General features: G+C 28.7%; 1 protein-coding gene across 1 annotated transcript; it reads right to left on the reverse strand.

Annotated features, from left to right (window-relative positions):
- Window positions 1-29,500: 29,500 nt before the first annotated feature.
- LOC105629796 (putative inactive cadmium/zinc-transporting ATPase HMA3) lies at window positions 29,501-37,783 on the reverse strand. Its single transcript, XM_012211439.4, has 10 exons — window positions 37,634-37,783; window positions 37,284-37,523; window positions 36,097-36,354; window positions 34,069-34,166; window positions 32,379-32,634; window positions 32,076-32,213; window positions 31,657-31,984; window positions 31,340-31,542; window positions 31,046-31,248; window positions 29,501-30,927 (listed from the first exon to the last, which is right to left on the reverse strand). Exons 2-10 carry the CDS (start codon window positions 37,498-37,500, stop codon window positions 29,710-29,712), a joined length of 2,919 nt encoding a protein of 972 aa, XP_012066829.1. The 5' UTR covers window positions 37,501-37,523; window positions 37,634-37,783; the 3' UTR covers window positions 29,501-29,709.
- Window positions 37,784-72,089: the final 34,306 nt, after the last annotated feature.

Here is a 72,089-nt window from a genome sequence, read left to right on the forward strand (position 1 = left end):
ACCCACCACTGTAAACTCAACTATTTTTACTTTTTTTTTCCCTTTTTGTTTGTTTTCTTTGGAAAATCCCAAAACAGTAATGACAATTTTTTTTTTGAATTAACAATTTTTTTTAAATCTAGTAATAACTAAGTTTATCTTTTTACTTTTTTCTTTTTTTTTTTAAATTTCAAATTAGTAATAACAGTTATAAAAATTGAGTATCGATAATTGTTTTCAAATGCAATTAAAAACAGTAGTAACATTTTTAATATTTTTTTTATTTTCCAAATTAATTACTTAAAAATCAACAAGAATTTTTACATCAGTTAAAAATAATTATTGTGCTGAAAGTTACTACTTATATAATTATTAATTAGCGTGAAATTTTAGTGTATTTTTTATATGAAATTTATTATTTATATTTAATAAAAAATGACAATCTATCATGTTGTATATAATAAATATAATTGGTTTTTGTTATTTATTTTTGTTAAATTATTTTGTCAAGGGTATTATAAGGAATAAAGACAAATAAATTTTCATTTGATAATCTATTTCAAATATAAGTTTGTAAATTGAATTTCTTATTTTAAATTATGACATACCATATATGAGAAATTCATTTATAAATGAATTCTGCGTAGAATTCATTTACAAATGAATTATTCATTTATGATTCATTGTTCCAAACATAGTGTAAAGATACGGAGATAGTGAGTTTCATTCTACTTGATTGAGAACTGGGGCAAACATGTGACACTTATGGATTGAATGAGCCGGAATATATGATATCAGATAATGACTATATGGAGGTTTAGCACTTGTTAATAAGCCATTATCCAAGTCATAGTTATGTCAATCCTTATAATTAATAGATTCAGATAGGTTTAATTTATTTAAAAAAAAATATTTTGTTATGGTTTTAAAAGAAAGAATCAAAATATTTTTCAGCTCTATTGAAATTTCTATTATTTAAAATCTAAAAACCTATCCAGATTAAAAAATCAAATTGGTTCCATTCAGTTTAAATTTTCATAAAAAATATATGTGTATATATATTTTTTTAAGTATTGGGGGATTCAAACTTCAGTCAATGACTTAAGTCGCATATGTACTTACTACTAGGTTATGCTTTAGTGTGCATAAAAAAATATTGATATATTTACTTTGTACTAATTTAATTTGATTTGAATCAAAATTGATGGATGCCTAACAAAGAACTCTCCTCTTTTAATTACAATAGAATAATTGGAGATTCTGCGTTATTATAAAAGTGAAGAAACCAATCAAACCACACTTAATTGACTTGAGAACTATCTAATTGGCATGACGACTATTACATTACATACAAAAATTAATTGACAAAGGTTGCTACAAAAGTTATCCTTGCATCCTTTGGGGAATCACTTCAAACTTTTTTTATTAACTCTATTACACTTTATTAAAATGTAGACTTTTTACATAATATGTGCTCAGAAATAAAAAAAAAAAAAAAAGACAATTGCTCTATTTGGCCTCTTAACAAGTTTTAATTTGAGAGTGAGAAAACTTCTATGACTTAACTAAATTGTATCTAAATTCGAATTTCAGTATGAATTTGAAGCCACAAATTTTTTTTTTTAAAAAAGTGTACAATCTAGCAAAATGAGTGACAATTTCACATTTTGAAAAGTGCACAATTGATAATAATAACGCCACAAAGTGGCTTACGAAAGAGTACAATCATTATAAGGATTTAAAAAAGTGCATAACTAATAATAACAACGTCACAAAATGACTTACAGAAGTACACGACAAATAATTAAAGGCCACAAAGTGGCTTATAGAAGTTCACAACCGTTATCTAACATAGAAAACAATAACTATTGAACAAAGGCACAACTAATAATAACAAGGCCACAAAATTGGTTTACAAAAGTTCACAACTACTATTAACAAAAGGCCACAAAGTGGCTTACAAAAGAGTATAACCATTACAAGGATTTGAAAAAAAAAAAAAAAAAAAAAAAACAAACTACAGTAATTTTAAAGTGCACGATTAATAATAACAAAAGTCCACAAAGTGGCTTATAGAAGTTCACAACCGTACCTAACACAGAAAACAATAAATATTAAAAAAGTACACAACTAATAATAACAAGGCCACAAAAATGGCTTACAAAAGTTCACAACTACTATTAACAAAAGGCTACAAAGTGGCTTACAAAAGAGCATAACCATTACAGAGATTTGAAAAAAAAAAAAAACAAAGTATTGTATTTTTAAAAAGTGTACGATTAATAATAACAAAAGGCCACAAAGTGGCTTGCATAAGTTCACAACCGTTATCTAACACAGAAAACAATAACTATTGAAAAAGTGCACAATTAATAATAACAATGCTACAAAATGGCTTATAGAAGTACATGACTAATAATAAAAGGCTACAAAATGATTTACAGAAGTTCACAACCGTTACCTAACACAGAAAACAATAATTATTGAAAAAATGCATAACTATTAAAGCCATAAAATAGCTTACAGAAGTGCATGACTAATAATAAAAAGGTCACATAGTGGTTTACAAAAGTTCACAACCATCAAGTAACACACTTGCATTTTTAAAAATAAAATGTCACCGTTTTCAAAATTTAATTAAGCCTAACATAAATTCATTCCTGATGTCAACGGTTGTGATCAAATTTACAATGATAACAGTGGATATATATTCATTAAGCATACAAATAAAGTCGAACTCTGTATTTATGGGGCAATTATTTTGACTTTTAATATCAGAATTTTAATTTTATGGCAAAATTTATATAAACAACCACCATTACTATAAAATAAAATGAAAAAGTGAGCTGATAACTTGTCCCTTGAAAGACCCATACATTAAATGTTGAGAATACTTGTGTCCGCTACTTTTCTTAATTGTTGAACTTCAATATCAAAACAAATATATACATTTTAAGGACATTTTAATCTTTTTAACTTGGCTTGCATCCCAAAGTTACTATTTAGAGTAAAATTCTCTATATAAAAAATACACCTAAAAAGGAAATTTTCTCCAACTAAAGAGAACAAAGGGAGTGTTAACTAAGAGGGGATTAAAAAAATAAAATTACGAATCTGTTTATATCAGTTGGCAGTATGCATATACTAGGGGTGTGTAATTTGGAAGAGATTGGATTACATAATTTCTGCTGTCTTAAAATGTCAGGACATAATATTTAGTCTGAGAATTCAGGTATCATCAAATCCAAAAATAATTCTTCTAAAAAGAAAAGTACAAAATTTATCAGAATTTTTTAAATGAAAAATTACTATTTCATCCCTGTATAATTGGAAATACAACTAGTCTATCCCTCAATTTTAAGAAATGCATTTTGTAGTCCCTTATTTTTGTGTCCATTAAATCATTGAGTCCTTCCGTCCTAGTTTATCCATTTTTGAGTTTATTCAATAAGAAAAAACCGGTCAAAAGAGAGAGACTAGAAAATAAAACCACAAGTATCCTTAACAACCAACAGCATCAGTTGACGCATTGTTTCTCTCTCTCTCTCTCTCTGTGCAAAATTCAAATACGAAAATAAAATCATGGTGAGGTTTTTACTTCTTTCTGTCAATTCCTATATCTCACTTTTTCTTTTGTTTCTTTCCCTTTATTATTATTATTTTTTAAAGATTTCTTTGCTATGGATTTCATTGAATTCATGTGTTGCAGATAAGAAGTTATGTATATCATGATGTTATCAGGCTGGGTGATGCTTATAAATTGCCTTTGTTCAAGTAATTGAATTTTTGGATGGCAATTGAATAATTAATTAGATAATTGAACACACTTGAGGAATACATATATGAAATTGCACTCTTCTTATACTTCATTTCTTTTTAATTTTAAATATGCTAATATACTGTTTTTAGAGCCTTTCTTTTAACTTATCGAGAAAATTGACTTCAATGGACAGAAAATCGAACACTTCTTGTAACTTGTAGGTTTGATTTGTCCTTCTGGAATTTTAATCTAGCTTTCATTTCTCTTCTCTCTCTCCTCAAGTCCTACGCCACCAACAGTGCAAAAGTGGTATTTTTAAATCCAAGGCCACAAACAATGCAATTCAGAGGCTCCGGCAACATCTATAATACTTGCGATAAAAGCTTACAAGACCTTTATTTGTTTACTGTTTTGCTCTTTTTTGCAAGGTCTCAATTACCTAGAGAGAGAATAGAAAATAAAGCCATAAGTAAATTATTTTTGCTTGATTGGATGAATCTAGAGTGAAAATGGAGTTTTGTTTTGCTTTGTTTTTGCAAATTTTCTAGAGAGAGAGTTTGAACGATTTGGTATAAAGTGAAAATGTGAAAGATACATAAGGGTATTTATGACTTTTGACTAGACACTAACGGCAAAAAATGAGCTTTTTTTTTATGGAAAGACCTTTTAATTTAATTGTTCAAAATACATGGACTTCAAAAAGCATTTTGTAAAAGCAGGAATGAAGTAGTTGTATTTTAATATCTAGAGGGATGTAATAGTAATATTTCATTTTTTAAATTATTATAGTTATGAATTGCAATAAAAAAAAATTCATTAATAGAAACTTTAATAAATGAAAGCAAGAAAAAAAAAATCAATTATTAATGTACTACTAAATTTATGATAGGATGATGATGGGTTATTATTAGGCTGAATTTCATAAATTTATTAATGTATTTTACACATGAAAACCTTATTAAATTAAAAATTTATTAAATAATTGAAAACATGAAATTTATTGTTCTAAAAGTTATGGAAACCACGTATCATATCAATATTTTACATGTAAAAGTCAAAAATATTAAAAATATATTATTGTTAGAAAGAAAAAAATGTGAGATGTTACAAATATTCATAATTTTAAACTCACAACAAGTCATTTATAAAGTTAAGAGTGCCACAAGATTTTTCATATAAAATTCAAGAGTGAATTATAAATTTCATTGTTATTATTATAATAGCATTAAGCATAATAATATAAAACAATTTCAACTATTCAGTGCAATATAATTTTACTTAAATTTTATAAAATTTAACTCATTATTGTCGTTTCTGTCTTTTACTGGATTCAAGTTCATTCCTTGATCTCATCCTCATAATTGTTTTGTTTAATCAAGTTTTAATCATTATTAAATTTAAGTTTTGGTTCAAATTTTGGAACTTTAGGATACTTCATATCAATTTTAATCAAAGAACGAGTACCATGCTAACGAGACCTTTTTTTTTTTCCGTGTCGTTTGAGAATGGATAAGATTTCCATGGTGCGTGTACGCTCCTGCCATGTATGGGAAATATGGAAAATGTGACGTTGGCTTACTTGGATTTGGATTAATCTAAAAGGTTAGTAGGGCTTTTTTGCCTTTGATACTGAATGGGCCTCACTGGAACGAACCGTGAAAACTGTGAGATGGACTTATTTAGACTTAGGCTAATCGATACTAAAATGTTAGTATTAATTAATTAGCTAACTAGTTTGCCCCTTTATATGTCACAAGCGTTATACCCATGCTATGCATGGTTTTAATGTATAATTTTTTATTAATTTTAAATTTTATCAATTATAATAATTGATGATTTTTTATTATTGTAATATATTGTGTAATTTTGTTTGAATTTGTTGCTCTATTTGTCTAGAATATGTATTTTTTTTCCTTTTTTTCTTTCTTTCTCGTTAAAGTATATTTTAAAAAAAAAATATTAGATGCATTTTTAGTATAAAACTTTAATTGTGATAAGTTTCTTCTAACTACATTTGTTTCAAAGTTATATTTGAAATTTTTTATATATTATTCAAATCACAGTTAAATTTAACTAATCCTTTTTGAAAATTCAAATAAATTGAGCTAATCTAAACTATATCACAAATGTTTCAAATTTGAAACTACTTGATGAATTGCAATTTAAAAATTTAAAATAAAATAAAATACATTATAAAACTCTCATTCTGAAAAACATATTCTAGCTATAATTGTTTAAAAACTATATTTAAAATATTTATATATATATATCATATTATTCATCACATTTACTAAGCGGTGTATTGTACAAAATGTTCACTTAAATTAATTTTAAATGACTTGAATTGAGATCAAAACATTTGGTCCTTTGTTTAATCAAATTTTTATTATTAATAACTTCAAATGATGATAAATATATTGATAATAGATAATCATTTATTATATACTGATTGTGATAATTATTTATATAAATTAATTACAACTAATAGAAAATTAAAAGATGTAATCATATTTAGTTCTATGGTTATATATTTGTGCTATGTATAGATAATTTAATATATATTGATTTTAATATTTAATTGAAATTGATTTGTAGATAAATAACTTTAGAATTTACAATGTTTAAATTTAATTTAATAAATATAGTTAAAAATTTCATAAATTGTCATTATGATAATAAACCATTATTGAAAAATATATAATAATAATAATAAAGTTAGAAAATAAAATATTCTATTTAATTTTATTTATTTATATAGCCAAATAAAAATTTATGATTTTGAAATGATTATTTTTGTGCTAATTATTTATTTTATCTTTTGTTGAGTTAAACGATTATTATTTCTTACTATATTATTGATTATATCTTAGCATTTATGCATTTATTTACAAATTAATTTCAATCAATAAGAAATTAAAACAAAAAAATCAATATACCATAATTATAAAATTTTAAAACATTTTTTAATCCTTGGAATCTTACGTGGCATAACCTAACTATTCGAATCCTACATGACACTACTAAATTTTTTGCAATCCTACATGGTACTCTCTAGGGTAACAATTAATATAATACCATGATTACAAATTTTTAAAGCATTTTGAAATCCTATATGGCATAACATAACTTTTTTAATCCTACGTGGCACTAGATAGCAATTCCACTTGGCACTTTATAGGGAAAAAATGTTTGCTTTATATATATATATATATATATTGGTTTGTGAATTTGATATTTAGTTGTGGGATTTATCTTAACAAAGTGTGCACAAATAAATTTAGAGAAATTCATCCATGGCATCTATGTAAAAATCTACAAGCATAGATGAAGAAGAGAGAATAAAGAGGAGCTTTTAGGTCTGAAACCACTCAAATGTTTAAATGAGTAAGAAAATAATAAATAATTATAATTGAATGAGATATATTGATATTTTCAATGCATAGATATTGTGTACCTAAGTAGAGAATTTGATATGTATTTTGAAAATCAGTATAAGTATTTTAGAGTGATTGGCGTCCTTTGACATGAGGAATGAAATCTCGTAATCTTATCGAGATTCTATGCAAAATATATTTGGTACATAAGATATAATTAGATGGACATGATAAATATCTATATTATTTTCTATGAAGAATAAATATTTATATTCTATCATGCACTTTTCTTAAAAAATTTTATTTTAGTAATAACAAATAGAAAAGAAACACTATTCAAATATCACTTTGTTTTTCCATTTCCTCACTAATGGACTCTTTTCCCCCTCTATCTATGCTACTATTTGCATGATATAGATATTAGATATCCATACTAAAAGCATTTTTTGTAAAATAAAACTAAATCAAAAATAGGAGAAAAATAAAAGAGAGAGAGAATTGCATTCAAGTGATTTAAGCATGATATAAAATGAGTTTTACTTCAATGGTACTAGACTCATTCTCCAAATTGAGAATTTTTGAGTTTGAACCAAAAATAATTAGAGGTCTACAGAGACTCGCATGAGAAGACAAGAACAGAGCATAGCCAAGAACAACTTGCCGGCAATATATATGGAGATCCGGCCGGCAAGTCATCCTTGGCTCCATTCTACTCTTTACCTCTTCATGCAAAGCTCCGTTAGACTAAACATTAAACATAGGGTTCTTGTTTTTTATTGCTGCATGTTAATTTACTTGCACTTATATAGAGAGGTTGATATATTCCAACTTTCCGTAAAGGAAAGTGGTTGTCGTATGAGCATTTACAGCCTCTAACAATCTTCTGTATTGTCACATCACCCAGGGACTCCTTTCTCTGTTTAGTGCAACTTCGGTTCAAGACCAACCTGATTAGGAGAGAAAAGGAGCTTTTATTTATTTATTGAAGGTGTTGAATAAACAAATTGGAATAGAATCCTTTGTTTTAAATGGGAATAGAATATATTGTTTTTAGGAGAAAGAAACAGTACTCATAAATATATTTATCATTTCATAAGAAATAAATCTAACTAAAATTGATATCTTTAAGTTGTCATATATGAATTACTTCATGTACTTTTATTTTTATTACATTTCGTGTATTTGTTATTTGTACTTCAAAAGTTAAAATGAATGATTTAATATTGAAAATACATATACAATTTGATATTAAGGTATAGTTATTGAAAATATATGGTCATAAAACTACACGAAGAGATAATTTAGCAAAAATTTTAAAAATGTTAATTTTAATTATTGTTTGATAATTTTATTTTAATTATTAATTATTAAAAAGCTATTTTTTTAATTTTTAAAATTTAAAAACCTATTTTTAAAATATTTGCTAGGTGTTGGTTGGTTTTTTTTTAAGAAAAGAAAATATGAAAATATATCATAGACTCTCATTTATAGTAAAAAAAAAAAAAATCAATTTTGAATAAATTTAAGATTTGATCAATTTAATTTCATATTATTTTTAAGCATATTAATCATATTCAATCTCTTTGAATAAATTAAATATGTATTTATTCAATGAATTTAGAATTTGAAAATTTTCAGCTTTAAAATCAAATAATAAATAATAAACAATTGAATTATAAATTTATAATACTATTATATATTTTAATATATATGTAAATTTTTGTATATTCATAAAATAAAATCAAACCTAAAAATAAAATTGAAAAATTAAAATTAAATAAAAAATTTAGATTAAAATTAATGATAGAAATAATTCAGTGGAAAAAAAAAAAAAACTTTGTAAAAGAGATATGCCAAGTAAACTAAAACAACGTTAGGGTTGGGCGTCAAACTCAGGTCAATTGCTTCGTAAAGCTGGTTTACTAAAAATATTTATAGTAAAGCTGGTTTACTAAAAATATTTATAGAGTCAGTGAGCGGTAGCTCTGCCCTGGCTCCCTTCCTCCGTCATTGCTTCGTTCAGTTCCGAAAATATCTTTAAAATAATTATTCAGTCTTTCTACTTTTATTTAAAAGTTTCGGAAATTTTTATTGACTTAATCAACATTGTTTTAAAGTATGTTAAATATTATTTTAAGAATTTAATTTTTTTTTTGAAAGGCTTAAGAATTTAATTATTGATTTTATTTATATAACACATTAAAATAAAAAATAATATGCTCACCTTAAAAAGTTTAAAAATATATATTATATAACACAATATATAAAAATAATTATACACTTAATAGTTATTTTAAGTTTTAATAGCCGCTATCAAAATTTTATTAAGTATTAATATTCATCAATTAACTCCTATTAGCCATAAACTAACAGTTATCAATAATTCCCTAATAACTATCGACCGGTATAAATAGATAAATCAAACCAACACTTAAAAAGTAATGGTTACTTGCATATTGCTTTTAAGAATGCAGTCGTCTATCCTACTAAAGAAGAATGAAGCCATTGTATAAATTTAATCAATTCATAAATGAAATAAAAATAAAAATTGATAAATATCATCTGTCACTAAAATGGAATATAACCCTTAATCATGTAATTAAAACTACTGATGGTAACTCACCACCACTAGGGATGAAGGAAGGAAGCGACCGAGGAGAGCCCCGGCTCTCAAACGTTTAAAATTTTACCATATGAAATGATGAAAAATACTTGTTTTCTCTAATTTGAGCCTTTAATTAAAGTTTTAAAAAATTTATTTTTGGGGTCAAAGTCTGGTGCACTCAACAGACATTCTAAAACATAGGTTTGACAACCATTATGTTACCAAAGAAAATAGTCAAAATGAACAACCGCTACATCCTCTCATTCAATTTAAGAGAATAGGATGATTTAATTCCTAACTTTTAAATTTTTGTAAAATTACTTTATTATTTTTCGGATTCATTTCTCACATTGCTGATGAGTTGATGTAAGCTTTAGCTGGTTAAGAATTGATTGAAATAGATAATATAATATATTGCTAAAGAGAAGAGACCATTTTTCAAGGTCGTAGTGCACCAAATTCAATATGATTGATATGTTTGGTACTTTTTGAAGAGAGAATAAGATTCAACGCACAGAATATTACGTAGGGTGCCATCTCTTTCATTGGATTTTGACCATTTTCTTGTGCAAACACAAAAAAGATGCCCTTTAAATTTAAAAATGTCATACAAATTTGACCAAACAATGGCGTTCAAACTACTGAAGGGACAACAAAATATAGTCTTAATAGAAAGAGAAGCAATCAAATGGTTTTATTCTTAAACACTGTATATCTTTCTTAAAGAGAAGTTACAAGCAAGCATAATTGCAAACTCCTCTAAATATGATAATAACGGAGCAAAGGAGCTAGGTCTCACCATAAATTTAAACATATTGAATGATACTATTACCTAATCAGAGAAATTGTAGTTAGACGACATGTAGCCTTCTAGAAGATATGTGTAGGTTGCGCCTCGAGTCAACTAACTAGACTTACTTAATATATGGAAAAAATTTAAAATAATCTAAGAGCGATACTAAATGGCTCAAGTTGAGCCTGACTCAATAAGAATCTTTGATTATGCATTTACCTAATTGCCCTTTACAATTACAATAAACATGATTTTATTTGCAATCATTATTTCTACTGGAGAAGGTGATTCTCTTGCATGTTATACACTTGACATGAATATAAAAAGAGGGTAAAATGTTGATTTCTTTTACAATTATAATAATTAGGTAAAATAATACACTCACATACCGTCTAGACCACTAGACCTCATCCAATTTTATTATATCTTGAAATGATAATATCTAATATGTTGTCTTTCATGGAAAAGAGGTGGGATGAAGTTTATTTAAAAAAAATTAATATGAATGGGATGAAATAATAATTAATATAACATTATACTCTAATTATCTATATCTTTGATCATAATATATCAACGATGAATTGATAATAAAAGATATGTCTCGTAACATTATATTACTATATTACTATTTCGAGACAAAAGAGATTTAGATGAGGATCATAGGTTAAAATGATGTGTGAGTGTACTACTTGGTGTAAGGACACAGGCTCAAATCTTCCCTATGCCATCTCTAAATTTAAGACTATGCACTATGGGCATGTCTTGTATTATCATGTCACGACAGTTTATAAAAAAAATTAATCTTGATCATCCTCACCCTGTCACCCAATTAATATTCCTTGTAAAAAAGGTCATTTATATATTATTGAAATAACTCGAAAAATAAAATTTCATATATGTTTCATTAAAAAAATTTAATGTTTAATCTCAACCAGTGGAATTATACAATAAAATTTAAAAGGAAATATTTTATTATTGTTAAATCGGACTCGTAAATCAATTGGAATCCTCACACTGAATAAAAAAAACAAATCTATAAAACAGATAAAAAAAAGACTAAACCGTTGAGTTGGACCAAATCGATTCAAATCGAAACTGAATGATCTAGAAAGCCCTAGGAGTTTCTTCTTTCTTTCTTTTCATTTCTTTTTCATTCTTCTTCCCGATCTAGTGGCGCTCAACCTCTCTCTCACTCTTCCTCTCTTATTTCCGGTCACCTGAACCAATGGAAGCATCTTCTTCTCATCGTCGTGCCAACTTCTCTCTCTCAGTTCTCATCTTCGGTGAGCGCAGCAGGTAGGTGAGCTGCGATCTCTCTTTGGCGACGACGCAACGACACCTCTAGCCTTAGTGATTTCATCCTCCGGTCGCCATCGACTCAAGTCACGCCTCTCCTTGCTCGAGACTCCAGCGAGCATTGCAACTCAGCCGAGCGGTGACTCTTTCCTCTAAATCGATTGTGATGCCAGCGGGCAGCTAAAGGATGATCTCACCCAACCAACGCCAAAAATGGACTCCTGAGTGAAAATCGAGCCAGATGGTGTGAAGAGTGCCCGATTCCTAGCGGCCAAGATTTTTCGGCCACCGTAGAAGCTGGCAGTTCGGCTACCGGCCAACGAGACCCCGGGAGGTAGAAATTTGAGACTTGCACACTGAATTTGAATCAAAAATTCGAATTGTAATGGGTATAATTTAAGGTTCAATTTATTAAATTTAATGTAAATTGCAAATTTATAAATTATTGTTGTTGGGATAAATTAATTTTGATTAAAGTAATTAAGGATTATGAATAAGATAAGAGTTTTGATAAATTAAATCAAAATATAATTACCGCTATATAAATAAATTGAGGATTTTGATAATTATAGAGTTATAATATAAATTCTAAATAAATAAATTAAAATATATAAATTAAAATGCTCGGTTGTGAAAAGCATAATCAAACTATATCAGACTTAAAAATTAGTTCCTTAATTTAGCTTAAACTAATAGCTATTAAGGACAATAACCAAATGACAAAGCAAATTAAATGTTTAGTATTATATGAATTGTTTGTAGATAGAAAATAGTTTAAGTAAGAGGAAACTTACTATTGAATAGGTATCAATTGAACTAAGAGGATGGTAAATTAGGTAGTTTAATGGATATTATGATAGAAGTATTAATTTTAGTAGCTAATTCAGAAATTCATTAAAGGACATTATATTTCGAGTAAAGTTAATTAAATAAAGGATTGTTTATACTTATATGTATAAGAGATTTTATTGTCCCTGGTTAAGAAAGTACATCGTATTGAAGTATATATGGATTTACTAGGATTAGATTGAGAGATTATTTTAATCTATAAGTTAAGAGTGGATTATAAAATTGTTATTTATGGTGGCTGGATATTGAAATTATTGATTGCCCGAAGGATGGGCTGTTGGAGTAGTAATTGAAAAGTATACTAAATGGTTGGTACTTGAACGTATGGAAAGTCCTTTTTTTAGGAAAAATGCTGTCAAAAATGTTGATAAGATTTAGATTAATCATATAATTTCTTATTTAAGAAAAGTCATATGTTTAATGTAGTCTTTTCTTTATATTTGTGTTTTATATAGATCGTCCGAGTTTGTCTACCGCTTCTGCTAGTCAAAATCCAAATGAAGGCTTGCTCTTTCTTTTATCACCGTGAGTAATAATAAATGATGCATATCATCATTTGTAGACATGCATTGACCATTTCGTATCTTATAAATATATATATACAACTGATACCCAACCTTCACTATTTTAATACTATATTATCAAAATAATATTATTTACATTATGATCATCATATAAATTATAATATTATAAGCATATAAGAATTATATATTTATATATACTCCATAATTACATTCATATGTGCCTATTGATCTCCTATGAGATTTACTATATTATGTGAGTTGATTATTTGTGATGTGGCTATTCTGTGCCTTGTTTGCGGGTGGAATTAGGATGAAGTGGGCACCATGAGATTGTAAGGACGGTCTGGGACCGTTGGCCGGGTATGGGAGATCAGAGTCGGTGTGCACCTAATAAATATGATATGAAAGATTTAGAAAAACCACAGGTTGGCCTCTTGTTGGAAATGGAAAAGAAAGAGAGAAAGAAAAAACAATGTGAGGACTAGTCAAGTGAAGAACAAATCAGTTGGCCATGTATGCGGTCGGCTCCCTAGTGTACACGTATGAGAGGACAAACCATATTTAAGGACGACTTGTCAGGGGATTTATGATGCCATTGACCAATCTTCATTTGATGTGATCACTTGAAGGTGATATTATTTATGAATACTGATGTTGTAACATGCGCATGACTGGATGAGTGTTCGTCGTAATAAATATGGAAAGCATCCTGTATGACTGTTTGAGTTATGCATTATTTATTAATATTTATTGAGTTTGTGAAACTCACCTCCTTCCTTAAATTTTTTCCAGGAGGTAGACACTATTTTGGTTCAGATAAGCTCTCCTTTCTTCTCCGCAGAGTTACAATTGTAATTTTCTGAGTAATGTTAAGAAAATAAAACAATGTGTATAAAATACACTCACGTCTGTTTATTGAGCTCCGCAGATGGGGAGTCATATATTACAATTTATCATGTAAAAGTTCTTAGTGTGCTGTTCAATAAACCTGTGAATTTTCTAGTTGACTCTCTAAAAGTATGAATAGACCAGTTTGCCTATATTATGGATGACGTTAATGGTATGAGAAAAGCTAAAGGCCCGAGCTATGAATTATTTGAAATGTGGAAGCTGGCCGGAGATATAAATTGACAATATGAATTAATAACGTCACATTATGAGCTTATTATTCCTAAAACTGGTTTAAAGGACTGACGTTCATGCAAGTTAGAAGGTCAATTACAAATTACAAATTTGTAATTACCTTCATCCCATTCATATCAATTATTAATTGGAGTAGAATATTGTATTAATTATTAATTACCTTCATCCCATTCATATTAATTCTTCTTTTAAAATCAACTCCATCTCACGTCTCTTCCATGAAAGGTAACATATTAGATATTATTATTTCGAGACATGATAAAATTGGATGAGGAGTATTGGTTTAGATGGTATGTGAGTGTTCTACCTAGCATGGGGACAGGGGTGTACTTCCTCTCCATGCCATTTTTTTCCTCTTTTTTTTTTTTTTTTTCACCTATTTTCCACTAACCAATGAAGATTGAAAAAGAAAATATATTTCTGGCCAACATAGGCCATAACCAAGGAAGATGAAAAGAAAAAAAAATTGCTTAATAATTATAGCTCCTATCAAATAATTCATTTTTTCATGTTAGATAGTCATCATTACATTAAAAGAGAGAATGTAAATTTTTTAAATTTAAAATTTCTTTTTCTCTCCATCGATTAAAGTTGTGTTAGATTCCCATCATTAAAGTAGGAGAGAGAGAGTAAGTTTCAAATTCAAATTTAATATCTCTCATCTAACTAAAAAATTATTCAATAAAGATATTTGACTCATGCTGAGCCAGGCACAATAAGAATCAACAAGAATCTTGGCTTGTTGAATTATAGCAATGCCTCTTCTTGAATTTGGGTGGGAAATGGTGCATGGTGCATTATAGAAGGGGAAAAAGTAATTTTCTTGTGTTGTATAACGTGAATGCAGATTTTTCACTTGCATGTAAAAAGAGTGTAGTCTGCTTGTTACACACGTGACATGAGGAGAAGGGTACTTGTGAAGATATAACTTTTAGTTATTGTGAAACTTTTTTTAAGCTGTTCATATTAAAATAGGCTATCATGTCATCCAACTCCCCAAACTACATCTCACACTCAGAATCAGATATGTCCAAACCAAATAAAATGCGCCCCCCCCCCCAAATAATACAAATTGGGAGTCCTTTTCTCTCATTTTCCAAGTGTCCTATCTCCTGTGTGTGTGAAAAGCCAGCAAAAGACATTGTCCTGTCCTATTGAAATATTCTTTCTATCCCCCATATCAATTAGGAGCAAATTACAGAATAGCAACCAAGAGTAACTCAAAATGCATTATGAAACCAAACTAGCTTGTCATGGCTTCTGAGAAGAACAAAAACATAAATTGATTCAGTTTGAGATGATAATAATTATAACCCATTTAATTAAAGCAAAACCTGTGTACCATATTACAAGTAAAACAACCTTTATAAACATATATAGTCGTTCATATACTAATAATATACACAAAGCAATTACAGATTGATGAAAGTTTTTGCCTAAAAAGTTCAAACCAGTTGTTTGCACAATATGGTCACAGATTGTGAGTGAAAGATTTCACGGGTCAATTATTCATTCTCCTAAAGGACTCCAAAGAAATAACATAAAAATTCTAAAAAAGTAATGTGAGATAGAATTACTCAAGGAAAAAAGAAAAGGAAATGGAAAATTAAAAAAAAAGGACAAGTATTTAACAGGGGGGAGAGAGAGAGAGAGAGAGAGAGAGAGAGGGGAATATGAAATTAAGAAAAATTATATTTAAAAAAAAAGAAATGACAACTAGCTAATAATTGTGAGTGCCATCAGCTCACTATTAGCAGTATATCTGTACCTCTTCCCATATCTTTGACTTTGTATTATTTGTTTTTGATTATGTTGAGATTGAGTTGTTATGATAGGATTAGTTTGTTACTGATTCCTACTGCTAAGGAATTCAGTTTATTCTCTTTGTATTTAAACGCTTGTTTACTGGGAATAATAGAGACAATATTCATTCTTCACTTTTATATTTATTATGGTATCAGAGCTCTCATAACTCAAAAGAGTCTTTGATTCATATATTTTTTTTTTCTTTTCACACAATTATTCCCATGGCAAACATTCTAAATTCTGATAACATTACTTGCAACCTCACCCATCAAATAATCCAGTTCAACCCTACTGCTCAATTGCCTATTAAGCTTAAAGGCAGTTCCAATTTCTCCACCTGGAAAACTCAATTAACTCTTCTTCTTGATGGCCATGACCTTGCTGGTCATCTTGATGACACCACACCGTCTCCTCCAAAAACAATCACTCAAGATAACACCTCTCAACCCAACCTAGCATATCGTTTATGGTTACGATAGGATCGCCTCATTCATCAAGCAATGATGGCCTCTGTTGATCCAACCATTGCCTCCATTGTTGGTAATGCTTCCAACTCTGCTCAAGCATGGACAATTCTTCACAACACCTATGCCAACAAAAGTCATACATGCATTTATAGCTTGCGCGATCAACTCGGTCGTATACAAAAAGATGACAAAAGTATCACCGAATATCTTCATAAAATTTGTGAAATTGCCGATGAACTTGCTGCTACAGGTTCTCCAATGGCGAAACCTGAGCTTACTATTAAAATTCTCAGTGGTCTAAAATCAAATTATCGAGAAGTAGCAGCTGCAATTCGCAACAGGAGTGTCCCGATTGAGTACCCAGAACTTTGTGAAAAACTTCTAGACCATGAACTTTGTCTTCAAAGTGAAGTAAAATCAGTCTCCTCAGCTATTCCCACAGTTGTAGCTAATCAAGCTACATACACTGCTCGCAATGGTCGATCCAATCGGCGTTTTTCTAATAATACTCAGCAACCTTCCAACTTCCAGCCAAACCGGTGGCGTCCAAACAGACCAAATCAATAACCAACTCAACAACCAACTTGACGTCCACCATCCTCTAACACTTCTTACAATGGAGTCACTTGTCAATTATGCAACAAATATGGTCACACTGCATCTGTGTGTCGCAGCAGATCACATAATCATCTTCAAGCCAGAGCTAATTTTGTTTCAGCCTCTCAAATGTCAGACAAACCATGGGTCCTCGACTCCGGTGCCACCCATCATATCACTGCTGATCCTCAGGACATGCCTGAATACAGTGGTTTTGAAGAAGTAGCAATGGGTGATGGTAACAAAATCCCAATTACACACACTGGTTCTATTCATTTATATGCATCTAACAAAGCTTTCCAGCTGTCTAATACCATTTGTGCTCCTAAAATTCAAACAAATTTAATTTCTGTTAATAAATTTTGTCAAGACAATTTAATCTCAGTTGAATTTTTTCCTTCTGATTTTGTTGTCAAGGATCTTGCAACCAGGAAGCCGTTGATGCACGGTCGGAGTAATAATGGATTATACGAGTGGCCAAAAACTCCCTTGTCCTACTCTTTCCTACAGCTCACACAGCAACCTCCACTAATTCTCTTGAAACCTGGCATCGTAGACTCGGTCATCCTCATGATAGAGTTCTGCATCTTATTTTAAATAAATTTTCTATTCCTGTTTCACTTCAAGACAAATTATCTTTTTGTAAGTCATGTCATTCTAATAAAGCTCATAGGCAACCATTTTCTCAACTTACATTGACAAGTTCAACGCCTTTCCAAACTATTTTTAGTGATTTATGGGGTCCCTCTCCCACTTGACAAAAAATTATATTATTGCATCTTTGTTGATCAATATACCAAATATGTTTGGCTTTACACGTTAAAATAAAAAAATGAGGTGACATCAATTTTTCAAAAATTTCATCCTTTAGTTGAAAGACATTTCAATTTCAAAATTCTCTCCTTTTATACTGATGGTGGTGGTGAATTTCAGGCTCTTGATTCATACCTTAACCTACATGTAATAGAACATTTGAAATCCCCTCCATATACTCCACAACGGGTTGCCACTACTGAACGCCCACACCGCCATATTATTGAAACTACCCGAACATTACTCTATGAAGCATCTCTTCCATCCAACCTTTGGTCCTTTGCATGTCATCATGCCATTTATCTAATCAACAGAATGCCCACTCATACTTTAGCCAATCATTCTCCCTATGAAATGTTATTTCAAAAACAACCCGATTACTTGTCCCTAAAAACCTTTGGATGTTTATGTTACCCATGGCTAAAACCTTATTCTCCTAATAAACTAGCTCCAAGATCTACACCATGTGTTTACTTAGGTTTTTCGCTGTCCCACTACTATCATCAATGTTTTGATCCTCTCAATTCAAAAATTTATTTGTCTTGTGATGTCCGGTTTATTGAACATATTTTCCCATACAAGTCCATGTTCTCTATTGGCTCCACTTCTAAATCTAATCAGTCTCTCAATTGGTTTGACTTAACCCAATCTCACTCTCCCACCTTACATCAGGAATCCTCTTCTGTTAATCCCGTTTCCACTCAACCTTTACCTTGTCCTATACCCGTGCTTCCTTCCCCTGTGACTTCCAACACCCAAAACTCTGAAACTGTGCCCACTTGTGATTCTGGGAACTCCGATCGTGCCACAACAGCTGCTGTGACAACACCATCTCCACTGGTATCTCCACTCATACATACACCTGACCCATCTCCACCTATACCTTCACCCATACCTACTCGTGAACCATCCTCTCAACCTATCCCTGCTCCCATCTCTTCAAATTTACCTGCAGCAATACCACAACCTCCTCCCTCTCACGTTGTTACACGTTCCCAAAATCAAATTTACAAACCTAAGAAAATCTTTGACTACATGGCACAAGTTTTACCTGCTCCCCCACCCAATACCTTTGCCCAAGCCAACAAAAACCCAGAATGGCGGACAGCTATGCAAGTAGAGTATGATGCATTAATGAAAAATCAAACTTGGGAACTTGTTCCATATGATCCCTCTAAGAATATTGTTGCTTGCAAATGGTTATATAGGATTAAATGAAAATCTGATGGTTTTGTTGACAGGTTTAAAGCACGGTTAGTTGCCAAAGGGTTCACGCAACGCCTAGGCATCGATTATCATTCGACGTTCAGTCCTGTGGTCAAGCCAACCACTGTCAGATTGGTGTTGTCTCTTGCAGTTCAATATAATTGGCCTTTGCGTCAATTAGACGTCAATAATGCCTTTCTTCAAGGCAATCTTGATGAGGAAGTCTACATGACACAACCTCTGGGTTTTGAGAATTCTAAGTTTCCCTCTCACATTTGTTTGCTTCGCAAAGCTATTTATGGGCTAAAGCAGGCTCCTTGTGCGTGGTATACTGCTCTTAAAAATCATCTTATCTCTTTGGGTTTTGCCAAATCTGAATCGGATTGTTCTCTATTTATAAGCCGTACGGCTTCTGTTGTTATTTTTGTACTTGTATATGTCGATGATCTCATTGTTACAGGAAGTTCAGTTTCTGGCATTCAGAGTACAATTGATTCCATTGCGAGTCATTTTTCTATTAAAGATCTGGGTAATTTGCAGTATTTCCTTGGTGTGGAAGTGTTGCGGCAGAAAGATTGTCTCTACTTGTCTCAAGCAACTTATATTGCTAATTTACTTCACACAACCAACATGCAGGAATCCAAACCAGCTGCTACTCCTATGAGCTCCTCTGCAGTTCTTTTAGTTTCTGATGGTTCCTTGCCTGTTGATGCCACTAAATATCAACAAGTTGTCGGTAAACCTCAATATCTTAGTTTTACCCATCCCGATATTTGCTTTGCAGTGAACAAGCTTTCCCAGTTTGTGCATGCTCCATCTACTATTCATTGGAAAGCTGTCAAACGGGTTCTAAGATATCTTAATGGTACTCTTCGCTATGGCCTTTGTCTGAAGAAAAGCAAATCTCTGTCACTTCACATGTATTCTGACGCAGATTGGGCCGGCGATATTAATGATCGTGTCTCAACCACTGGCTACATTCAATTCTTTGGAAATAATCTGATCAGTTGGTCTTCTAAAAAGCAAACAACAATTGCGAGGTCCTACACGGAGGCTGAGTATCGTGCTGTTGCGAGTGCTGTATCTGAAACCACTTGGGTTCACAATCTCCTATTTGAAATGGGCATCAGACTTTCTACGGCACCTGTTATTTATTGTGATAACATAAGTGTCACTTATTTATGTGAGAATCATGTGTTTCACAGTCGTATGAAGCATTTAGCAGTGGATTTTCATTATCTTCGTGATCAAGTTCATCGGAAACTGCTTACTGTTTCACATGTCCATTCTGCAAATCAAGTAGCCGATACTTTGACTAAGCCCTTGTCATCCGCTGCGATTTGTCGTCATCTAAACAAGTTAAACATTAGTCCTCTCTATTTAATTTGAGGGGGGCATATTAGCAGTATATCTGTACCTCTTCCCATATCTTTGACTTTGTATTATTTGTTTTTGATTATGTTGAGATTGAGTTGTTATGATAGGATTAGTTTGTTACTGATTCCTACTGCTAAGGAATTCAATTTATTCTCTTTGTATTTAAACACTTGTTTACTGGGAATAATAGAGACAATATTCATTCTTCACTTTTATATTTATTACTCACCGACCTGGCATTTGAACCGGTGACGCCAAAGCCAGAGCTAGAGCTTGAAGCAAAGAGCAGTTCAGTAAGAAATTAAAACTATGCAATCCAGAAATTCCCCAATTTTCCAATGACGTCTGTGGAAGAAGATGAGAGCCTTTGTTGGGTGAAAATATTTTGGGGGTTAGGGATGTGAGAGGAGAGAGAGTGTTTAAAGCAAGCTATATTTGGGGCTTGTGATTTTGTCAGTTTACCATTATTAAAATAGGAGAGAATAATTTTCAAATTCAAATTTTCAGTCACACAAAAAAAAAAAAAAAAAGGTTAAGAGCAATATGGACATTCTATATGTATAGATTCTTGTTGATCCTTATTGTGATAGGCTCAGCATGAGCCATATAACATTGCTCAAAATTATTAATGGCACTAGCCAAACATCTTTATTGATAATCTAATTTGAAAAAGGAATCATCATTCAAGGGAATCTTAGAAAATACACCAGAATAATACAATTGGATATGCAACACGTCTAACACATTACAATGGTCTGCATTACCAGTGATCCAAGTGATCCGTGTAAGGAAGTTAGATATGTTCCAAGGAAGATGTTAGGTGTAACACCCACAACTTTAGAAGACCTAAAATACACAACCCAAAAAGGGACGAAGCTAGGACTTACAATCGGGAGGGCAAACTTTTAATTTTTTTTTTCATAAAAAATAAAATGACTTATAATATAGTGTATAAAAATTCCAATTAATTAGCTAATTAATATTAAATTTTAATATCATTTACATTAATAAAAATTATAAAATAAAATAAAATTACATTGTTCTCAATAAGTCTTCATGGTTTGATAACGTTGCATAACCATATCATTATTAACTTTTTCAATATAAGTGATCAAACAATTAACCATCCATTGATCTTCAATTCTATTACGTAACTGATTCTTTCCAATTTTCATAGCACAAAATGCTCTTTCAAAGATGCAGTTATAATATGTAAGATCAAAATCAAAGTTATAAGCTTGTAAACTAATAGATAAAAAATATGTTTTTTTTTTCCCTTTATCATTTTCCTCACAATATCACCGATTTCTATCACATTTGAGAACTCACAATTAGATTTCATATCAATGATGTATCTCTCTAATTGATTATCAAGAGCACTAAGTTGGACCGAGAACTCAATAAATAAAACTAAGCAAGACGAAACAATTTTTCCTTATCATAAGCAATGAATAAATTAATTGGATTCAAGCATGAAATACATATAAGCAACTATCTGTTTACAACATTCACAATATTTATTCACAAAGTAAATAAAAAAGTAATAGACACTTGATTTTTTTACAACCGTAATAAATGCTAACTGTAATTAGCAAGCAAAACAATAAAAATAAAATGCACTTTCATTCTCTTTTAAGATTAAAGTTTTAAGATTATCAAACTCTTCTAATATCTTTATTATGCTCGCCAAGAAATTTTAAAGTTTTTAAAAATTCCCCCAATTTAAAGCATCATAGAATTTATCACATCCATAGAAGTCTTTTTTTAAAAGAAACCAAACACAATTAATAGCATTTAAATAAACTCGATAATCATGTTGAGCTTGACTTATTTGCTTATTATTCACAATTGTTTGAAGGTGTTGTTTCCTGATTAACATTCTTTATCATGATTATTTTGTTCATGAGTAACTAGTTATGTTGAATTAGCTCATATATAGATTTTTGCTTGAAATATCTTCCCATGATTTTTCGAATAATCAAATATCATTTCTACCTTGAATAAGAAATTCAATAAATGAATCAGGTCATGATTCTGATACTGTTCTAGTGATATACACATTATTTTTTCTAGGGAAATTAATTATTTAGTCCCTGAGGTTTGATGAAATTATTTAAGTAATCCCCGCGTTTGAAATAAATATTCAGCACGTCCTCAAGGTTTGATTCCATTATCCTAAGTAGTCCCTCCATCCATTTTATAGGTTTTTTGTCGTTAACTCTTAATGAAGGATGAAAATACCCCTGGATAAGATGAAAGTCACAACTCTCCCTCTCCTCTATGGCCCCTCTCTTGTCTCTTCCAAGAAAGCTAATTTTTCAGTAAGCAAAGCTCTAAAAGCTTTTTCATCTGTTCTTTTTCTTACACAATCACACGAATTCAATAAAAATTAAAAAACAATTTGTGGTAATAAAAATTATAAAAAAATTTATAGTAGTTGGAAAATCAATAACCAGGGCAATCTTTCTATATATATCAAGATACCCAAACAGAAAAGTAGACATGGGTATATTTCCATTTTCAGGGATCTTGCTTAGAGCATCTATCCCAATAACTTGCTCAAGCACTCTTCCTTCCCCAACAATCCTCACACCCACACCTAGACCACCAAAAAGAAAAGAGAGAAAGAGATATATATATATATATATATATATATATATATATATATATATATATATATATATATATATATATATATATAAAGAGAGAAGAGAGAACACCCATCTCAACATTTCAAAATACACACAGGTGGGGAAATTAGTGAAGAGCTTGGAGGAGTAGGGTTTGCAAATAAAACATTTCAAAATAAATGGAGACGAATAATGTTGGTAAAACATATTATGGGTGGCGCGAGATGGGTACCCTGTCAAAAATTAGTGCAACTTAGTGCACATTAAATTAAATTTGTTTTATTTAGTTTATTGCCACTTTATTTAGTCAATAAGTTACCAAATCTTCTCTGAGACTTGTTCAGAGTTTGTTTCTATTCTTTTGGTGAGTAAAATCAGTAATGGAGAATTTTGTGGAAAATTAGTTAGATTTGTGCTATGAATAAGTATTGTAATCTGAAGGAAAGATCATTACTTTCGCAAAGTTTCTTATTTAATACAAGTTTCTTTCTTCCATTATACTTTGTATTTTTTCTTCTTTTCTGTCAACCTTTCTTATTTTATGGTATCAGAGCCAGACTATTCAACTTAGTTTTAGTGGATAAAGAAAAGTTTTGTTGTTTGCAATGATGGAGATGGCAAATAATGGAAATACACAGTATGGGATGGAGAAACTTGCTGGCAGCAATTACAAGTACTGGAGAATGTGTATGGAGGCGTACCTTCAAGGACATGATTTTTGGGAATTGGTGGCTGGTACTGATACTGAAATTCTTGCAGAAATTCCTGAGAATGCCAAATTACGATGGAAGAGGAAGATCAAGTGTGGGAAGGCTCTCTATGCTTTGAGAACGTCAATCAGCAAAGAGCACATTGATTACGTTAGTGATGTAAATTCTCCAAGAGAAGTTTAGGAAACACTTGAAAAGGTGTTTAACAAAACAAATATAGCAAGGCTGCAACTCCTGGAAAATGAATTGGCAATGTTAAAACAGGGAGGTATATCAATTTTAGAATATTTTTTATGAGTTAAAAATATTTGTGCTGAAATTTCAGAAATAGATAAGGATGAGAAAATTAGTGAATCCCGTCTATGTCGCTTTCTTATTCGCGGCTTGAAAAAGGAGTATGGGCCTTTTATTACTTCTATTCAAGGATGGTCACAACAACCTTCTGTTGAAGATTTAGATAATTTGCTCTTTAATCAAGAAGCTCTTGCAAAGCAAATGGTAAAGAGTTTTGAGTCAGATGCTATTCTTTTTTCAAAAGGAAAGCCAAATAAGAAGAATTCATCTGGGAACAAAAATACCAAAGAAGAACGTGTAGAAAAAGGTGCAGAAAAAGGTGATTCAAATGAAGAAAAAGGTGTCAATTCATAAGAAAAGAAATCCGTCACATGCTACAGATGTGGAAAGCCTGGGCATATCAGGAAAGATTGTAGGGAAAAGCTTGTTAAGGCCAATGCTGCATCCACAAGCGGAGAACATAATCAACTCAAATGGGAACAATGCTTTTCTATTGAGGCTATTGAATGATAGCAACTCAAACTTTGTTAATTATGCCAATAAATAGAGGGAAGGGTGGATCGTAGATTCTGGTTGTTCTAACTATGTTATAGACAATGACACCTTGTTCTCAGAGATGCAGGAACACCATGGAGATCGGGTCATTGTCACGACCAATGATTCTACTCATCCAGTAGCAAGCGAAGGGGCTGTGATGATTGACGTTGCCGGTACGAAAGGTGTAAAGATAGATGATGTTTATCATGATCCAGGTTTGACTAAAAACTTAGTTTTTGTTCCTCAAATTACTGATTCTGGAAAATATGTCTTGTTTGGCCTAAAAGATGTAAAAGTTCTTGATAATGTGAAAGAAATATTAGCTGATGTTATTTTTACTGGAGAAGCTTATGTGAAGAAAACAAGGCAAACTGATAATGCTGTAATTTGGCAAGCTCGGTTAGGTCATATAGGCTATCAATTGTTGCAACAAATCTCTTCACACAGGCTAGTAGATGGTTTGCCAGCTCTAAAGAATGTTCGTGAAGATGTAATTTGTCAAGGTTGCCAATATGTCAAATCTCATCGTCTTCCTTTCAACAGGATGTCAAATCAGAAATCTTCATTGTTTGAGCTGGTCCATATGGATTTGATGGGACCAACGAGAACATCAAGTTACAGTGGACATCGTTATGTTATGGTGTTAGTGCATGTCCACTTAAGATTCACTTGGGTGAAATTTTTGAAAGAGAAAAGTGAAGCTCTATCTAAACTTGTGGAGTTCAAAGAGACTGTTGAAAAAGAATTTGGGAAGAAAATAAAATGTCTTCAGAGTGACATAGGTGGGTAGTTCATGTCGGATGATTTCTTTCAATATTGTCACGACAATGGTATTCCTCAGCAAATGACCTGTCTGGACACTCGTCAGCAGAACGGTTTTGCTGAAAGGAAGCTTGGCTATCCTACTTCAATTTATCTTTCATGGCTGCATGACAAAAACCTTCCTCGAGAGTTATGGGTAGAAGCTATTCAATGTGCATGTCATGTAGTTAACAGGCTACCTTCTTGGCCAGGTACACAAAAATCTTCCTTTGAGATTGTATATGGTGAGAAGCCAAATGTAAAGTACTTTCAGGTATTTGGTTCCATTTGTTATGTCCATGTTCCCAAATTTAATAGAACCAAACTTGACCCAAAAGCAAGAAAATGCATGCTTGTTGGCTATGACTCTCATAGGAAAGGTTGGAGGTGTATGGATTTACAAACAAAGAAATTTACTACTTCTAGAGATGTGATGTTTAATGAAATCTAATCTTTATTTTCTGTTCAAATGGTTGTTCTTGATGATGATCATGTTAATTTGGAGCATCTATTTCTCGAAGAAATTGTTCAGGCACCTTTTAATGAAGAAATAGAGTATGAACCCCCAGCTCAAAATGATGTTGAAGGAGATGTTAGTGAGCAACATGTGGTAAGAAGATCGAGGAGGGAGAAAAGACATCCAAATTACCTCAAAGATTATGAGGTGGAACTTAATAATTGTTCTGTTACTTCATATTTTCTTTTTAGGGGCTTTAACTTCAGAAGAACCAACAAGTTATGATGAAGCAAAAAGCTGTCCTAATTAGCAAAAAGCAATGTAAGAAGAGATTGAAGCTTTACACAAGAATGAGACTTGGGAGTTGGTTCTTAAACCAGAAAAACGTGAGCCAGTCACCTGCAAATGGGTTTTTCGGTTAAAGAAAAAATTGGATGGCATCGTTGACAAATTTAAAGCTCATCTTGTTGCTCGTGGTTTCGCTCAAAATTATGGGTTGAATAATGAGGAGACATTCAGCCTGGTTGCAAAAGATGACAGCGGTGAGGACACTAATTTCTCCTGTTGCATTTAAAGGTTGGAAAATATGGCAGCATGATGTAAAGAACGCATTTCTTTACGGTGATTTGGATCGTGAAGTGTTTATGGAGCTGCCCATTAGTTTTGTGTCTAAACAATTTCTAAATTATGTGTGTCGTTTGAAGAAAGTGCTCTATGGCTTAAAGCAAGCGCCAAGAGCGTGGTATGGTAAAATTTCTCAATATCTCATCTTTTGTGGTTTTAGATTTTCAGTTTCAGATTCTACTTTATGCATAAAATTAGAATCAAATCTACACCTCCTAGCATTATTATACGTTGATGATATAATTATAACTGGAGATAATGAACTTGATATTTCTAACTTGAGAAATGACTTGTCTATTCGTTTTGAGATGAAAAATCTGGGGGAAATTGGATGTTTTCTTCGTTTAGAAGTGGAAAAATCAAACCTGGGTTATATTGTTTCTCAAAAAGCAAAGAGCCTCTTGGAGCGTTTCAGTATAGGGAAGTCGAAGGAAATGGCTACTCCAATGGAACCCAATCTTAAGTTACAAAAAGTTGATGGGAAGCCATTGAAAGATGCCAAGAAATTTCGGCAACTTGTTGGGTGTCTAATTTACTTAACCATCACAAGACCAAAAATTCCATACTCTGTGTCTGTTGTTTCTCAATTTATGCAGAATCCAAGAACTACTCATTTAGATGTTGCAAAAAGAATATTGCGTTATGTCAAAGGGTCTCCTAATCATGGGCTTTGGTACAAGAGAAGTGAAAAATTTTTATTAAGTGGATTCACTGACGCAGATTGGGTAGGGGATGCAAATGATCGTCACTCAACCTCAGGCTATTGTTTTAATAGTGGTCCAGCAGTGATTTCTTGGAGTAGCAAGAAGCAGGATGTTGTGGCTCTATCTAGCACAGAAGCAGAATATGTGGCAGCAACCATGGCTGCACAAGAATGTGTTTGGTTGAAAAGGTTGGTTGTAGATATGTTACACCAAGTTGATTATGCTGTGCAAATCAAGTGTGACAATGAGAGTGCAGTTAAGTTAGCCTCAAATCCAATATTTCACGCAAGAACAAAGCATATTGAAGTCCGTCATCATTTTATTCGTGACAAGGTCTTGACTGAAGAAATTGAGCTAACTAGTGTTCGTACCGACGCTCAAGTTGTTGATGTATTCACACGGCTTTGATGAAGCCTAAGTTTCTGTCATTTTGAGATGCTCTAGGAGTTATTGATAGTAAGCTTGCACTAAGGGGGAGTGTCAAAAATTAGTGCAGCTTACTACACATTAAATTAAATTTGTTTTATTTAGTTTATTGCCACTTTATTTAGTCAATAAGTTACCAAATCTTCTCTGAGACTTATTCAGAGTTTGTTTCTATTCTTTTGGTGAGTAAAATCAGTAGTGGAGAATTTTGTGGAAAATTAGTCAGATTTGTGCGATAAATAAGTATGGTAATCTGAAGGAAAGATCATCACTTTCTCAAAGTTTCTTGTTTAATACAAGTTTCTTTCTTCCATTATACTCTGTATTTTTTCTTCTTTTCTATCAACTTTTCTTTGTTTTATACCCGATCATCAAAAACACAAAATAAAAAAATAAAAAATAAAAAAGAAAGGAAGGAAGAAGAAGAGAAGGCAAGAAAAAGGCTCTTATCAGTGAGAATACAAATGATTAAAATATGAAAAAGAAGAAAAAAAAAATCAAAGGAAGAAGAAAGAAAAGAAGAAACGAAGGAAGAAGAAAGAAGGTAGGAGAAATAGAGTTGCCAAGGGCAACTTTTGTCATTTCTAAAAACTCATCTCATCTCTCTCTTACTTTTTGAGTTATTTTAATGGCAAAAGCGCACAAAATCAGATGGATGAACTATTTAGAATGATGGAATCAAGCCTCAAAGACACGCTGAATATTTGTCTCAGATGTAGGGACTACTTAAATAATTTCATCAAATCTTAGGGACCAAATAATTAATTGCCCTTTTTTCTAAGAAAATGATGGAAATTCAGTTTTAGGCCGCCTTTTTCTAAAAAATTAATGTTAATTAAAAAATCCTAATAAATTTATTTTAAACAACTTAAAAAATGTTTATACTCATATGACAACTAAAATTCTTTAACTTTGCAATTTAATGCAAAATAATCAAATTAATTATGGTTTATTTTATTTTATTTAAATATTATTAATTAAATAAATTTTAAAAAAAATTGAAAATAAGAATGTTTTATATAATGTAATTTTAGACTTAAGTAAAGAAATTTGAAAGGGAAAAAAAATATTGTTGAACTCCCTTCTTTATCAAAACAGTATAATTTTGAACTAAGCTATCCTTTTTTTTTTTCCTTTCGAGATATTGAAACTTTTAGTGCCTAAATTCTTTAATTTTTCTATATGAGTGCTTGATCGAAAAACTTTTTTAAATTGGGTTCCTAAATGTTTTAAAAAAATGCAATCAAGTGCTTTTGGCCGATTCCTCTCACTGGATTGCTGACTTTGCATATGTAGGCCCCGCTTTTGATGACGTGTAATAAAAGACAGACAGCCCGCATCGTGGGTTCTTACACTATATATTTATATATCTCTTTAGCTATGTATACATCAATATAATTTGTACTTGTATTGAATTATTCTCCTATGCTTTTACATGTTTACTGGAGTGTAATTGCATCTGATTTCCCAATTACTTTTCTTCCTCCTTACACAAATATTGTGTGACTTTAAATGTTACTAGCCAAAATTAGGTTTAAGGATGAAGGAACCTAGCTTGTTCATAAAGAATTTTATATAGCTAGATCTAATTGAGCTCAACATAAATATTCTTATCCTTAGACTATATTTGTTCAGTCCATTTTCCCAAATCAAAATAGCCCCACAGTAGATGATCTCCCACATTGAAATTTCTAACAATGAAAAAAATGCATTGGTGAAAGAAAAAAATTAAGGAAACACAAACTCTATAATATTTGATTGAATACAAGTATATATACATTTGTAATGTTAATGCAAATGTCTCCATTTGATTCATTGATTATTCTTAATCAGGTCATCCCATTTGCACTTCACAAAAATTTCCTATCTTCTTATCAACTATGAAAATAACCTTCTGAAGATCTTTTGAAGCTGGCTATATATATATATATATATATCTACTCTATGATAATTTCAGACAAGCTTCCACCCAAGCCACTTGCAAATTGTCCATGCTTATCACAACATTCCTTCATATAGCTTTTGCAACAACCGCCCATTTCTCTCTTCTCTAAGCTCATACAAACATGCACAGCTGCCATTTGACTAGTAGAGCAATAATTTGGCTTTTGTTGGTTGGGCCGAGGAGTAGTAAAACCCGAATCAACAATGTTTTCTAAAGAATCAACCTCAACATGAATATTAGCATGGTCTTTACCACAATGATGATCATGGCAATGACCATTTTTGCTGTTCTTTAGAGTGATTGGTTCCATATCAGTAGAATGGTTTGAATGGTTAGATATGCAATGACTGGGGGGAGAATGCTCTCCTTCATTACATTTGCCTTCCTTTTGTACTGAATTTGTGCATTTCTCTCTGGTGCTTAAGCCTGAGCAAGAATGTTTCTGCTGATTTTTCGATTCTAAAGAAACCGAATGATTACAATGCTTCAATTCAGCTGAATCTGTGCACTTATTGTTTGCATTAGGCTCACATTTTGAAGCACAGCTTGGCCTACATTGCTTCTCCACCTTCTTGTCACAGCAACGCTTGATATTACTGTCACATTTCTTTATTTTTTCTGCAGATGTCGACTTGCAGCATTTTCCTCTTTGAGATTTATGAGTTGTACATGCTCTTTCAACATTTTGCTCACAACATTGCTTATGATGATGAGACGAGTGGTGACTGTCACATTTCTTGATCTTTTCTGCAGATTTTGAGTTGCAGCATTTTCCTCTGTGTTTCTTATGCGTTTCGCGTAAAAGTAACATGCTGTTGAGAATGACTAGCAGACAAGTACCAACATCAGCAAGAACAGCAGCCCAAATAAGTGGATGACCAGCGAAGGCTAAGGCAAGGATAGCAGATTTTGTTGATATCGACAGAATGACATTTTGAATTACTGTCTTATGAGCTTTTTTCGCTAGCTGAATTGCTTTTGGCACTTTTCTAATGTCATTTGACATAAGAATTACATGTGCTGTCTCTGTTGCCAGTGCTGAACCTGAAATTCCCATAGAGATACCAATATCAGCTGTAGCCAATGCAGGAGCATCATTTAGTCCATCTCCTATCATTGCTGTTTTCCCTTCCTTTTTAAATGCTTCAATAATTCTTGCCTTGTCTTCTGGTAGGAGTTCTGCATGGACTATTTCAAGAGCATTTCCTAGCTGCATTCCAATTCCATTCCCAATTTCAGAATTACATGTCCTTAAAAATCTAATTTTCTAGTTCTAGAGTGATCCACTAACTATGGAAAACTGAGCAAGGAAAAGAAATTAGATGCACCTGTTGTTGAGCATGCATTGCTGCTGCTTGACCATCTCCTGTAAGCATAGCGGTTTTAATTCTCAGTGACTTAAGCTCTGCGATCGCCTCTGCAACACCAGTCCTACAAGCATCGGAGAGGCTGAAAACTCCAGCAGGAGTGGCTCCTGAGTAAACATATCCAATAGTCTTCCCACTCTTTGTATCCATTTCTACCAGAGGAACTGTAAATTCAAAACACCATACATTTGTAAAATCATTATTAGTGGCACAATCTCTAACACCAATACATTTATAACACCATACAGTTCTTACTTCTTTCACAGCCAGCTCTGATACCCATCTTTCGGTTTCCAATATAAATTTCTTTCCCATCAATCTTTCCATGAATTCCTTCTCCAGGAAAATTTTGAAATTCTTCCACATTCTCAGGACGTGGCTCTACCGAAAGACTTCTTCCATAGTCAACAAGAGCAGCTGCCATCGGATGACTTGATTTACTCTCAATGCATGACACCCTACAAGATTCAAACATATAAATTACTTACCATCTTGATAATAAAAATCCTTAATAAAAATGCTTGATGCCCTACAATTATAGCTTGATTTTACTCGTTCTTATTTGTTCTTACCAGTAAAGCAATGTGTCAATGCTTATATCTTGACAAAGCGATTGGAATTCTACGACCACAAATTCACCTCTGGTGATAGTACCAGTCTTGTCAAAAGCCACAACCTTGATTTTGGAAAGAGTTTCAAGATAATCCCCGCCTTTGATCAAAACACCAGAGGTTGCGGCTTTTGTTAGGGCGCAGAAGGTTGCGACTGGTGTGGAGAGGATGAGAGCACATGGACACGCACTTACTAAAACAACTAAAGCTAAATGAAGCCAATGCTTAAGGTTATCAACCCTAAATGCCAGAGGAACACCTGCCAAGCTAGCTGATATAATTATTACCGCTGCCAAACAGACCAAAAATGATCAATAACAAGTAATTAGTAATATATTATATTCTACAAATAATAAAACAGTATTTAATGTATGAATAACCTGGAGTATAATACTGAGCAATTTTATCTATGAATCTTTGAGTAGTAGATTTGCTATTTTGAGCTTCTTCTACTAGCTTTGCCATTTTAGCTACTACACAATCTTCAGCTAAAGCTGTAGTTTTAACATTCACGTAACCTGAAAATTGTGTATTCTGGTTAGCTACAAAGAAAGTCAGAATCTTAATATATTCAAAGTAGAAATGGTCATTGGCCGGTTCAGATTAGAAACCAATTCTAATCCCAAAAATTTCTGAGCCCAATTCAAATCCTAGATTAAATAGAGTCAGTTATCAGTTATTACCGTTAAGGTTGATGGTACCAGCCCAAACAGTAGAATCTTTGAGTTTAGGAACTGGAAATGATTCTCCTGTTAAGGTTTTTTCATCTACTTCAGAATTTCCATCTACAACTACCCCATCAATGGGTATAATTTCGCCAGCTTTCACTGCAACGATAGTGTTTAACTTAACCTCATCAACATCTACTTCTTCCCCTGTTTCAGCTATTACTGCTTTTTGAGGAGCTATGTTCATCAACGATGACATAACAGCATTAGCCTGAAATAAAAATTATACTTCAGAAATTAAATTTTTGTTCAAATGCAATATTTGAAAATTTTAGATACTAGTTTCTATCTAAATTGTTGGTTTTTTCTGAGAAGATTTTCTAGGTTTTTCATAACATTTGAGGAGATCAGAAATATTAGTCAATGAAAAATATTTTCCTCGTAAAATTACTCTTTTTTTTTCAATTTTTTTTTTTCTAAATGTTAACAAACTTTTTATAAAAAAAAAAAAAAAAAAAAGAAGCCATTTTGAAATTAGTCTCAATACACACTTATTTATTTCTATTAATTAAAAAATCAACAATTTCAGTATCTATAGCATCTTTACAGAAAAACAAGCCATTTTATGAGTTATTCAAGGAAAAAAAGGACATATGTAATTTAAATTTAATAATTTAGGGACTAACTAAATTGAGATTTTAAAATTTAAACAGCTATATAAAATTAAAAACTAAAGTTAGTGAGAATGTTGTACATTAATGCAAAATGACCTCAAGAAATTAACAGAAAATGAATATTGTTAATACATTTGACAGAAAAACAATTTTTTTTTTATTTGTGTGTAAACTACCGATATCTGGATCCCATTATCAGGGGTCGCCTAATCCGGCTCGGGATTTAATCATAGTTAAAGCCTTTCAATTCTCTCGACAAGTGCGTTTAGTGGAAATCGAACCCGAGAGCTTTTGAAAGAATCTTTAAGTTCACTAATTTCCACTGCCATTTTTCCTCCTAAACAAACATAGCCTAAGTGATGTAATTGATACCCTAGAAATATTAAATTACTTTAATTTAAATAACTTCAAATTATCTAGTGACATAAGTTAAAATAGCCGTTAATAGCTTCCACTAGAAAAAAGAGATTTGAACATGGATCTATTGTTATGTCGTAATGTACTTACCATTAAACTATGCTTTGAAATGCTCTTTATTTGAGTATTTATTTATAGGCAAATTCAAAAAGGTTTGACTAAGATTAATACTTTTGTCCTAATTGTGTGAATGAGATATTGCAAAGTCTAAAAATTTGTTTCCTTAAACTACTTAGTTTTTCCATTCAAAAATTTCAAGTTTTCAGTTTAAGGGACGAAATATTAATTTAATAACAAATGCGACTATGTAAGGGACTAAATAATTACGATATAAAGGACTAAATATTCAAATATGTATAGTATTTAACTGCCAAAATTATACTTTTTAGATAAAAATTCTAAATCTCAAATGCTTCCCTGTAATTTCTCCAAATGGTTGAAATAAAATAATAATTTCGGTCAATTTCAAAGGCTTAATCGTAATTTGCATAGTAAATAAATTTTTATAATTGAAAGTGATATTAAACCACAATGGTTGTAGAATTATATAATTTAATTTTAACTAAAAATTATTTACATAATCTCTAATAAATATTGTAGGTTGCTGAACATACCTTGTGGCCTGCCCTTGACTCGAGCCATTCAGCAATGGTAAACAGAAAGACAATTGTTCCTGCTTCCGCATAATCCTTCAAAGCCACTGTCCCTATCACTGTCAAAAGTAATAGAGAAATTATTAAAAATTGACTCAACGTTACTCTTACTCGATCATTTCAAAATATGTAATGCTGGATAAAGATTAACATTTATTATATATATTTAAAATCTGAGATTCTCGCATGATATTAAATTTCGAGATTTTCGTTCAATATTTATTTTTTGTCTCTTACATAGGATAACTATAAAAATATATAAATATTTATATCTAAACCTAATAAAAACATTACAATCTCTAAAAATTCTCTCATTATTCTTACTTTTTATCTTCATTAACATCGTGTGTACACACATCGCATTTATATTATCCAAAAAATTAAAATTCATTTTGAAAGTTTATATTTTTATATTTCAAACAAAAAAAAGAATATATATTTTACTTGTAAATTTAATTCCGTAAAATTCAACATAGTTCAAACTATATATACTGCCATTAAAGAATAAATTTTATATCTGAAAAAATTTACTTATATATATCAAAAACAGCAAGCATATATATATAGATATGGTATTCTTTATAGAAACTTTTGATCAGTAGCACTAAATTGTCAAAATTATTTAACTTTTTAGCAGAAAAATTGGGCAAAAAGATGAATAATCAAAGGCAATCACTAGCCTTTATTAAAGAAAAAGGCTACAATAAAGAAAGAGACGAAGGAAAAAGCCCAGTAAGAAATGCTCCTTTATGACACGTAAAGGCTAACCTTTCGTTCTTTATATGGAAAAAAAAAAAAAAAAAAAAAAGAAAGAAAGAAGATGAAACGTTCACAAATAAAGCAAAGGGGAAGGAGTGAAGAAATGAAACTTTAACAGAAAAGAAAAGCAAACTAATGCATAAAATATATCTTCTTTTTTTTTTTTTTTTAGCTAAACATATCCATAAATTAGTTGATAAATTCCCAAATAAAATAATCAAATCATCCATTAATCAAAATAATTATTATCATTAATTACCATTATTATATAATATTATTAATTTATAATACGACTTTAGGAAAACTTGTCTGGATAACGTAGCAGTAGGTTTCTCTTTTAAGTTTTAAGCTTTTACGTGAATTAATAAAATAAAACTTTGCCTAAAAGGAAAAGGAAGTCGGTGCTTATATAACAGATATACCTCAACAACGAAAGTTGTCAGGAAAAGATATATTCACACAATTGAAATTGTTTTCTAAAAGCATGTATCCAGAATAGAACTAGAAATTAAATGAATAATGAAAATTCAAGAATTAAAATTTCATTTTATGTAACCACTAGTTTCTTCTTTTTTTAAAAAAAAAAAAGAAAAAGAAAAAGAAAAAATAGATGTAATCCTCTAGTTAATTACTCTTTTAGTTTTGTTTATTTTACATTTAAATTTTGAAGAATAGAGAAAAATAAAATTTAACCTTCCGATTTCAGACCGCAAAATTTGGGGTGAGCACTTGGTTGGTTGATTGGTTTAGATTCAAATTGAAACAAATCGCATGAATTGAATAAATTAAATGTTTAAAAAAATTAAATTGAAACTAAGTCAAATTGGTTCAATTCAATTTCAATTCGGTACAGTTAATTTTAAAGTTTATTATATAAAATAAAATCAAACCCAATTGAAAAAAAATTTGATTTTATCTTATTAAAATAAAAATCAAATCAAATCTTTCAAAATATTTATTTCAACTCAGTAAATTTTATCAAAAACTGCTTAGCCCTAGCAAAAATACTTAGAATTTTAATATAGGACTCACTATTGTTCACTAATATATGATTAATTTAATTAATTTGACAAGGTAAAAATCCAATAAAAAAATTAAAAATTTTAGTTAAATTCTATTGATCTTAAAATGAAAAATTAAAGAATCAAGTCGCTCTGAATCCTGGAAAACTTATCACTCTTCAAGTTTTAAAATAGATGAGAAAATTAAAAAAAAAAATTAGTAAAATACCTGCAATGAGAACAAGAATGTTGGTATCAAGTCTAAAATTTCTTATCGAAGCAATTGCTTTCAAGAAGATAGGAATGATTCCAACGGCCACAGCTCCAAGAGCAAGCCAATGTAAAGGATGATACACATACTTCAACAACGAGAGCAGAAGCAATACACCACTAGCGACAGCAAAAGGGCTTGGCCATTTCTTCTGATAACTTATATCTCCATGTACTCTCACATTTGCTTCTAGCCTTGCTTGATTCAGAGCCTTAACTGCCATTTAATAAATAAATAAATAAATAAATTTATAATTATTATATTTAATTTTGTATATTTAATTAATTAAATCATAAACTATAAATTATAAAATTTTCCATTTTTCTAACAATTTTTTATTATATTTCATATTCTTATGTTTTTATTAGAAAATCAGTGAATTAGGTTGCTCACGCAGTAGAGCAGCATGTCCTGCTTCTTTTGGGCATGAGCTTTTAGCTGTTGACATGCAACAGGGGAAGCTAAAGAGGATTCCCAAAAAAAATCAAAATCCTTTTTAATATTTGCATCCAATATATTTATTACAACTACCAAAACCAAATCTGTACTCCACCTAATGAATTTGACATATCAACCTGCTTACACTATCATAGATTTTGCCTTTATAAATAATTATAATATATATATATATATATATATATATATATATATATATATATATATATATATATATATATATATATTTCATCCCCAAAAGATTCAACACCAAGTTTAAATTACAATTTTTTATATTTTTTATTTATATAAGAAATGAGAGTAAAAACTAGAGTTGTCAAATTAGCTCAATTTTTTGAAAATAACACACATATTGAGCGAAAACTACACTTTTAAACTCGTTTTCTCCTTTAATATTAGTGGTAAATAAATAGTTTTAACGTTTTAACTTGTGATAAAAAAAAAAAAAAAATCCTTTTGATTTAACGTTTATATTTTGCTGTCACCAATGGATAGTGGTTGACTGGCCGCTAATTGCTTATAAAACCAAAAGTTAATAGTTAAAAATGTGTTTAGCATTTCAATTATAATTTTGAAGTGTTGATCATCATATTTTTAAGTTTTGCTCCAAAAGCCAAAAAAAATATTTTCTCAGAAAATGAAGAAAAAAGATTTAGGAAAAAAAAGAAGTGGCTAAAATGGAAACTTACCAATTTGAAGCTGAGATAGAAGGAGATTATCATGAACAACAACAACAGTTCTTGTTGGAACAATAACAGAGTACTCTTTGACACCGTCAAGAGACTTGAGAATATTCTCAATCAAAGGAACTTCTGAAGAGCAACAAAGCCCTAACACATCAAAATAACTTTTCTGAAATTTTTTATTGTGATTATTGGCTGCCTTGTTCTTGTCTTGGGCAGCCATTTTTGTCTTTCTTCTTCAAAACTCTGCAACCAAAGCACACAACTCTGAAATGTTAAAAATCAAGAAAAGAAAGAAATAAAAGAAAGAAAGAAGTTTCAAACTCTTGGTAGGAGAGAAAGCTAATATTGCTCACTTCTACACTTGTTTAAGGTTTGTTAGAGAATGGTATAGAATGTGGAAGCCATTGGGAAGCTATATAAGAAGAGTGGTGAGGTTGGCTTTTAAGAATGGAATGAAGTTTACCCCAACAAAAAAAAAAAAAAAAAAAAAGGAAAAGAGCATAATAAATCAAGAAAGAATTTTATTTTATTAATAAATGGGAAAATGGGTTCATCTTTCTAATGTGGATGAGACAGAAGCATAGTGGAGAATCAGCAAGGTGTAGAATTTGGAATCCACATATGAATCCACATAAATTCTTTATAGTTATATTTTTAAGCATATGTGCTCAAAGAAATTGTGATCTTATGGCGATCTGGGATTTCTTTATTTCTTATACTTCTTTCCTTGATTTAGTGGTAGATACCATTACGGATTCATTTTTAAACATGGAAACAAGTTTACTTCTTTAATTCAATTTAAGATGTATCATTCACCGTGGGGGTAAGCAAATAATTAAATCAGTTCAAAACAATATGGAAAAGACAAATCGGACCTCTAATAATTATGACCATACTGAACTGGACCTCTAACAATTATGACCATACTGAACTGAAATTAGTATCAGAATCGATATGGTTTCAGTTTTGTTTCGGTTTTAAATTGAAATTAAATAACATATTTTAAACTTTTTAAAATGCTTTTTTATATTTGTGGCTTGAATAGATAATAATGATAATAAATATTACAATTGAAAAAACTAAACCAATTTAATAAAAATTCTTAAAAGTTACTTTAAAATATTAATCCCTCCATCCCATGTTGTTTACATGATTTGACAAAATACGTATATTAAAAATTTAGTCAATAAAATTTATTTTGTCCTTTTTTACCCTTAAGTCATTAAGATATTAATAAAAGCTCTATATGTATAAATTTACAAACTTTGCAAACATTTTGGGACATTTAAAAAAAGAATAACAATCAAACAAAATGGGACGGAGAGAGAATAATAAAACACAAAAATTAGTTGAGAGTTTTTTTAAGAACATATTTTTCACAGTTTCAAATCGAAACCGCTGATTTTAAAGTAAAATTGCTAATTTTGATTTCAAAAAGTGAAGAATCAGAACCAAACTTTAAGTGTATAATTTCAGTTATGGTTTGAAACTAGAATTGTTGACTATAGTTTAGTGCCGGTTTTAACCAGTTTGATTTCGACAATTTCAAGTTGAAACCGAACCGTGGTTATCCATGCCTATATGTTTATATTGCGTTTCTGCCCCCTTCCACATATTTATCAAAAAAAAAAAAAAAAAAAAAAATCCACTTATCCTCTCCCACACGACTTTGGTTCTCCTCTCCCAACTTTCATATTTCGTCAAACCATTATAAATTAATAAACCCTAAATCCTAAACCCTAAACCAATCTTAGTACGTGTTTAGTTCAAGATGATCTAGTTTTCGTAAATATATATAACTTCTGAAAAATATGGCAAATAAAAAGTTAATAAAGCCTATACCAATCCTATTTGTTAAAATGCCTACTTCAGTTGGTGTTTTTTTTTTTTTTCCCCGTACATTTCCTATTTTACCTTATGAAATATGCTTGCTGCATTCTTTTATCATGAGTAATTTACGATTGATCTCTCACTTGGAATAAATGCGCTCCACAAAATTTTGTAAAAATTTATGTATAAATCTAAATTTTTGTAGTTGGTATGAAAAAAAAAAATGAAGAATTCATTTCTATGAGCTCAATTCAATGGATTTGAATATAACTAAACCAAATTGTATAAAAGAAAAAGATGGAATTTTCAAATAATTCTATAAACTTAAACAACTTAAAGCTTTATTACAAAACTATCCATTCTCATAGCTTTCTAAAATTATTACACTAAGGATATTTTAGAAATAAAAGCAAATGAATTTTAATTTTTAAATTTATTTCAAATATGAAAAATTCATTTACAAATTTAGAATTTATTTATAAATAAAGTTCACATTTTGAGTTTATTTATACCAAAAAGAGTATTAGAATTCAATAGGGATGTGCCCACCCTCAGATGAAATATATCAATATATGCCAACAACATGTTAGGTAATACTTTTTCACATAAATAGGATCTTTTTTTCTCTATTTTCTTAAATATCATCATCCACTTGTCTCCCCAATCCAAGTAGTAGGCATCTTAATTTCCTTTGCATACATAACTAAATCCGTAAAAGCAAACTCTTCTTCCATGTCAGATTCTTTTTCTTTTTGATTTCTTAAGCAAATAGGAGATTTAATTATTAGCATCATTCAACAATGAAAAATTATTTAGACATCAATAGATTTGAGAATTGAATAATGATTTTTTGTTTTTATTATTCAAATTATCAATTCTATTATTATCAATGCTAAAACTTGCAATTTCCAAATTGAAGCGTAAATTATATAATTTATTGTATTATAATTTCAAAGTAAAGAAATATTTTTCATAATTGTTTTACAACTTTCCTGTTATTTAATGTACTTATTAATTTTAATTTCGTTTATATATATATGTGTGACATTTCTTGGACTCTTAAGTTACCGTCTAAATAGAAAAACGTATTCATTCCTATTTAGGACTCTGCGCCAAATATCCAATTAGTTACTGTAATTATGAGAATTTTGTATATAAATTTTTTATATAGCTTATTATATGGAATGTGTTTTTTCATTTTTTCTTACTATGATATTACAAGAATAAATTTTGACTTGGAAAATTTTCTCTTGCCTTGAAAATTAAATTCAGCATATATTTAGAAAAAAATATAAATTTTACTACACTATGAAATCAATATGAAATTAACATACTATTTTGTTTTTTATGCTTATAAAAAAACACATTTTGCTTTTATTTGTATTTACCACTACTCCCTTTTGATTTTTGTCGTTATTTAATTCACATACACAATTTTCTAAAAAAAATTAATATTTTTGTTTTTTTATAAACAACCCGCTGATTAATGTTTTGTGTGACAGAACACCACCATGAGCATTATTGGCATGTGCAATAAACTTATCCTGTTGTTTGTTTAATCATTTACGCTAAAATTATTTGAATGCGCCAACATAAACGACAGAGAGACTGTTAAAATTCCACTTCATTCTTTATATTCTATATTAAACTGAAAAAAAAAATATAAAAAATAAAAACCTAAGTTTGATACATTTTATAATTTTAACCAATTTTTTTTAGCTTTGCGAAACATTTTTTTTATCAGTAAATAAATTTTTTAATATTACTAGAAAAAAAACCGGAAAAAATTTTAACTAATTTAGGAATTTAACTCAAGCCAACAGGCTTCCCTAGCACACCCAAACTAAGACCTCAATCAGTTAAATAAAACTTAGAAAATAACTGAAAACAATTATGATAAGCTTAAATTATTCACTCTTGAGATAAGAGTAAACAAATAAAACTCACGACATTATAACCAAGCAAGAGAATTTTCTACAGCATTCACCCCTTTCTTAACTAGGAAATCTGCAAAATGACTTTTAGATCTCTTGATATGACCTAAACAAATATAGGAACACAACAACACCGTCTCATCCAACTTGTTGAACAATTTCCACAATTTTTATGGCCTTTTCTCCTTATGCGACATCCAACCTATTGCATTCTTAGAGTCCGATTCAATTATCAACGGACAAGATCTCAAAGAAGACGAAGCAAAAATCTCTTGATATGACCTAAACAAATATAGGAATACAACAACACTATCTCATCCAACTTGTTGAACAATTTCCACAATTTTTATGGCCTTTTCTCCTTATGCGACGTCCAACGTATTGTATTCTTAAAGTCCGATTCAATTATCAAAGGATAAGATCTCAAAGAAGAGGAAGCAAAAATCTGAATAGCTTCAAACAATGCCAGCAATTCAACTTCATTAGAGTTTAACATACCCACTGCTTTGTAAAACATGCAATTAACTACACCTGAAGATTTTTTAAAACTCTTCTGATACTAATTGGGCTAGCTTTCCGATAGCAGAACCATCAATATTAAATTTTAAAAAACCATCAAATGGACTTATCCACTCCTCCAATAAAGGAACACTGCTCTTTCTTGCACCACATCTAACTATTGAAGAGGATACCAACAACGGGAAAGAGCTCCAGTCGAAAAAAGAAAAGCAAAAAGACTTGCATTTAGCTTTGTGAACTATGCCTTATTTATTTTTCATAGTACTACTTTTCTTGAACGTATGTTGCATGTTATTTACACTCATTAAGTTTTACTCATTTAAGTAAATGTAATTTAACCACATATATATATATATATATATATATATATATATATATATATATATATATATATATATAATATAAAATATAATATTATGAATAATTTATATTACTAAAAGTTTAAGAGCATTCAAAAAATAGAAAGAAGATTTTATAAAATAATAAAATAAAAATTCAATAATCCAATAACTTGTTAAGGAAAGAACTTAAATTTTCATGCATAATATAATATCGCAAATTGTATATATTACTAAAAAAACATGAGAAACCAATATTAGCTTACATATTTTATCAACTGAAATAATAAATTTTTTATTGTTGCATTAGTTTGAAAATAGCTAAAAAATTGTAATTATATACCAATAAATTTTTTATTTACAAAAGCATGAAAAACATGCCTCTTACTAATGTATCATGCCTATTGAGAAATCTAGTCATTTATCATTGTTCCGTGTGAAGCTCAGGTGAATTAAGAAAATAACAATACAAATTAGCAGAAAAGAATTAATTTTCAAAATAATGTTATTTAAAAATATAAAGCAATAAAGTAAATAAACATTGAAAACAAAAATATATTATATAAATAAATAAAATAAAGTGAAAATAAGATAGCACGTGAGAAAATTTTATGAGTATTAACTTAACTTTGCTTGTTACATCTTTGCATTTATATTATAGGTATTATGTATTACATATAGATAGCTATGATCATTTATAATTTTGATATTTTTATTAATTTTTTTTTTTTTAGTTTTTACTAAAGTCTATGAGCATATAAATTATGGTTAATTTTTTTTGGGAAAAAAATTTCTTTTAACGTTTTTTATAACTAGCTAATATAACGTATTGTATCCTAATTTTATATTCTATATATAATTCTGCCGAGTTTTTATATTTTATATAAAACAATAAATTTTAAATATATTCCTTAAGAAATAATAATAAATTAATATTTATTCTTTGTAGAATAAGCTACTTGTAGGAAATAATTATAACGAATTAAATTAAATATTTATAAAAAAATAAACAAAAAATTATATTTTTACTATATTATTTACTTTATACAACATAAATTACATTTATTTTTTGTCTATAAATTATTTAAAGAAAATAATTATAACCAATCAAATTATTTATTAAAAATAATAAGTAAGGTTATATATATATATATATGGGGGAATGAGGGGCAAATAATGGGATTACCGATATTATCCTTGTGAAATTTAAGATATTCTAAAATAACCTTAGTTTTAGCCAATTAAAAAATTTTAACTTAAAAGTATATATAATATTCCTATAATTTGATTGGATGTTTTTTTTTTTTACTTTTTAATTGATAAATAAATATAGATAATTAAGCATATCAAAATTTTAGATTTTTACTATTATTATCTTATTTTTTTCTAATTATATTTTATTTCATTATATTATTATATAAATTATTATTAATAATTTAACAATTTTTAATAATTTATTATTATTAAATTCAATAGTATTATTTTAAATAATATATGTAAATGAGGCATGTGAAAAGTTTTACATTTTTTTTTGAATTTATTTTAAATAAATATATTGAGATGATTCAGATTTGATTTAAAAAGAGTATGGTTAAATTTATTTAATTATAGATTGCACTCTAATTTGGTTAGCCAAAAAATAAAATAAAAAAATTTTATTTTAAATATCTCGAATTTAATTAGTTATATTGATATCTTATATAATTCAAATCCTATTTTTATTAAAGAATATAATTTTATTAATAATTTTTTAAAATGATTTCATGATTTTGATTGGTTAAAAAAATAAAAATAAAAATTTATTATTATTTATAAATATTTAATTTGATTTATTAGATTATTTTCTTATTCTATTGTTAATCTATATTTATTTGTGACAAAAGATTACACTGAAAATTATTAACAAAACATATAAATTAATTATAAAACGTATAATAGAAGGTATAAGATGATTTTTATAAATCAATCTAGTTTTTCCTTAAAAAAGAAAATAAAAGCAACTAACGTATAATAAAAACTGTATGAATCAGTACGTTAATATAAAACCGAAAAAAATATTTACCGTATATATAAAGTGTAACATAATATAACCACTCAATCTAAATAAGAACTTATATTTTAATATTATATAAATAAAAAATTAAACGAGTATAAAGATTGACGTGTAACGCACGTTATAAAGAAGACTAGTAATATGTATAGAAGTAGGAATGAGTGGGAATGAGGGGGAATAATGAGATTGTCTATAATAACCTTAGTGAAAGTTTATAAATTCTAAAATATCCTTAGTCAATTGATAATAGTTTGAGTATTTTTAATAATGAGTGGAAATGAGGGGGAAAAATAAGATTGTCTATAATAACTTTAGTGAAAGTTTATAAATTCTAAAATATCCTTAGTCAATTGATAATAGTTTAAATATTTTTAATAATGTTTTTATTAATTGATTAAAAAATATTATTATATTATATTGTTCTAATTGAATTTTCAATTATTGATTATTTACTATATTAATTATTTCAAAAAATAGATTATTATTTTAATTTTAAAATAAACTTCAAAATGAAAAAAATAAAAATAAAAACATCTATAAAAAATATTGTTTCACAGGTTATATATATATATATATATATATATATATATATATATATATTGAATTTGTTATTTATATCTATTTATCTATATCTAAGTTTTCAATTTTTATATTTACAAAGGCTAACACTTTATTTTTTCTTTTCTTTTTCCGTGAATATTGGTTGTCAAAATATTATATAGTATTATATCATTTTCAATTCTCGCAAAATAGGTTGGACGATTTTCTTCTATAAACAGAAAAATTACACATACTATAAGATTTTAAGATATCTATATATCTCAATATCTCAACATAAATTAATTAAAGTAAAATACTCAAAAAAAAATTAAAAATGGATATAATGTAGTTGTCAAAGCTTTCAATTAATCAGAATTTGCGGATCCCAATACCATAAATATAAATCGATATTAAATGCAAAACCAAAAGATCTTTTTTTTTATCGATCGAAATTTGTTCGTATGAAGATTCAAGTATATTTGAGTTCTTTTTTATTATTATTTATTTTAAAATTTTATTTCTTTTATTTGATTTTCATGAACTCAAATCAACATCCAATAACATAAAATCATATTATTTAGTTTTTTTTTAAAGAAATCGATGCTAATTAAAATATAACCTTATCATTTTCAATAAAATTGAAGTCTTTTCTTATAATTAATAATAATTTTTCATTTTATCGTCTATAATTATTTTATTAAATATGCTTTGCCTTTAATATTCTCCTATCATATTAAAATTAGTTTAAGAAAAATATTATTCGCTAATAATATGAATATTATTTAAATAGAGATAAATTTTAATTTAAAGTTGTTATACATAATATTATTTCTTAACATTATATAAATATCTAGAGAATATAAGAGAAAAATTATAATCATACTTAATACTATATAAGAATAAATTAATGAGTATAAATGATGAGTAATACCGAATAATAACAACGTGCAACGCACATCACAAAAAACATTAGTAAAAATATAAAAATAGGAATGGGTAGGAGAACATTAATTTGGATAACTAATGTACCAATCAAAATTAAAATTACCTTTATCTTTTCCACCAATCGAATTAAAATCCTTAATGATAATTTTTATCAATTCATAAACTTAGTATGAATATTTGTGGCAATCCTAACGTTCGCCAACCCATTTCTACTTTTGTATATATATATATATATAAGAACAATACTCAACTACAATCTATGAAAGTCCCAACAAGATAATTAAATGAAAAACATCTTGAGTAACAAATAGAACTAACAAATCTACCAAATATAATAAATAAATAAAATGCTAAAATGATGTTAAAATAACTGCAACACATGAATCACATAAGTTGATCATCTCTTCCCCTTTTATGCCTCTGCAAGTTGGTGGTGACATTGACAACATCTAACTTGTTGAACATATGATCAAATGAGGCTCTCGGAAGGGGTTTAATCCAAATATCAACTACTTAGTCCGCAAAATGTAGGTGTTTGACTTCGATAACTTTTTTTATTGGAGTTTATCACGTACAAAGTGAAAGTCTATAACAATATGCTGCATCTTATTGTGAAATACCGGGTTCTCACATAAATCGTGCTAACATTATAATAAAGGATATGAGGAATAACAACAGAGAAAAGCAAAGCTTAGACAAAAGATTTATTATCCAATTGGTTTCAGGAAGAGCATCAACAATATATAATTGTAAATTCCGCTTTAGTAGATGAGCATGAAAATAGAGCGTTGTTTCTTTGGGACCAAGAAATAAGAGTTATTCTAAAGTAGACAACATAACCAGTGGTGGAAGTTTTCAACCGGATCATTGGCCCAGTCAGAATCAGAGTAAACAACAACCATGTTATCATCTTCTTGAGTAATACGAAGTCTATAGGATAAGGTGTGGTTGAGATACTCGAGGACTCTCTTAATAGCTTTCCCGTGATTGGTCCTTGGATAATGCATGAATTAAAATAGCTTATTGAATATAAAGACAATATCCGATCTAGCGAAGGACACATATCAAAGCTTAATAAGTACCTTTCAATAATGGGAGCCATCAACAATAAGACCAAAATCTTGATTGTTTAGATTAATAATAGAACTCATTGGAGTTAGGATACCTTGTTGCATATTAACTTCTTGCAACAGATCCAATATATACTTCTGTTGAGATAAAAGAGGACTAGTAAGTAATGGAAGGACTTTAATTCCTAAAAAGTAATGCAAGTTGCCATCATCCTTAAGGGAAAAACAAGTGGCAAGACCAGTGATTATATAACAAACATCATTATAGTAATCCCCATCATAATAATATTATAAATGTAAATGAGCATATAAAATTGCAAACCCAAATTTTTGGAGGATAAATAGAAAGGAGTCGGAGTGAGACTTATAAAAGCCTAGAGTTACCAAATAGTTCTTAAGCTCAGTGTACCAGGCTCAAGGAGCTTTTTTGAGGCCATAATTCCATCTTCTTCAATTTGCAGACATGGATAGAAAGTTGTTGATAGGCTTTTCGCAAGTGCACAAAATCGCCAATAAGTAATAAAGAGTGAGTAGAGTATCGTTCCCATGAGGATTGTATACCAAGTACCAAAATTGTGTTAATCTAATATTATTTAAACAAAAATGAGGAGAATTATTTCAAGAAATTAAATTTAAAAGAAATAAAAGAGAATAAAAAGAAATCAAGCAAGACAATTTGATGAAAAAGAATCAAGGATTAAAAGCTACTAGGGATTTTGATTTCACTTAATTCTACCCAATTTATTTTATTAGTTTGATAATCAATTTTAATTATTCAAGTAGGGGAAATAACCCTAAAATCACTAACAAGCTCTTTCGATGTATTGTTAGCTATTTTAACCCGGTCTAATTACTTATCTTCCAATAGCGCAATCAAACATGAATTAAATCATTAAGTTTATGGTTTGTTTGTGAATTCATAACCTAAGGTCATTAACTTATGAAAAATCCCCATGAGTCAAACCATATAGCTTTTGCATCAAGTTATTATTCCCATGTAATTTATTAACTTTTTCATATAAAAAAACCCTTCTTCCGATAGTGATTAATGAAATAAATCAATCCAGGGGAGAAACTCTGCCTAAAAGCTTTAAGTTCAATAATAATTTATACTTTGAATAAAGAAAAGAAAATCTAATATTATAAATCGGAATAGAAATTAAGCTACATCAAATCCCTAGTATAAGAGTTTAGTTCGATATAGTAATTAAATAAAACTCAATTAAACTTGTAGATAATCCCATAAAGAATGATAAATAAAAAGAGAGTTTAGCAGTAAAAACTAGTCAACGATAGGCTTGAACGGCTTCCTTGAATCTTGACACCAAGCTTGAGCACTTGAAGTCTTGAAGAGAGAAAACTATGTAGAAAATAATAGGACAAGAGATGGAATATACAATGAATGGATTCGACCCTCGATAGCGGCTAGTCTCTCTCTTTATATAGATTTTCTGGAATATCTTCGTTTTCGTTTAAGAAAGTGAATCTCTATTGAGTAAGAAATTTTTTGGAGATAGAAAACTATTTAGGCTTTGTATTTCTTCCCAATTAGGACTCTTCCAGCATTTAAATAGGATTTAAACTTTATTGGCATGTCAGAAAAGCATCTCATACGGCTCCATGCAAGCGGCACAGGCTAGAGTTGTTGTTTTCGGCCCAAATATGGAGTCAGGCATTTAGCACGTGCGTGTTATCTGGCACAGCTTGGGCGTGCTAGACTCTGAACCTCTATTGAATTATCTTGAACACAGCACGGGAGTGTTGGATAACACGCCCAGGGTGTGCCAGCCTTTTTGCTTAGGTACACTTTTTTCTGCATTTTTGGCTGGTTTTCTATAAAAATGCAACAAATTTCTTAAGATAAAGTGAAATGTGATTCAACGAAGCTTTAAACAAAAATATAATTAAAACTAAATAAAAAATAATTAAAGTAATTAAAAATACTAAAAATCCTAATAAAAACTATATTAAAAATACTATAAAAATAACACTTATCAGTTGTGGTCCTCAAAATTTTGTGGCTGCCTCTCATAAACCTCTTCCTCTATATGTCGCTGGAGGTAAGGCATTATTTACATCAAGCTGGTGAATGGGTGAGTTTCACTGAATAGCAATTGTGAGGACTAGATAAACAGTTGTGGGTTTGACTACCAGATTAAAAGTTGAATGGTAATCAAGACCGGGTCTCTCAGTGAAGCCCTTGGCTGCCAAATGCATCTTATAACTATTGAGAAAGCCATCTGATTTGTATTTAATACAAAAAATCTACTTACAATATACCACATTCCTGGAATGGGTATGGGAACCAAGTTCCATGTCTGATTCCTCACAAGTACTTCAAATTCAAACTTTATAGCGTTGCTCCAATGAGGATAACTTTAAGCTTGCTTGTAGGTGGTGGGTGTGGTTAAGGTAGGACAATGGACGACACAGACAAAGAATTGTTTGGCTTGTGAATTTTATTTTTGGAATGGGTAGTCATGGGATTTTTAAATTTTTAGTGGGAAGCTGGTGGCAGGTTGGAAGTTAAGGTTATTGAGGCTGGAGGAAGAATAGGCAAAGTAGAAGAATGGAGGCTTAGGCTTGTTTGGTTAACAAGTCCTCTGGGAAACATCTGAGGAGCAAATGATGGAGGTCTTATATAATAAGTTTGGAGTGGGCGAGACTCATTTATATCGGGTTGTGAAGATGGGTGGGAACTGACTAAGTTTATGATTTGAGATGGGCTTGCATTTTGAATGGGTTATTGGGTGAGACTTGCACAGTCGATGGCGAGATTGAGGAGATTTATAATTAGATGGTGCGATTTGTTAGGGTAGAGGAGCTACAAGGAGAAGAGGATGAAGAAGACGAACTCGAGAAGTCAGAAGAAAAACTTGTACACATTAGGCCTACAAGCTATTATAAATTCTTATCTTTACAATTGGTTTCTAGCTAAAAGAATATTTTCCATTTGAGAATTTTTAAATATGCAGTGTTTGTTCTATTTTTCCCTTTCATTACACAAAATTCTTATAAAATGTCAACCCCCTTTACAATTAAATATAATTGATGGCAAATGTTTTTACAAAATCATGCGAACTATAATTTTAAAGGATTATTTATTTATAAAGGTCAGTAACATTTAGGTTTGACTTAAAAAAGACTGAATTGACTCTTTTCGATTTGGTTCAATCAACTTTTTAAAAATCGATTGTTGTTCGATTTGAATAGTGTTAACTGTTTGGTTTTCAATTTCAGTTTAGTCTTATATATAGCTAATCTAATTAATTTTGTATATCCAAAATAGATAATTTAATTTGAAATAACTAAACTAAATTCGAATCCATCTGGTTCAATTCAATACTGAACCGATTTCTTTGGTGTTTAATTTGATTTCTATTATCACAAAAATTCATTTTCTAAAACTGAACTGAATGTCCACCTCTATTTATTTATAACATAATCAAATTGCTAGACATCGTTTTATCTGAAAAGAGTTACTAAATCACATATTCTAGCTAAAATTATCTAATTTTAATAAATATATGTAATACCCATTATTCGGTCTCAAAAGATTGGACAATGGATGTCACATTTTGTGCCAAACGCATGGATCTAACATGCTTAAAACTTACCTGAATCTAACATAAGAATTAATCATACTTTAAAATCATGTTACTAAAACTCCTAAAAATACTTAGAATAAGATTTCAAAAGTTCTTATAAAAAAACTGCAAGAGTTTTCCCTATAATATCGACATTCTCAAATTTAACGCTATTAGAAAACACTCCTATAATCCCAAATCAAATCAATTCAACCATCAACTCCAATATTCCAAATTATATATATAAAAAAAACAAATGCATAGATAACATGCTTAAAGCTTACCTGAATCTAACATAAGAACTAATCATACTTTAAAATCATGTTACTAAAGATCCTAAAAATACTTAGAATAAGAGTTCAAAAATTCTTACAGAAAAACTACAAGAGTTTTCCCTATAATATCAACATTCTCAAATTTAAAGCTATTAAAAAACACTCATATAATCCCAAATCAACTCAACTCAACCATCAACTGTAATATTGCAAATTATATATATAACTCATTCAACATCATTATTCATATCTTTTCATTATACAATCATATTAATTATAATTAGTCAAAAGAATCATCATACCTCTATTAAAACATTCATCATACTATCGAATATATCGTAATCCATATATAAAAAGCTGAAACATAATTAATTGTAGCTCTAATCTTCATATTATAAATTTCGTCATATATAAATAAATCTCTAACATGACTTTCATGCCAAAATGTTCTAAAGTAGAAAAAAACTATGTACAAGAGAACTCATAACCACCAATAGAATATCCACTTTTGATGCAAAAAATCTTACTTCTGGTTTGAATAGCTCTATCTACATTCTGCACGTGATACAATCAACGTGCTAAGCAATAATGCTTAATGGTGCTCTGTCCCAAAAATAAAGAGGATTTCAAGCAGAAGCATTCCAAACAAAGCATAACAAATACAATCCAAACAAGACATTTCCAAGCTATGAATAGTAAACACATTCATATATCATTCAGAAGTAGTTTCCAACCAAGGAAATTCATTTAATACATCGAACATTACTATAAAAGGCAATATCAGATATGCATCCAAATTAAGCATTTTTCAAGTAAATCATGTCATTTTATACTTTCATTAATGAATTTTAATTTATACATATTCATAATATTCAACATATGCAAAACTCATTTCATAAGTCATAGCGTCTTATAAAACATAAATCTTAAACATTACTAATTTTATTAATTAGGCCTCTGCAACCACTTAGAAAGATTAATAAGTAGACAGAGGAAATAAAATTAAAATTAGATATAGAAGGCTCAAAAGTCGAGCCCAAAAGTCATAATAGAAATAAAGCAACTCGTCAGCTAAAATAAAGGGCACCCATGTGCCTAATACCAGAATCACATTTGAAGGATGTCCTATATAGTAGTACTGTATAATAGCATATGGCATATCACACACCTATTGTACCACTGATACTAACCAAGCTTATTAGGGCCTTAAAAGTATCTTCCCATATTCATGCTTACTTTCATTTCAAAAATCTTATTTTCACATAAACAAATCATAAGTTCACAACTAGATTCCACCATAGAAACCATACTTTCATCACTTTCACATAATTTATTTAATCAATTATACGACCAAGTAACTTAATAAAGTTTATTTTTAAGCATTCTTACTCAAAAATCATATTATAATATATTAAAATATTCTATGTGACATTTCGACTCGGTAAAGTAGTTGAAAGAGGGTGGGTAGAGCAAACATGTTGGTAGGCTTCTAGGATGGCGAGACTAATTAGGGTAGTAAAATGCGAGGCACATGAATGAATCAAACCATGTATTGAAATGGGAGAAAATAATCATTAAAGGCTCCTTTTGGTATAATGACTTTGAGAGTTGGAAGAACTCTAGGGTTAAGTATGCTTGCTTAAGGGAGATCATAGGATGCGTAACCTATTGGGAAGTTTATCATTCCATCTGCGTGACAAAACTATGTGGATCTTGTCAAAATGTAGGATGAGATGGAATTGGCAAGGACGAATAGAGCAGAAACTGATGGGCCTATGATATTTAGACCCGACAACTCATTCGAAGAGGGCAGTAAATCTCCTGGTAGACTCTAGGATAGTGAAACTAGCTAGGGTAGTGGAATGCGAGGCATAGGAATGAATTAAATCATATATTGAAACATGAGAAACTAATCACTAAAAGCATCTTTTGGTGCAATAGCCTAGACAGTTAGAAGAACCCCAAGATTAAGCGTATCTTGCTTAGGAAAATCTTAGAATGGGTGACCTCTTGAGAAGTTTCTCATTCTATCTATGAGACAAAACCGTGCAAATCTTGTCCAAATTCAAGATGGGGTGGAATTGGCTTAATCCAAAGCAAATAATTTTTCTAGTGATTGAGGTCAATGTGTACCATTCTACGACTCATTCATCAACCAAATCATCAAAATCATGGATTATTACTTAACATTATTAAACAATATTCCAAGAGAAACCATATAAATATCCAAAAATGTCACATTTATTCACAACATGCTTTTATAATCAGATATAACCTTATTAAATATTGATAGCATACTTAAAATGACATAAAAGAGTAAATTTCCATATTTTTACCACTCATAGTACATTTATTTCCTATAAGTGACTAATCATATAACTCCAAGTTGCAATCATGTTTTTATACACCAAATAAATTTCAAGCATTAATTAATTCTTAATCAAACTAGTCACAAGCCTTAAGTCGTATTCATACTCATAAACATCACATTTCTCATAGTCATGCCTTAACATAGGAAAATCAGGACTTAATTCACGTATCACTCAATTTATGATCAAAATCAAATTCCATTTCTATTATGTCATAGTTATCATGTAATTAATTAAAAAAAGTTAAAAATCAGTAAAAGACACTACCATAGGATAGGTCGAACCAAAGGTAAGTTTAGACTTAGAATTTCTAATTTTTACATTTAAGTCCATTTAATTACTTAAATTCACTCATAATTGCAATTTGAAGGCATTAATTAGGTTCTAATCAATTAAGTCCTTGTAAATCAACCAAGTCATCATACTAGGTCTAATATAATCCTAAAGTAATCAGTTTCTCAATTTTCCTAGAATAGTCCTTTAATTTCATTTATTAAATTTTAATTTAGTCATTAGTCCAAAATTTATATCCCAAATCCTCCAAGTTCCAAAGTCGAGGTACATTCAAGTCAAGGTATAATTTTCAATTAGGTTCTTAATTCATTCTTTTATGTTAATTAATCCTTAATTATTTATTTTTTTAGACTAGTGTCACATTAACTCGGTAAGTTACAAAATCCTCATCCATAATCCAAGTAGGTTCAGCCAAAGAGGGAAAATCCCCATCAAAATATGTCCATAGCAAATAAATAATCTTATTCAATATATATAAGTATTATAATCTTGATTCACCAAATCAAAATATAAAAACTCCAAACACACCCTAGGTGGTTTAGGCTCCCTAGGAATTTATACAAACAAATCATTTAATTTTAAAACTTGTTTCCCATATAATTTCATTATAGCATAACATGATTCAAGCATCACTTTCAACAATTTCAACCAAATTGCATACCAAATCAAAAGGGGGTAAAAACCATAGAAATTCAAATCATGCAATTAAATTGAAGAAATGGAATTGGTTGCACTAAGTTTCTCAAATCAACTTCCAAGCTCAAAATCAAGCTCTTACTACCTCCTTTCCATTGGATTTCCCACATCTTTCTCTACCAAAATCAAAAGAGGGAAAATCACAAAAAAAAAATCTATAAAATGCATGCTAAGCATAAAATAAACATGCTTTGATCATGCTTAATCAACCAATTTCCAAAACCAAAGTCCATAGCCAAAGGAGATGAGAATCCCATAGAAAAACTTACTAAATCTTAGAAATTTCCATAGGTTAGATATAGGAATCTTGCGAAATGAGTAGAAATCTTCTTATACTTAAGCTTGAATCAAATTATTTACGTGAGATGAGAAGAAAAGAAAGAAAAATGAGAGAATGGAGCTTATTATGATTCACCACCTTTGTTTAAAGAGAGAGACAGCGTAGTAAAAATGAGAAAGGGGTTGGTGATGCTAGTTTAGGGTTTTCAATGCATTAAGGGCATTTGGGTTCTCTTTAGAATGTTTAGGGCTTTTTAAAATGAATTAGGAGCACCTTGGGACTTTTTAAGATAACTAGTTTTATTTTGGTAATTATTAGTCATACAATCTTTGACTAGTCAACAACTTAAACTAGTAAGTTGTCCAATTGATGTCCATGATCAATTTTTGGCTTTTCTCATCCAATGGTCACAACACCTACAACAAGTCTCAATATTTATATTTAATACTCCAGAACATATTCCAAAACCGACACATACTATTAATAAACTCAATCTCTATACATGTGAAATTCCAATTACACTTTTATGACACTATTTATTAAATAATAAATTAATCAAGCATAAATCCTAACTTAAATTAATGAAATCAAGACTAAACATATAAAATATAAATCAACCATATAAAAAATAATTATGAATTGACTATTTTTGGATCGATTAAAATACCAAATCCCTTTCGGGCGTATCAATCATGACCCGATTATGATATAATTCGTAACCCGAAATTCGAGATGTTACAATATTCTTGTAGAATAATAAATTAATGTTAGAAAAAATGAGTCTAAAGCATATAAAAAAATGTAGTAGACCTCTTGGTTCCAAGAAGCAAAATAAACAGAATGGAATTTTCAAAGTTATAAAATACTCTAAAAGAGCCCATAGTAAAATGATTGATATAATTAAGCAAATAACCTTAAAGAAGATTTAAAAACAGAAAAATGATGATAACAAAGAGATCTTAACAAATTACTTTCACTTCAAAAAAGAGATATAACTAGATGAAATTATTATCACCGATATATTTGAATATCTAATAGCGTTTGAAATTGCAAAGGTACAAGACATTGAACTAAAGCCTATTGATGAATGTTGATTTAGAAATGATTAGCCAAAATGGAAAGACAAAATTCATGCAGACTTAAAAAATACTAAGTTTTTGGACTTATTGTCTAAACACCTAAAGTGTAATTAAAGTTTATAATCCATAAGTGGGCATTGTGTAACAAAATGGATGAAAAAAAATAAAGTTGTGAGATATAAATTTTGGCTTATAGCATAAGGTTTCCCACAAATATCTGGCATTGATTATGAGGTGACTTATTCTCCAGCAGCAAATGTAGTCACATTCATGAAGCATCATATATGGGTTTGTTTTATCCAATAAAAGTTAGAATTAGTTGGGTATGTAGATATTGAATATTTTATCTAAGTCATTTAAAACTTAACAACAAATATTCAAAGGATGTTTCATTTGTTAAAGGAATCATAATAGTTTCATACGAAGATAATGCTACATGTATCACACAATTCAAAGGATGTTGTAGAAAAGGAGATAAAGACATGTATTACAAGTTCTTTTTCACACATGAACTTTGGAAGCAAGGAGATTTTAGTTGTCAATCAAATTCACTCTAGTGATAACTTAGCAGATCTATATACGAAGGCAATTCATACGTGATACAATAATATTTGAAAAATTAGTGAATAAAATTAGGAAGTGTGTTTTACATATCTTTGTTAAAATTGCAAAGAAGGCATGCTTCTATGAAGAGGATATTATTTACAAATATAAATGCAAATCCTATAAAAATCATATACTCTTTTCTCTTCACTAAGATTTTCTCACACCGGATGTTTTCTTCAGTAAGTTTTAATAACTCATACTCTTTGTAAAATAGACATTTAAAAAGTGTTATAAAATAAATAGATGTCTCCATAAGAATACAAGTTTTTATAAGTATAGAAGTCTTTATAAAAATAAATACTATCTCTATCAATTTCTATTTATAATAACTTTGTATCTATATATATGACCTTTTGTGAAAAAAAAAAAAAAGGTGTGAATAAGAGGTACTATCTCTCATATTTTCTCTTCTTATTTCTTATTTCTTTATTTATTTTATAGGAAAAGATTAGAAAAATATTGCACGGAAACAATAAAGAGACTCCATCAAAAGAGGGTAAGCAAATAAAGATAAAGCAAAAAAGTAATTAATACTCTAGATTTACTAGGAAACAAAAGCCACACGATAATATGTCATGAAAAGGAACACCCTAATCCTCATAGAAAAGACAATTTAAATTCTATCAAGAAAGAAAGGACTACAATAATTATAATTTAAATATATTTTGAGATAGAAATTTTTTTCATTAAAATTATCTAGTATCTAAAGATTTTTAGCTCAATTAATCCAGATTAATTCATATTTAGCATAACTATAAAGGACGACAAAAAAACTCCCTTTAGAGATTTAAAGGTATTAATATCAAGTACCGAAATATGAGAATTTTGATTAATGCACCGAGAGATTTCAAATTATGAATAATATTAAAATTAGTCAAAAGTGAGTTTATTTTACATTTTCACTTGAACTTTTAGGATCTCATGCAAGTACGTGAGATGTATCTTTTAGGCCGGCAACTTTGTTGTGTAAGTGATGTCTTTTTAGAGTCAATTTCTAAGTCATTGCTACAAAATCATTTGGATATTGTTATTATATGCAATTATATTTTTATTTGCTCCACTGCCTGCTTCTTTTAAAACGACAAAAGGGCCCTAATGTCCCTTTTGGACCCATCATATGGTCAAAGATTCTCTTTCGGAGTGATCGAATCTTACCTTTTTATCTTGATTTGTAAAATGAAATATTAACAATACTTTTGCAAATTTATTTTATTATTTTATCAAAGGTGTCAATAAATAAATTGGTTGACATGCTAAATTAATTTATCTTGATATATACATATACCTTTTTTTATTTAATGTTATAATATTCACTTTATTAAAAGTTTTAATAAACCATTCAATAAATGATTCATCATTTTTCTTTTTAAAAATTCCCAACTACCAGTAGCATAATTCAATTTAAATTCAATTCATCTATATTATAAATAAGCCGAAATCAAATTTAATTTTTAAGTTCGACGTTTCTTTACCATAAGGTATTTTAACTTAACAAATTTCAATTCAGTCTGATTTGCAGTTTTATTGTTATTATTATTATTATTATTAAAACTATTTATTCTGCAAAAATTTTAATTAATTTCTATAAATCAATGTTTTCATGTAATTTTAAACAATTAACTTTTTTTACTTAAGATATCTGAGGTGTGCTCAGCAAAAATTTAAAATCAAAGATATTAACATAATTTTCAAAGAAAAACATGTTCTTTTAAATTTTTTTTTGAATTTATTTTTATTTATCATAATTTTAATTCTAAATATGGTCATATTAAATCTACAGTATGAATTTGTAAATTGTGCTTCGTTATCATAGTTAGCCTAGCCAAGTTTCATTTTATTTTTATACTATTTCATATATAAGATTAATTTTTATTTTATTTTATTAATAAAATTTACTTTTAGATTTTGTATAATATGAAAATCAAATTTTATTTATTATTAACATCATTTTTTATATGAAATTATTTAAATACAAATATCTGCTTAGTTATCATTTGTTGTTATGTGTTTTTTTTTTTTTTTTATAAATCAACAATATCCAGATCCTATTACTAGGGACCGTCTAATCCGGCTCGGAGCTTAATCATAGTTAAGACTCTTCACCCCTCCCTGTAAATGTGTTTAGTGGGAATCAACCTGAAAAATCTTCCCATATATCCAGCCTACGTTGCTAACTGAGCACAACCCATAAGTTGTTGTTACATGTATTTTTTATGATATGTCATTGTTCACTAAATATATACAATCATTAATAAATTTATAGAATAGTCTATGAGTTACATTTATTAAACTTATATTGTAAGTGCTATATGGATCTCTCATATATATATATATATATACTTTCTCGATGTATGTATGGAAATTGTCATCTCAAAGGATAGAAAAATCACATTTTCATATTCTTAATGTAATTAAAAAATTTCAAAGCTATTAATATTTTAATTATCATAAATATTTTGTTGATTAATTTTGATAATATTATTTTTTGAAATTTATTGATTTTTATAGTTTAAATATTTTGACTAATGAGTATGGTATATTTATTAATTACTTTTTTTAGATAAAATTTGTATATCATGTTAATTGGTTATTAGAAAAAAAAAAAAGGAATTAGTATGTAATATTCATAAGTTATAGTTTTAGAATATAAGTGAATAAAAATATATAAATTAAGGGTAAGATAGTAGTTTTAATTATTTATATATATTTTTTGTACATTAAGTAAATATAAGTATCTAATATTTAAAATCATTTATAATTATTACTAGATTTATTTTCAAAAAACAAGATTTTTCATAAAAATATTAAATTCCAGAAACTAAATATCCTAATGAAATTAAATTGATATTTTGCTTTACTTTCTATAGATGATTATTTTGATTTGTTGCTAGAATATTATATATGTATAAAGTGCGTGTTTCTTACAGAATTGAGTAATATTGATTTTAATTGTTAAAACAGAGATTATGATCATTAATTGGACCACTAATTAATGTCCTTTTTTCTTCTTTTTAACTCTATGATTATGTTATTAAACAATGATTTTAATTTTAAATTGTTTTTATATGAATTACTTATCGCTATCTTAATTTTATGACATTGTATTGTTAATTTATGATGGTTCCATTTTAGCATTTTGTACTCGAGGAAACACGTTAGAAGTAGATTGTCTATGTGTAATGCGAGAAATTATATTAAAAGCATCAAGTCATGTGGACAAATTTACTAACCTTATGATTAAAGATAAAAAGACTGGAAATTGCTACCGTGTCGAGCCGAAGCATTTCTGCAAAGATAAGCTTAAAAATGAGTCTTGGTATCTATGTTGAGAAAAGGCAGCAGAATTGAACCATGTACCATGTTTTTATTGTATTGGATGATTTGAACAATTAGGTGCTAAAATAAATAGCATAAGATTTTTGTATATAAAAAACGATATAGGATTATTGTATATAAAAATGATTAATTTTGTTTTATGATAATATTTTAATTTAATATATTTTGGTGGTCTAATTTTTTGAAACATTTTATTTATATAAAACTAATTATATCAATTAATTATCCAAATTTAAATTAAATGAATTAGTTTGAACTCTTATGTGAAGTCATAACATACTCTTAATTAAATGTGTTGTAAGAAATAAGTTCAAGATCTATAACTAATTAAGAGATATTTAATAATATCATTCAATATTCTAAGTTAAAAATTTTAGCTCTTATTACTAAATACAATAATTTTAAATTTTTATTGAATAAAATTTTACATAGTATTACAATTAAAACCTCCATCAAATTTTCTAGAATCATTTTATAAAATGAGTTTAACTTATATTTATATGTAAAGAGTTTATTTAATCTGGTTGAAATTAAATGTCTAATAATTTAAAATTTTAATTTTATTATCTACATTATTAGAAATCAGTCACAAGCCATCAATAATTTTATTTAAAAAAATTATTATTTATTTAAAATAAGTATCTATCCATATCTTAATTTTTGAATTTTTTTTTTACATAATCGTTTTATTTTAGGATTGAATTAATTAAGATATTTTATCTTTTCATAAGGTGAAATTTATATATATATATATATATATATATATATATATATATCAACTTATATTTTCTTCAAGTCACCATTTTTAATTTTCTAAATTTTGAAAAGTCTATATAGACTATGAAACCATAAATACTAAACAACATATAAATTATAAATTAAATTAAAAACTAAAAGTATAATATACAACAAAAATTGCACGGATCTTTACCTAGTTTTTTAATAATTCTCTTTACTCAATTTTAACTTTGAAAATTAGTAGACAACATGACAAACTCTTATTAAACAGGTCAAAATCAAGATTGTCAATACAAATTGAATTAAATATATAAATAATTTTCGTTCAGTGAAATGGTACTTTTAGGGTGACTAGTCTTTTCTTGAACTTCCACTGCATGTGATTGTACTCAATGATTTTTACTCGTAAATTATTTTTTAAATCTTTTATATTATATTAATCTTTTTTATTACGTGCATTATATGTTGATTATGCTCGTTATATGTTCATTCTTTATACTCGTTTAGTTTTTTTATTTATATAATATTAAAATATAAATCCTTATTTAAATTGAGTGGTTAAAATACATTACACTTTATAGATACAATAAATACTTTTTTGGTTATATGTCAACGTATTAATTCATATAGCTTTTATTATATAGTAGGTGCTTTTATTTTATTTTTCAAAGAAAAACCAAATAGATTTATAAAAATCATGGTAGAGCTTCTATCATAAATTTTATAATTAATTTACATGATTTGTTAATAACTTTCACTATAATCTCTTGCAGTAAATAAAATATACTTTATCGATAGAATAAGAAAGCAATCTAATAAATCAAATTAAATATTTATAAATAATAATAAATTTTCATTTTCATTTTTATTTTTTAGCCAAGTAAAATCATGAAAGGATTTAAAAAATTTATTAATGAAATATATATTCTTTAATAGAAATAAGAATTGAATTATGTAATATATCAATATAACAAATAAAATTCGAGATGTTTAAAAATAATAATTTTTATCTTAATTTTGGCCAACCAAATTAAAGTGCAATTTGTAATTAAAAAAATTTAATTATGCCTTTTTAAAATCAAAATTTGAATCATCTAGATATATTTATTTAAAATAAATTCAAAAAAAATGTAAAAGTTTTCAAATGCCTCATATTTATATATATTATTTAAAATAATAACATTGAAGCTAAATTATAAATTATAATAATAATAAATTATTAAAAAATAATAAATTATTATTAATAATTTACATAATAATATAATAAAATATAATATAATTAGACATGATAAGATAATAATAGTAAAAATTTAAAATTTTGAAATGCTTAATTATCTATATATATTTAACTATTAAAAAAAGTAATAAAAAAATCCAATCAAATTATAGAAATATTATTTATATTTTTAGGTTAAAAGTTTTTAATTGGCTAAGATTAAAATTATTTTAGGATATTTTAAATTTCACAAAGCTAATATCGGCAATCTCATTTGGTATTTTTACAATTTTTATTTTTTGAAAATGAAGTGGTTACATATTTAAAATTGAATAATAATTTTTTCTTTATAACTTTTTGAATTGGTAAAATTCGTTATTCCGTTTATCTACTTCCAAGCCTCCATCAATTGTCAACACCTAACGTTTTGATGCTCTAGAATCTGTTTTGGAGCACAAAGTTTGTTTTTGCCATATTTGGATTTGACTCCAATGTATTGTCAATATCATAAATCAAATTTCACAATAAACACGTTAAATAATTTAGTAATTACGTAGCATTGTCAATAAGATTCTCAATGGTAAAAAAGAATGTTGTAACTGTTTTCAACTATTGATTAGTTTAGTCTTCTCAAACAAAAAAACCTATTGATTAATTTAGCAATTAATTATTATTTTTTACAATAAATCAAACTAGAAATTTCATTAGAAAAAAATTATATATAGATCTATATTTTTTTTATAGAAAATCTAATAATAAACAACATATACAAAAAAGAAAAAAAAAAGAATACAGTTTTAATTTAAAGTATCTGATTGAGTTGACATATTATAATATATGTGTCATAGACGATTGCTGGCTCTATTTAATGGTTAGTCATGCTATTGTTTCACTCCATGATCTTCTACAAGTCTGATCTATCACCTTCAATTTTTTTTTTTTTATTAAAGTAGAGATCTGCATTTCTTTCTGTATAACTATCCAAATAACAAAATATTTTTTTAGACAAAATCACTATAATAGTAATAAGAATAATTCAATATACAGAATTTTGAAATATGAGCAAGAACAAATTACAATATTTGGACAACATTCATATCAATATTAAAAGATATAAATTTGAAGATTATTTGAAAAAAAAAAAACAAACAAAAAGTGAAAGGAACCACCTCCGGTTACCGCCGTGAAAAAGGGTAAAATCAGCTTTTTAGGATCAATATTGTACGGTGATTTATAATCAGATTATTTGGTGCGTATTATCATTTTTCAGAGTTTAAAATTTTCTGTATGAAAAAAGAATATTGATTTTCTCGTTGCCCTGATATTAATATGTGATTTATAATTAAAGCTGCCATTTATGATTTGAGAATATGTAAAGATACGTTATTTTTATATATTTGAGAGAATATTCTTCGAAATATTATAAAATGTCGTCATCTTAGCCACATCAATTCCACTGAGTGAGATTCCATTGGCAGATCTCCATTTCCAACAAATCTGAAGGTACAAAATAAACTGTTTTTATTTATGAAATCTTTTAGTGCTGCACAATAGTATATTTTTCCAGGATCAATGTCTGTGGAGTATCTTTTCCTTTATTTTTTAATTTTTATTTTTCATCAAGAAACAACAAATATAGAATGAAGAATTTAGGCCTAACACTGAAAAGCCTTCTATTTTACTAAAGTTATTCTTTTTTTAAAAAAAAAATTTCATATCTTTAAGCAGTGAAAGAATAATTGAGACTTTGAATAATAAATGTCAATATGTATATAGAGTTTGAATTGTTATAAATTATGATTTTTTATATTAAAAATAAGGGCAATAATGTTGGTTAAATTTTGATCCTTCATTTAGAATTGAGATGTAAGATTTTGGACTTTTTTTTTAATTTTTTTAATAAGTAATGAAATTGAATTAATATCATTATTAATATATTTTCATCTTAAAAATATAAAAGTATTTAATCAAATACTATTAGTGTTAATAAAAGGAATCAATTTCAAGATGATCAGATTGGATTTATAGAAAGAACATGAAGTCGAACAATGATATGATAGCCACAAAGTGAAGCAAATGATTTTGCCTCTGATATAAATATTATACTTTGTCAGCTTGATCAGAAACTTCAAATCAAGAATGCGTTTTTTTTTATTCTTTATATAAGTGGTTTATTATTAGACGTTCTATACAAAAATATAGAAATATATTAATTTGTATATCATATTTGTGTATAGTTTCCTATTAATAAAATTTCTAGTTCAATTTCTTACAAAATACTACGAGTATTAGTACATTTTGTTAATTAAATATCTAACAAGCCAATTAGGTGGTAGTCTGGTTGATTTTCTCAAAGAGTACGAGGTTTTGAGTTCAAGTCCTCTCAATTATAATAATTATTACCAATTTAGTGAGCCTAGCGCTTATTGCAATCCATTAAATCTTCCAATAAAAAGAGCCCACATTCCAACCAAAAAAAAAAAAAAAAAAGCAAAAATTGTGAACAAAAAAAAAAAAAAAAAAAAAAAAAGGAGTCATTCAATGAGAACTTCCCCCCTCATTTTTATATGATATGTACCTTTGATCTTAATCAATTTATTTTATCCTTATTGGATTGTGCTGTGCTTTAATGGGCCTTTAATATATTATGTGATAGCGTATTTGAAAGCTTATAATTATTTAAATCTATTTAAATTACAGCATGTTTTATTGTGAATTTAGAATATATTCTTTGTACATAAAATATTACATGAAAAAAAAAATGTACGAGAGATACGCTAGTACCAAACAACCATTACCATGCTGAATGATTGAAAGCTACCTTTATAAATGGGACAGCATTTTAGGAAAGGAAAAGCTTTAAAGAGCAGCTTTATTTCTCAATAGTCATTGTTTTTTTTTTTTTTTTTTTTTTTTTTTTTTTTTTTTTTTTGATAGTGAATAGTCATTCTTGTTTTATGTTATGAATGAGTCAGAACACAAATTCTATAATGGACTTTTTTTTTGTTATTTTTGAAAAATCCTAAAATAATAAGTACTTTCAAGATTTTAGATCTCAATTTCAAAATTCGAAAACTGATCTATTAAATTAGCTTCAACATCATACTATACAGATTTATTTTCCATGTATATATATATATATATATATATATATATTTTTTTTTTTCAATGATATACTTATTTTATATAACATGCACTGAAATAACAATGGCTAAATACATAAATTCATTCTCAATTTTATAATTTTGATCTTATAACACCTTGAACTTTGTGCATTATCTATCATGTATTTGATCTTACAAATTTTGGAAATATTGCACACTTTTCCATATTAATAGAAATAGTTTTAGGATTTTTGGTTTTACATGTAAAACATTGATTTGATATGTAGTTAGCAACTTTTAGAACAAGAATTTTTACATTTTTCGACTTCGTAATAAGTGTTTAATTGATATAATTTTGTAAGTTGAAGTGTTCAATAAAATAATTCTTCAAGTTAAAATTTTTAATAGATCACAACAAAAATTAAGGGTGCGATAAAGTTAAAGTGACAAAATTTAATAGTGAATTTATGTATCGAGTCAAAAACAGATAGAATCCAATGTTAATAAGAAACAGATTAGCAATGGATTGGAAGCAAATATTATATTAGGAATTGAACAACAACGGATTAAAAAAAAAAATTTAAATGGATTTTTCATGAGGAGCTGTAGCTCATTAATAAATATATAAAAAAAAAAAAAGCACCAAAACTACCTAATAAGAACAAGAAGTAATAAAATAAAAAAGGAAAGCTATTTTGATGTATTAGGCAATGAGCCAATCTGTATTGTGAAAACTGTAGTTTGAATGTGAGTTTGATTCTCTAAAAAGAGATTGTGTTATACAGCAAAGATGCCACTGAAATACAAACACATCAGCTTTTTTTTGTATCATTAAGACAATAATTGGTGACTAAAAAATCTTTATCATGAATTCCACTAATGTTCACATTTCCAATCTTTGGCTTTCCTAAAAGCAATCATGGCTGCAACCATATCATTCTCCCATAAATTCTAATTTTCTTGCAACAGATGGCCCTACCGAGCAAATAAATAAATAATAAATAAAAGAAAGAAAGAACGTTTAAATATTTCTTTTTTCAAACAAAATTAACAACAAAATAAAGATAAATAAATGTATAAGATGTGAAGATGTTTGAAGGAATGGGTAATTCAATATATTCACAACAGTTGACAGTGTTTAAATACAATTGAGATGGTTAACGAAACAACATAGTAAAGAAAGGATATACACAAACAAAGTAGTAAGTAACTAATTACAAGAGAGAAGGAGAATATTATTCTATCAGAATATAATTATTCCAGTTTTTTAATATGCCCCCGCAACATGACGGATGGAGATGAGACGCCAATCTTGGATCTGAGCCTAACAAAGTCTTGAGAAGATAAGATTTTAGTAAGTAAATTAGCTAGTTGATCTTTGGAAGAGACATGAGATGCACGAAGTTTCCCATCCTAAAACCTGTGTGCAAACAAAGTGATAGTAAATTGCAATGTGTTTCATACGGGAGCGAAGGACCGGATTCGCAGCCAATAAGCGGCACCAAGGTTGTCACAAATAGATAACCGGGACAGTAGATAATGATATATGTAGCTTAAGGAGAAGATTTTACACCTCAGTAATATCAGCAGAAGTGGATGCAACGGACCTTTATTCCACTTAGTAGAAGAACATGCCACAGATTTCTACTTCTTAGAAGACCAAGTAATAGGATTGCGACCAAGAAAAATAATATCAGCACTAGTAGAGGTACAGTCATCATGATTGCCAACCCAATCAGCATCGAAAAAAGCATGCAATGCACAAGGAGAATCTTTATAAATTAATAAACCAGAGTCAAAAGTTCCACTTACATAACGCAAAAGCCACTTAACAGCAGACCAATGGTTGACCGTTTACTAAGAAGTGAACTTATAGAGTTCGTTGACAACAAAGGCAATATCTGGTCTTTTCAATAGAAGATACTATAAACTACCAACAATGGCTGGAAACTAAGATGCATAAGCTAAATGAGCAAAATCATCAAGACTCAAGGAGGTTGAAGTGGATAGTGGTGTGAACACCGAATTGGCTTCTTGCATCTGTATTTACTCAAGTAATTCTTGAATGTAATTTTGTTCAGAGAGAAACAAACTATATATGGTGCGACGGACTTTAACACCAAGAAAGAAATTTATATCACCCAAGTCTTTGATGGAGAACTGCTGGCTAAACTTGCGAATGAACTGCTCCACATCTTGTGACCTACTGCCATTGATGATAATATCATCCACGTAGATAAGTAAAAAAAAATAAATATTCTTGTATAGGAGTAAATAAACGAACAATGGTTTGACTGAGGATGAATGAACCCAATGGAAACAAGAAACTGTTGTAGTTCATGGTACCATGCAAAAGGAGCCTGCTTTAAGCTATAAAGAGAATTAGCAAGACAACCTACATGACTAGGAACTTTATCATCAATAAATCCAGGTGGGTGCTCTATGAAACAGTTTCAGAGAGTTTTCCATGTAGAAATGCATTATTCGTATCAACTTGTCTTAGGATCCAATTAAGAGTGACAGCACTAGAGAAAATAATTTGAATAGTAGAATGTTTAGGTACAAGAAAGAAAGTTTATCAAAATCCAGACCTGGTCTCTAAGTGAAACCACGATCAACCAAATGAGCGTTATATCGAATAGGATTTCTAGCAGAATTACATTTGACCCTAAATAACCACTTACAACTCACCACATTGGATAGCGAGAAGGGTGGTATAAGGGTCCATGTTTTCTGCTTCATTAGTGCAAGATATTCTTCTTCCATAGCAACATGCCATTCAGGATCTTTAAGTGCTTGAGCAATGGTTTTAGGTACATTGGGTTTTTGTGTGTTGGTGACTTCGGTAGAAAGACAAAGAAGATTTTTATGAGTCTATAAATATTATTCTTATTGCGGTTGGTCATGTGATGAGTGGATTGGTTTGATGTTATTTGATTACAGGTGTGACATCAAAATGTCCAAACCTTCTTAAGAAGTTTCTCAATATAGTGTTCTTGTGATAGAGTTATACTATCATCTTTCCTTCTGATTTTAACACCCAAACTCACATTTGCTTCGCCCATGTCTTTCATATTAACCCAACAAGTTTAGTATACATACATTTGTCAACTTCATTTGAAGTAAAACCATTACTCATTAAAACTTGATCAAATTTCTCATGCCACTGTTTAGGTACTTGTTTTAAATCATACAATGGTTTAAGAAGTTTGCAAATTTTTTTTTTTTGATTGGGAATAACACGACCCCCGGGTAGAATCATATAGATCTCTTCTTCCAAATCATCATTTAAAAAAGCTGTTTTGATATCCATTTGATAAATAAAGAGTTTGTGGATAGAAGCCAAGCAATTAAAACTCAAATTGAAACAATTCTAATAACAGAAGCAAAAGTATCAAAATAGCCAACATTTGGTTTTTGAGTAAAATCTTTAGCTACTAATTTAGCTTTGTATTTTTCAATAGAACCATCAAGTTTATATTTTCTTTTGAGTAAATTATTTACTTTTCTTTCAGTTTTATTATAGATATTAATTTTTATATAATTAGTCTAATGTTTTGAATTTGAAATAGATATTCTTTAATTTAAATAATTTTTGACAAAATTAACAATATGAAATTAAAAATAATTTAAATTATAAATTTTCTTAATTAAATTATATATTTCAAAATATTATTAGACAATATCTTTAATATCATAGATAAAAATATTTATTGTGCATAGCACAGATATACTGCTAGTATATGATAGATAGAAAAGGAAGGTAGGCCCATATTTAACTCTTTGGGAAGGTGTATAAAGTCTATCGGGAATCTTTTGCGAATTCAATAATTTCAAATCAATTAAACAATTTGAAGGAGAAATTCTAACAATAAAAACAGATATGTTTATTTTTTAAATAAAATAAATTAATTAAATTTTGTAAGTATACAACTCATTCATTATTACATTATGTTACCTACACAATTATATATTTAAAAACATACCAAGCTATTTTTTATTATTATAAGATGCTTATATATTATTAAATAAACATCACAAATAATAGATGGTGGGATAAAACCCATTCTATCAAACCAAACATAAAACAACTCCGAACTAAAACATGGCACACTAATTTGTTAATTTCTTCATAAATTTTTTCACAAATAAAATAAATAATATAGGCAATTCTCTAATTAGCGATCTACAATCTTCCACTAAAAGACCAAAACAAGAATGATCAATAGATTGGCCAGTAATAGTTAATAGTTCTTTAAATTTTAAATTTTATTTTACTTTATTATTATCTTAATTAATTTTGAAAAAAAAAATATCCATATGGAAAATATATTTTACTACGCATGATTTGATTTGATCCAACCTATAATCTTGACTTGTCGGCTACTCAGAAACAATCGAAGACAACTCGTTCTTCACTGGTAATTAAGTAATGGACATATCTTGAATGGTGTATGATAGGATATGCAATTTTTTTTTTTTTTTTTTTTTTTTTGAGTCTTGGGAGATAAGGGATTCAAATATGAATATATTCGCTTATCATTAGATTATATCTTGGAGAGATACGCGCATTTGGTCCCATGCTAAATAATTGAATGGAAGTAAGCTGGACTTCAAATCACTAAAATTTTTTCTATAAAAGGATTTTAAGTACCTATTAGACCTAGCAAGTCAAAGCGGAAAAAGACATGCATAAGATGGCCTTCACAAGTGATTAAACCACTATCTTAAAAGGGAAACCATATTAACCACATGATTAAAATTTTAATTTCGAATTTTTCATGCCTAATCTCTTATAAATGATTAAGATAATATTTGGGATTTGGCCTTGTCCCATCATGACGATATTACTATACTCTTTACACTAACAAAACGGACCTAAATGATAAGATCATAAGGTAAATATGCCATTATTTAATTCTTAATGACATATAATGTATTTTCAGTCTTAAAATTTTCAGGATAATTTTATTTAAGACTTCTTTTTAGCGGTGATTAACTTTTATTTTTATTTATAGACGTATCTATAACCTTTATAGATTATAAAAATCTTGTTTAGCTTTTATAGGTTCAAGAGTTATTTATTTTGTAATTTTATGATTGTGAAAGACAATATCTTAAAGATGGTTTTGCGAATATAATTTGACCTTGCTGCATCTAAATAAATTCAAAAATACTCCTAATTTTAATTTATAAAGAAATTATGTTTTAATTTTATTTTTTACCTTAAACCCTAATGGATAGTATAAGGTAGCGTTTCCTGCATCAAATGGCAGAATAAAAAGCGTTTGGTTAAGAATTTAAAGTAGCCAATCAATTGACTATTTATTTGTTTTAAGTTGCAGCTTTTTTTGTAACTGTTAGGTGGTATTTTAATACTCCCTCCGTTTTCTTGTCTTCTATAGGAACAACTAATTATTCATTAAGATCGAGAAAGTAGTTTAACATTTTTTTTTTTTACCTTTTTTCCCCTAGTTTATCCCTAACATCTCATTAATTCTTCTTCTCATATCAATATATGCCTTAAATTTACATTTCAATCTTCAATAAGGCTTTATATGCTTTATTGGAACCAAGAAAATATAAACAGTTATAAAAAGATGAAGCTTATAATCTAACCCGTGGAGGAAAATTCATTTTTTGGTCCTTATTTGAAAAAGTTGTGTGAAAATATGAAATTTTGTGCTTATTTAATCTTACAACTGCGTTTGGTTATTGAAAATGTACTTTAAATATCGCGCAATTTTGCGAATATTTGTACTAAGTCTGTAAGGATTCCTTTCAATGTGTTCAACCTGAAAATTTTGTGGCTATTTTCTATTCAAACTTCTCTTTAATAAGCTCATATCAATTGTACGAGCATATTTTCTTTTCAACCGAAATTGATGTGAAAAATTCATTCTTCTAAATTCTTCATATTAAATAATAATCTATATTTTTTTTGTCACTGCCTTGAGAATATAAGATAGACTTTTCACATTGACATGGTTCCCAAAGTTACCAAATTAGGCAAAATTTTCAATATAAAAAATACCTGAAATAGAAACTTTTTATATATAAAGAGAATTGAGAGAGTATTTTTTGGGGGGGGAAATTATAAATTTGACTCCATTTTATCCCATACTTTGTCCTCCTATTTTTTAAACTATATTACTTCATCCCTATATTTTTTTACCATTATACACCATTGTCCTTAAATTCTAACTTTTTTTATTAAATGGCTTGTGAAAAGATATGAATATCTTTAAATCCCTCTTAAATTTGTATTTTCTACCAAGTGAGGTGGTTTTCAGTGAAGTTATGGAGGACTTTGGTTGGACTAAGTTGGGTTTGGTAGAATCATAGTGGTGATCTTTGGGAGAAAAGTGGAAGGGGAGAGAAAGAATAAGAAGGAAAGGGAAAAAAAAGACATTTTAGTCTTTTTCTTTAAATTTAATAACAAAAATGAAAATATTGAGAAAGGACGAAATAATTAGACGGAATCAATTTATGGACATAAAATAGTGTATTTTAAAAAATATGGGAACAAAATAGTTAATTTTGGAATAATATGAGAACTTTATAATTTTTTTTCCCTTTTTTTCAATGCATTAGGAGATTCAGTGGGCCATATGAATATTGTAGGTAACACGATAGGGGTAAATCACCTATTAACTTACCAAATTGGTGAAAACTCTAGTAAATGAGATGAGAGGCTTTGACCTGGAAATTTTCACTCCCCACATCAGTGAGAATACCAATTAAACCGCACATGCTTGTTGATTTAATACTCTATTTGTCAATAAATATAAGTCGTTTTAGAGTAATTTTTTGTCCATAAATATTTATCGATTTAAAAATGAGTAGTTAATGAACTTTATCCAATAATTAATTGTTTATTTATATTAAATAAAATAACTATTACTCTATAAAACTTTAAACGAAATATATTTGTGAACAGAGAGTACTATCATTTGGCACTTCGAATTAAAATTTTCAATATCTACTAGTTTTGAATCTTTTCTAAGTGCATGTCACTAATTAAACGCCTTAACTAGGGGTGTTCATCAAACTGCATAAACTATCAAAATTGATTCAAACCAATCTAAATTGATTTAAAATCGCAGTTTTAAAAATTGATGGTTTAGTTTGATTTTATAAAATTTAAAACTGAGTTTTTGGTTTGGTTTATGGTTTTAGGGTCAAAATCACCAAAATTGAACCAAACCGTATATATATGTGTGTGTCTGTCCGTGTGTTTGAACTTTCAAATTCAATTCAATTCAATTTTTTGAATGAAAATTTTCTTGGCATTGATTAATTTATATTGGATGTTAAATTACGGGATTAGTTTATATTAGATAATAATTTTATACTAATTAGATAAATTATATAATTATTTTATAAAAATTTCAAATGTATAAAGATTCATGGAAAATTAGATATATGTACAAATTACATATAAGAAAACTATAGTTTCTTATAATTGTTTTAGTAATAAATGTAGAATTGAAAAAAAATTTAAATTTAATATTTATATATTGCCTAATTATTACCTTATTGAACATATAATCTTTTCTGTATTACACTAAGAATAAATATATAAAAATTAATTTAAAAACTTTCAATAGCTACTTAAAATCGTGAGTATTGTATGTCATAGTTTGTGTTAATTTATTTTCCACATTCAATATAATGTTAATCTTTTTCTTTTCTTATTAATTAAACCAATTTAGCAAGTTTAATTTTTCATTTTTCTAACCGTCTTAATTGCTAAATCAAACGAAATCAAACCGAACTGCCACTAAAAGTTTGGTTTAGTTTGAAATTTTAAATAGTTTGATTTGATTTTATTTTTTTTTCAAATTGACACTTTAAGTTTAGTTCGATTATTGTATTCAAACCAAACCAAACTGATCCACAAACAACCCTAGTCTTAACTATTGGGAACGACAGAGAACTTGAACTTGAAGTTATAAAAATAAATTTTGATTAATTATTTGTAGAGGGAATGTTATTAA

The sequence above is a fragment of the Jatropha curcas genome, chromosome 8, assembly GCF_041381405.1.
Source record: "Jatropha curcas cultivar XTBG-Jc1 chromosome 8, XTBG_Jcur_1.0, whole genome shotgun sequence".
Classification (NCBI taxonomy): Eukaryota; Viridiplantae; Streptophyta; class Magnoliopsida; order Malpighiales; family Euphorbiaceae; genus Jatropha; species Jatropha curcas.

What these genes read in the sequence shown, in the direction of transcription:
- LOC105629796 (XM_012211439.4), bottom strand. Translation starts at nt 37,500, where the DNA reads ATGGCTGCCCAAGACAAGAACAAGGCAGCCAATAATCACAATAAAAAA. An exon ending in ATTGACACATTGCTTTACTG is followed by an intron (nt 31,543 to 31,656) that starts GTAAGAACAAAT and finishes TGAATCTTGTAG; the next exon opens with GGTGTCATGCATTGAGAGTA. An exon ending in CAATGCATGCTCAACAACAG is followed by an intron (nt 30,928 to 31,045) that starts GTGCATCTAATT and finishes ATTGGAATGCAG; the next exon opens with CTAGGAAATGCTCTTGAAAT.